At 42.6% G+C, this 72,089-nt stretch overlaps 1 protein-coding gene and 1 non-coding gene across 2 annotated transcripts; one reads left to right on the forward strand and one right to left on the reverse strand.

The window, feature by feature from the left end:
- The first annotated feature begins 40,059 nt into the window (after positions 1 to 40,059).
- LOC110586089 (transcription elongation factor A N-terminal and central domain-containing protein-like) lies at positions 40,060 to 41,109 on the forward strand. Its single transcript, XM_021696234.1, has one exon. It carries the CDS (start codon positions 40,060 to 40,062, stop codon positions 41,107 to 41,109), a length of 1,050 nt encoding a protein of 349 aa, XP_021551909.1.
- A 6,978-nt stretch (positions 41,110 to 48,087) lies between these two features.
- LOC123326245 lies at positions 48,088 to 48,194 on the reverse strand. The gene has a single exon (XR_006540957.1). It is a non-coding gene; the product is annotated as a U6 spliceosomal RNA (small nuclear RNA).
- Positions 48,195 to 72,089: the final 23,895 nt, after the last annotated feature.

Here is a 72,089-nt window from a genome sequence, read left to right on the forward strand (position 1 = left end):
AGGGGCTGTGTCTCTGTATCACAGGGCACAATGGGGATAGAAAAACAGTACTTGATTGATAGGGTTCTTAGCCTTACATGAGATAATATATGTAGAGCATACCTAAACCCTCAATTTATACTACAGTAAAAATCTCTTTAATGTGTTCACTATGTGCCATACACAGCGGAGTGCAATTCAAATTACTATATGGGTCTTACCTATTAAAATTTGCTCTGGGCACATAAAAGGGAAAGGGCGAAAGGCTGTGGTACAAATGGGACAAACATAGGAGGGCCAGGCACAACAGTGGAAACTATCTGGGGCCTGGGGCTGCCTTAGCACAGGCTGTTCCCACCCCTTTCCTTACCTACTTTGCTTCCTTGGAAACTCCAAATGGCTCAGTCCCAAGGCAAGCCCTATCTGTCAAAGCAGAGTTGGCCCCAGAGGGAGTTGTTGCCAAATTCCTGTGCTTTGGCACTCAAAACTGAAAATAGAACAATTCTCAGCAGCTTGGGCCTGTGAACACTTTTCAAAATGCATTCAGCAAGCAAAATTCCATTTCCCCAGTGGTGTTTGCACAGGCCCCTGACACATCCCCAGGACTTCTTTCTACCCTCTTCCTCACCATCGCATGTTGTTTCTTGTGGACATCTTTGGCCTTCAGTCAAAAATCAGTGGTGTACTGTGAATACTTAACAAGCAGCTCTCTAGAGAGCAGGGAGGGAGTCTGGGTTTGTAGCATATGCCATTTTCCATGGTGTGGATACTCTCACCATGGAGTTGGGAAGAATCTACCCAACTGGGTCTTGTGGCCTAGTGTGAGCCAGCTCCAGCACAATGGAACCCGCAAAATCTCCCTCTACCCCTGTAGGCCTGGCTCCAGAGGAGACATTTTAATTGTCCTTAATCTTCCTACCACCTTCATTTCTTTCAGGCCATTTGAAAATGAATCCTCCTTTGGAAGGTGAGTCCTACTGTCAAGGAATGTAGATTGTTCTCAATGGTGGGAGTGTTCAGGGCTGCCACATGTGGCCTTTCAGACCACCTGGGGCACAGCTCTGCCAGGCACCACTCACAATGATTTTAATGTAAATGGTGGCCTGGTGATGTGTGCAAAATTAGCAGCCTAGAAGTGTCTTTGCTGAAGTCATAAGGCCCTCCTGGATTAGGGGCAGAACAGAAACGTTAAGACTTCCTAATATCCCCATTCCCAGCCTCAGCAACTTCTCCAGCACCTGAGAACTTGAAACATTCCCTAAGCAAAATGACTGAACATGGTACCTGCCTGATGGCATCAGGAGGTCATAATTTTACTCTGTTTTCCAAAGAGGCAGTTAGACATTCACCATGTAAGTTGCCTCCCTCCCCACCTAATTGAGTCAGGTCGTTATTAATTCATTCAACAACCATTTAGAGAGAATCTCCTAGTTTCCAGGCATTGGGATAAACATCGGAAATAAACTGAACAAAACAAGAAATTCACAATCTAGAAGGTGGCACAGCCAAGCAAGTCAGCAACTGCCCGTAGCATTTACAGAGATATGTGCACACCATAAGAGAAGCATCACTTATAGGTGAATTTATATTTGCTAACAACTACCATGTATTGAGTGCTCGCTATGGCCCTGCCTTTGCTGAACATTTCCTCAATGTTATTTAATCATTACAGCAAATTTATAAGACAGATATTATTATCCCTCACTTATGTATGAGGACTTAGAGGCTTGGAGACATTAAAAAGTTCCCCGAGGTCACATGGGTAAGAAACATAGAAGTGGGTCTGGCAGCACGGCACTTGCTCTTAAACTCTGGTCTAGATCTCTAAATCTCTTGGAAGTCAGTAGTAGTGGCTAATCTCTGGGTCAGCTGAGGGCCAAATCTTTCTCTGCATTCTCTGGGGGCTGCTCTGCTGCAAACAAGCCAGATGGGACCCAGAGAAAGAGACAGTCCAACTACTCAAGGAACATGCAGTCCCATATGTGGGGCAGACTGCAAGTTACCTGGGCCACTACAAGTTACCCCACCCTCTGGAGCCCATCCCAGATGCTTCCTTGGAAATTCTGACTTCGAGTTCTTAAATAGTAGTTGAGCACTATTTCTGGAAGGACACAAGACAACCAGCAGAGGTCTTATTTTCTTATTTTTAACAGTTTCTTGTTTTTAAAATAGAACCTAAAGAAGTCAGTAGCATAGAGACAAGATTTGAAGTCGAGGGGAGAAGGGCAAAAATTTCACTCCTAGAAAATTGTTCTTGATTGCTAAGCTGGGTCCTCTGAGATGAGGCAAAGGTGGAATTTGGGGAACAGTGCCCTCAGGAAAATCTCAAGGAACTCCAACTAGCCTAGGTTCCAAAGATGGGTAACAGTCCATCAGTCTAGCCAGCTCTAGATCCCAGCTAAGGGTTCTTATTCCCAGTTTGGCCAATCCTCCCACTTGCTTCTCTTCCTGGATGTGTAGAGATCTTGGAGAAGGCATCCCATCTTGTTCCCCTCAGGTAAGAGAAGAGGATTCAAGAAGTGAGGGAGGATCTCTCAACTTTCTCTGAGGTCAGAAAACATGCCCTTATCCTTTGTAAGCTTTGGAAAATAACAGCACTAATTTCCCTGTGCTTTGGGTTCCACAGCCAATCTAAAGAAATGAGGCAAAGGATCCAGGGCCTGAAGTAAACACACAATAAAAAAAAATTATTAAGAGGAGAGTTTGTGCCATGAGACACGATGGGCTCTGAAAAACTGAGGGTACTAGAGGGGAGGGGGGTGGGAGGATGGGTTAGCCTCGTGGTGGGTATTGAGGAGGGCACATTCTGCATGGAGCACTGGGTGTTATGCACAAACAATGAATCATGGAACACTACATCTAAAACTAATGATGTAATGTATGGGGATTAACATAAGAATAAAAAAAAAGAGGAGAGTTTGTGTGTCATAGCAATTGAACAAACTGGGACATAAAACAGCTTCTTCAATGTCTATCTGACTGCATGAAGTAACAAAAGGCTTAGGACCTCCTCTTCCACTCCTTCTACTGACCTCTGAATTTCAGGTTTGCTGGAAATCCTGTCCCACTTCAAACACCTGGTAAGCCTAAGAGAGTATTTTTTCTGAGCACAGAGAGATGGGAAATAAATGCTCGTGACTCTGAGCAAATGTGGTCAGAGTCAGGAGAAAATTCAAGGTGGATGTGTGTGGTGAAGTTTTGAAAACTCTTCGTGCTGGCAATGCTTCTGATTAAACGGTGCCCACACCACAGCATCCGACCATTCCTGTGGTCTGCAGGCCGTGGTTTCTTGGACCAGGCCATCAGGCTCTGAGCCAGCCGGACTGTGGGGGCAAGTTCCCTCTGGCAGTAGGTTTGCAGGCTGCACAGTCCCTGAGCTCTGCAGCCAAAAGCCATGTGGGGACATGGCAAATGCAAACCTCTCAGCCCCTACCTGGAAGCCATAACTCACATCTGGAACTCAAGGAAGATTGCCATTGGACCTCTGGCCATCCTCCCTCTGGCCAGCTCTGTTCTCTGTTGCTAGGAGGTGCTTAAAGAAGGTCCTTGGTTTGCAGATAAAGGACATTCTTTGGGTTTTGTAGTGTCTTGATGTTCTCTTAAGTCAAATAATAAAACAAACTCTTTTTCAAGGAAAGGGGGAACACTGAGATGGGAACAGCATGAAAGGATACCACCAGGCCTCCTGCTTCCCCTGTCACCTTGAGGCCAATGAGTGGAAAAGTTGGGCTAGCCCAGGCCAACTTGGATGGAGGGCGCCTGTCAAGCTCGTGCCCAGGCTGTGCTGGAACATCCCCAGCTGGGACACCTGCCTGGCTGGGCTGCCCTCCTTCTGACCCTGTTTGTCTTATTTTCTCCAAAGAGCCCGGACAAGGAAGAGATAGTTAGAAATCACTTCTTTTCTGAGCTTGGGAGCTGATAAATTTAGGGGAGTGAGGAAGAGGAGAGGAGACATTTGCACCTCTCCCCTTCACCTCAATTGGTCTCTAAATCTAGTTACAAGAGGTATTCTGAGAGGACATCCCAATTGTTCTGAGATGCCACATTCACCAGCCCAGAGCCTGAGCCCAATTCTATTAGCCCGACATCTGGAGAAAACTCTAGTCCAGAACCTTCTCCTCTTCTAAGGAGAGGGAATCTGGGGACATAGGAGTCCCTGTCCCTCACAGAGGTTCAGTTGAAGCCTGCAGACAATTTTCTCACCGGAAGAACATCTTTCTTCTTTTGGAACCCAGGGCCCCGGCTTCCAGATCTGCCCTCCCCATGCTTCTGTATGCTATTGTCATTTATTTTTAATTTCATCTCAATTTTCTTTTTTTTCCATCGACTACAATCTGAAATTCATTGCAAGGTCATCCCCCAGGAGGCTGAGCTAGGAATCCAGCAATGCTGATGGAAAGGTGCCTAACAACTTGAGGTTCCAGAGCAAGTGGTGTTTGAATTTAAGTTTATTCCCCTCCAGTATTTAGCACAGACAGGTCTTGAGCAAGCTTCCCAGGATTCTGAAACTAGAACATGGCAAGTGAGACTGACAGGGCAATACGGGGGAATCCACCACCATTGCTGAAAACCCTGGGAGCCTTGGTAGAAAGCCTTCTCCAACAACCACAGAACAGGTATAAGAATCATCAGACCAGAGCCATCACCTGCTTCTAAGACTGTCAACAAGGCTCCTCTTGGAAACCTAGTTTCTCCATCTGTAAAAGAAGATTTTGGACTAGATTATCTTTATCACCTCTTCCAACCCTGAAATTTGCTGTTTCTAACCCTAACTTAGAACACTGGAGACTTTTCATTTATTTGTCCCCATCAGAGTTCAAGACTAAGAGCTACCAAGAGCAGGAACTCCACCTTTACAGTGTTCCATGTAAATGGGATATGTGCTATATGCAAATATATGTTAATACATACTTCAAGATGTTTCATCCTTATAGGCTATTATCTCACACTTACCCGCACAGGGTCCAGTGCTAGGCCATATGGAGACACGGCAATGAGAAAACAGGAAATCTCTCTTTCAGGGAGTTCAATCCTGGGAAAAGACAGGACCATTCATGAGCAGCTCACATAAAACAAACTATTCTCTGTGCTATAAGGGAGGGATCAAGAGGGTCCAGAGGAAACAGGAGAGGCCTCAGCATGACAGGTAAATGAATTAGGGAAGAAGTAGGATATAATTATGGTCTCAGTTTATGGGTATGGTTTGGATATGAGGAAAGGACAGTGGGGACAGAAGGGGCAGTGAGAGCAAAGTCACCCTCAAGTGCCAGGAATATTCATGGAACCATGAATCTGGATGAAGATTGGGAGCAGGACAAGGAGAATGACATGAGGTTGGGAAGGCAAGCAGGGCAGAGAATGGAGGGTCTTGAATACCAAGCTGGGGAGAATAAGTTATTTCAAATGATCGTGATGTTGGCTTCTGTGCTACCTCCACACTTGAAGGAACCTGCTCACTGCCCTTCCCTTCTGCCTCCCCAACCTGATAGGATCCCAAGCCATCCATACCCCAGGATGGAATGAACCCAGCTTCCCAGCCCTGCACTCAATGTGGCCTCAACACCAAAAAGTGGCCAGGTCCAATCAGAGCATCATCCAACACACACTTCTCTTTTAACATGAAACTCCAAGACCACAGAAAGCCAAAGAAAATGACACTCCAGAAATTTCTTCCATGGGGACCATGAGTCCGATAATCCCACTCAAGTGTAGTCACTGTATAAGAGTGAAAAGTTAACAAAACCCATGGGGACTAGTGCTCAGGTAAGGGTTGAGCCCCTCTCTGGGCCTCAGATTCAGGGTGCACTGGACCCTGGCTCCTTACTTGTTCATTTTGGCACATCACAAACACAGCACTGAGTTTCCCACCCTGATGCTCCCACCCCCAACCCCAAGTTACAGATCAGTTTCCAACTGAGGCAGCTCCAGCCCAGCCCAGCCCTTGAGGAAGAACAGCCATGGGGTGGCTGATCAGAAGCTTCTTCCACAGGGGCCTCTCCTACATGCACTGAGCACAGTTATCTCCAAGAGCGATTAGGAAGTAAAACAGCTCCCTTCCCCATTAGCAGCAAACTGGCCCATTTGGGCCATGAGACACCCCAGATCCAGGAAACCCAGGGCTCAGCTGACAGCTCAATTAGAGTGGAGAGTCTCCCCCACCCTCTACCTCCTTCTTCTGCCTTTTATTGTTTTTGGCAGCAGAGCAGGGGGGGCCTTGAGGTCGAACTTGTTGAAAGTGCAAGGGAGAGAAAATTGTTCTCATCTGAATAAATAGAGTCAGCTGTTGCCAGAGGGTGAAATCTCCCCATGGTAAGTTCCCCTAGACAAGCCACCGCAGTGTTGGCTGCATGGGCACTTGAACTGGGGCCAAGGCTATCTGGGTGATTCTGGAGATGGCTGCCAAGTAAGATGCTGCATGGCTCATCCATGTGGCTTTGGAATGTCCCTCAGGGGAGTAGGATGGCAGGGGTGTGGAAGGTTGGGTGCAGGGAGGGAGATCCTGGGCCACGCTTGTGTTGTTGGTGTTCAGCACACACCAGCCCTCCTTCCATATCAATGACAGAGGGGGAGTGGGAGAGTGGGCACCTACCACCATAGAACCCCAGTTCACAGGTGGCATCCTTGAGCCCTTAGCCATGGGGCTGGGGGTGGGCTCTCTGAGAAAACGCCAATGCAGTGAGCTGGTGCCCTGGATGCTTCCCGGTGATCTAACATCCTGGGAGCATACCCACGGTGCTTTGAGGACATCACCCAACCAGAACAAACAACCTGCTTGCCCCGGAAACTCCAAAAACTTCCATTCCAAAAGTTGCATCAAATGGGCTCAGGAAAGGGAAGTGAAAGGACACAGGTGAGGGAGGCATGGGGAGTGAGGGGTGGGGGGCGAGTTGAAGAAGAAGAAAGAAAAAGGAGCCATGTGGTAGGCTGGAAAGAGCGCTGGGACTGAGTCTCGAGAGGGGTTCCAGTCCCTGCTCCTTTCTGAATTAGATGGCTGACTTCAGACAAGCCCCTAACTCTCCAGTTGAAGAGGGAAGCTAGACTGCATGTTATTTGAGGTCCCATCACACTCTCAGCTAATATGCAGTGAAACCCAAAACCAGGAACCAGTGCCTCTTTTCTCTGTACCACCAACTCTGACCCAGTCATGAAAAAGAACATCAATCTGGTCACCACTTCCTGGCATCTGCTCCCAACACAGCCTCCTGGACTTCTCTGCTCCAGGGACTGCGAGAAAAGTCTTCTCGTTCGAAGACCCAGAGATGCTGCCGCACATGCTAAGCAGGATAAGCCAAATCATATGGAAAATGCTTTTTCTGCTCTAGTGGAAAAGTATGCAAGGAAATGAAGACTCAGACAGCAGTGTTTCTGTTTCAAAGGAGCCGAGAAAACCAAACAGGGCATGCCACTGACAGACAGCAGTGGAAGCATCCCTTGCACTGAAACATCTTCCAGAAAGAAAGGGGCCACCTGATAGAGTACTGTTTGCTATATTTTTCCCATGGGGGCCAGCTTTATGCCGTAATAGCAATTCCTTACGTTTATGTGGTGTTTGACAGTTTCCAAGGCACAGCACATTTTTTACTTCACTCGATCCTCACAGCCTCTGAGTAAGGAAAGTGGCATCAGCCTCCCCGTGCAGATGAGAAAACCAAGGCATGCAGATTAAGGGATGTCCTAGACTTGCACCAGAGTATGTGCTCATCTCCCACAATGATCATCTTTGGGGGTGGGTAGAGGGCAGGCAAAATCAGAGGAGAGGGTTGTGACAAGTGCAAAGGACCAAGAGAAAGGAGTCTTGGGTCTCATTGCAGGGTACATTTAATATCCCTGTTTCTCAATATCCCCTCCCTCTTCCCCCAACTCCTTAAAATACTTGAAAAATTTCAGTGCTTCCTGGTCAGGATATGCAGCTACAGACTAACAAAAATTTCATAAAACAGGCAGAAGGGACAATAGGGATCATCTAATCTACCTTGTTATTTTACAAATGGGGAAACTGAAGCCCAGAGAGGTGAGGTAACTTGCCTAGGGTCACACAGCTAGCTAGTAGCAGAACCCAGGTTAGAACCTGCTATTCCTGCCACCTAACGACACTGGGGCAGTTAGCATGCTTGGCCAATGGGAATGACCTGGGAAGGAACTGGCAAGTTCCAAACTCGGCCAGACCCTCTGTGTCCTTCTCCCCTCCCCTCTTGAAGTTGTACCCCCTGGGCCCTTGTGCTCCACATCGAAGTTGGAGGCTGAGCCAGCAAGCCCTCCTCTTATATGGAATGACTCCAATATTCACGTCTGAGGCACTAATTCCAATTGGAAACCTCTTGCCAATCCAAACAGAACAGGCTGATAAGAAAGCTTTTGATTTTTCTCCATTGTTTACAGAGCCACACTTTGGAGGCCTGAGCCCATCTGACATAACTCCAGGGCTGATGCCGGGGAAGAGCTTCCTCCTAGAGCTGTGAGAGGCCACCTACAACCAGGGAGTTCTCTCTAAATGGTAAAGGGTCTCTTCTACCTCTTGGGAGCCTTATTCCTTCCTTCCTTTATTCAATGATCACACATTGAGCCCACTATTTGTCAGCCCTTATACTAGAAGCAAGATTCATACATGTGGATAAGGCAGAAAAACCACCTCAAAGAGTCTTCATTCTAGCTGAGAAGCAAATCACATCTACATCTTCCTGGCAAACTCCAGAGTCTAAGGGAACTGACTTCAGAGTTATGAAACCCAAAGTGATGGCATTCCAGCCTGGCAGGTCAATCAGACCTGGAAACGTCAACTCAGTGACCCAAGGCTATAAATTGATTAAGGACAGGGAATATGTCCACCCGTAGGGGGAAGAATTTATGGAGGAGGCAGGTCTCAAACAGATCTTAAGAAAGAAAGAGGATTTAGACAGATGGAGCCCTGTGGGGCAGGGGTGGGGCAAGGAAGCTAGTGTCTGGGTGCTCATTATGTTTCTCCTGCATTCAGCAAGCTAGCTGAGCTATCTCATTCAATCCACCCACAGCTGTACAAAGTAGCTATTCTATTCCCATTCCATAGATGAGGAAACTGAGGCTCACAGAAATTAAGTGATCTATCTATCCATGATCATAGTTCAGCTCCAGGCCTGTGTGACTCCAAAGCTCATGCTTTTTTCACTGCACTGTGCCTTGGGAGGAACTGAGGGGAGGCTCTGGTGCTGGTTATTGCAAAACCATCCAAAAAAGCCAAAAACAGCTAAGTTGCAGAATCTGTAAAAATTTTGCTCTTTAAAACTGTTGTTTATTCATTGGGGCACCTGGGTGGCTCAGTCGGTTAAGTGTCTGCCTTCAGATCAGGTCATGATCCTGGGATGGAGCCCCATGTCAGGCTCCCTGCTCAGCGGGGAGTCTGCTTCTCCTTCTCCCTCTGCCACCACCCTTCATTGCCTCTCTCTCTCTCTCAAATAAATAAATAAAATCTTTTATCACCATCACCATCATTCTGACGAGACTCCATGTAATGAACAATAACCATGTGCTAGGGTCTAGGCTAAGTTATAATTCCATTTAAGTCTTCTAACAACCCAGAGAGTTTAATCATACTATTACTGTCCCCATAATACAGGTGAGAAAACCCAGGCACAGAAGAAAACCCACCCAGATCACACAACTATTGGTTAGATGCCAGCCCAAGCAGTCTGGCTCCCACCCCATGGTCTCCAACACATTGCTTATTCTTTGAAGGAGAGTGACCTTGTATCTGTATCTTGCAGATGTCACAAAGACAAAACAAAAGAAAAGACTTTACAAGTAGGAAAGCTATTGATTTGACTGGGCCGCCGAAGGTCCCAAAGTGGTCCTTGTGGAGGGAAAGGACACTCCAAGTAGGCTTCAGCCTGAGATGATGTTTGGAGGGAATAGTTCAGGAATTGCTGGACAGTGGAAAAATAGGGCCCAATGGGCTGTGAGAATACAGGCATGGAGGGTCCTGTGGGCAGCCAACGGAAAGAACGTGCAACCTCAAGGCCATGGCTATTGCAGATCCAGCCCCATCCTGCACTTCCCAAGCACCCCGAAGGCAGCTCAGTCCCTACAGAGTTCTTCTGTCCCTACAAGTGATGGATGCCAGACGCCATATCCTTCACAGGAGGAAATGTATCTTGGAATATGATCTCTCGTCAGAGTACATGTTGTTGCTTTTATAGGTTGTGAGTGGAATCCCACAGACTCTTGTCTTCCTTCCCCCCCCCCCCCTCGCCTCATCCATTCCCAGCCTGGTGTTCCTTCATAAATCAGCAGCCTGATGGAGCCAAGTTCTGCTTCCCACTTTTTAAGTCTGAGGGCATTTATTCCTGCTGATAAACTGGATTTAGACAGCTTCGCAAACCCCCGACTGTGGCCAAGATTATGAAGGTGAAATATTCATTTGGCTCCGTCCTGTCAGGGAGAAGAATGTACATACAGGCTCAAACTGAGCCCATCTGACAATATTTCCACACATTACTGTCCAAGGGAGAATTACTTTTGTCAGGGACTGGAGCTATGTTTGGGGGTTGGCTAGAGATATAAATCAGGATTATTACATTGGTGCTTCCACCAGACTCCCAGAAAGGGGAGGCAATACTGCAGGCCTCCATTGTAGCCTGTGGGTTCACCATAACAAATAAGGCCCTTTGACCAAACCCAACCATCATCCCAGGCAGCACATGACCAGATCCAGACCGTAAAAATGGCCATGCTCTTCAGCATTTCTGCAAAGACTCTGGGGCATCACTGGCATCCCTCATGCCTCATGCCATACAAACAGGGAGGGCCCACGGGTATGGTCCAGAGTGCAGGCCACCCCACAGCATCTGCCCTTTCTTTCCTTTTGCAGGATCCTGGCTAAATCTTGCTATGGAATCTGTGTGAGAAACAGGAAATGGTGCTTGTTAGTGGGACATGCAAGACTGAATAATAAAACTGCCTTGTTTCATGGGTGCAGGAATGGGAAGAAGGCCATTAATGCCTTCCTCTCCTCAGAAGTTGTATACTGCGTATAGATACCTAGCAAAGTTTGGGCATGGGCACAGAAGCCTGCCTGGCACCATTCTGAGGACCCCAGTGCTGGAGAGAAGCAAAGCAAGGGCCCAGGAGTCTGATTCCGAAGCCCATACATCCCTAAAGCCTGTGCTCTCAGGCTCTACCATCCTGCACTTTTCTCATGCAAGGAGAGGGACTCCATGATTGATGGAAGGCAGGTGAAGACCCCAGGAGAAGCCTAGGTACCTCCCATATCATGCATATTTACCTTGGCATCCACTGCACATTCAGCTTAGTGGCATGGCTGATGTCACAAGAAGATGAGAGAAATACCACCCCCCAGAGTAAGGTGCAAGAAAGTCCAACTGACAACGAGCAGTTGTCAAACAAAACAAGAGTAAGTGGGGTGGGGGGAACACAGAATCACCCGTGCTCTGGTAGAGTCAAATCCCACCTCTGCCATTTGCCACCTGTAAGGCCCTCAGCATGTTACCTGCTCTCTCTGAGAGTCAGTCCCCTTACCTGGAGAATGGGAACTGACAAGCTACCTGGTCATGTTATGAGGTTAACAATGCAATCAACATGGTCAGTGCAGCGCCTAGCACATGCAGACCGTCAGCAAGTGATTTCTCACAGCTGAGCAGAAGGAAAACAAGCTCCTTCCTACCCCTGGTCCATGCTACCCTGCTTGGTTGGTGGACTTGCTGACCATCAAAGCATTTGATTTTAGGTTCTCTTTGTAAAGCTTTAATGGCATCTCTCCCTCAAACATTTTACAAGTCCTCGGAAACTAAGACATTCCAGACTGGCCTGGCAATCCCCAGCTCAGCGTGGAGCGTGGCTTTCCCTCTGATGCTCCTCCTCCCAGCCCTCACTCTGCCCTCAGTGTGACCAATCTCCTTGCCATCCCTGGGCACATCCAGGCCTTCTGCCTAAACTCCCTGCTCCTATTGGTCCCTTACAAAAAGGGATGGGAATAAATCCTCTTGTCTGCCTCACAGAGATTATTTTACATTGGAAAAGTAACATTACCATACGCAAATGATATAAAATTCAGAGTACAAGAATTTATTACACAATATGCAATAAGTCTGCTGTGCTTTGTAATTACTTTTCAGATAGTACATATGTTTTACATACTCTTCTAGATATACGGTACATTTCATAGTTATTGAAAATGTTTTAACAGTCCCCTACTCCAGACCCTCAATCTAGTTCCCCAGAAGTGACCACTGTTAAAAGACTTTTGCGTATCCTTCTGGAAATTTTCTGTTCATATATAAACACTCAAACTCAATTGTTAAACAAATGAGAGTATTCTGTACATACCATTCTTTGCCTTTTTGTTTTGCTTAATATTCTATTTTGGAGATTGTTTTAATAGCAACTCATACAGAGCTACCTTATCGTTTTTAATGGCTGCATGGGGTTCCATTGTTTGGATGTCCCGGAATTCATAACCTGACCTCTAGTGATGAACACTTGGGTTGTTTTCAGTCTTTTGCTACTACTAACATTGTTATAGTGGATCTCTTGTTCATGGATACCTGCCCATATGTGTCAGGGCGTTTGTAGCATCCAATCCTAGAATTTTGAATTCTGAGAGAGTCAAATTGCTTTTCTAAGAAGCCATAACCATTTACACTCTCAGAAGCAGGCTGGTGCTTATTTCTCCACCTCACCAACATTTGCTACCATAGTAGTGGATACCAAAATAATGTATACAAAAGTCTTATACAGTGCGAAGCTCCACATATTATATCCAGAATGGCACCCTGATTGCCACCCTCTTCCATGAAACTTTTCCTGATTTTTCACTCTCCAGCCCAATGTGACTGCTTGCCTCCTCTGATCCCATACAGCACCACATCCTCTCCTTTCTTGCAGCTCATGTGTACTTCTGTATACTGCAGTTCTATACATATTGGTCTTCTATCTATCAGACTGTGAGACTCAACTAGTTTGCTTAGTTTCCATCTCCTCAAAATTTATAGCCCTTACACAAAATAAAGACTTGCAGAGTTAAATTTGGATCCTACCAACCCAAGTTTCTTGGTTCTGACAGCCTGGCCATTGTGGGCAGAGGAGGGTCTCGGGTTATTGGGTAACATGAAGATCCCCGCCATAGTGTCCTGCAGAATGCTACTGGTGTCTAATTGTTTCTCCTCTTGCCCCACAATTTTTCATGAGAGGAAGACCATTCTGACTTTTAACTGGGCTCAGAATGTGCTTTACTGGGTATGTGAGCCCCAGCAGGAATAAGACACTTTATCATGGTCATTTGCTTAGAAGCAGGTGGCTTTATTTGGGGGAGGGAGAAACAAAGAGAGTGAATGCTTTTTTTCCTTTACTCCATGCAGCTCCACAGGCAATGTGGGCAGACCTCTAAAGAAACTGAAAAGCCAACTCTTGCCCACTCCAGCCAGCTACCAAGGCCCAGGACTAACCTGTCCTAAGCCTTCAAGAGAGTAGCTTCTAGTATACCACAGCAGGAGCACTAAACGTGGAGTCTCACCACACAACTCTTTGAGCCATTCCTGTGCTTGTCTCCTCTTCTTTAAAGTAGGGACCACATTCCTCATTGGCTTGTGGTGAGGATAGAGGTAATAATAAATAGCTTTTCAGAGCTTTGAAAAGGTTTTCACAAACAGGGTTCACTGATGAAAATTAAAATAAAAACACTGTGCCCACTTCCCCAGCCAACTTGACCCATACACCCCACTGCTTGTGTATCTTCCTAAGCCTGGGAAGGAGAAGCCAGCATGGAATTTCTCTCCTCTTATTTCATAAATGGACCCAGAGGTGGTGAGTGTTGGGGCCAATTGCACATGAATACCCTGTGCTCCCCTGATACCATCTCAGGTCCCCAGTGAGGTCAACACGCTGCCCAACTTTGGAGTCAGAAGGATGGCAGCTACCAGGCTAGCTGGGGAGGGGAGGACCCACCTTTCAGCTCCATCAGCCTCTCCAACAGCAAGGGGAGACCAGGGTGGTGACAGGTACCAAGGCCAGGGTGAGTGCCAAAACAAGAATGCTTGGCAGTTCTGCCCAACCCACCCTGCCTGTGCCTGTTTTCCTGGAGTGGTCAGGGCATGAGGGCATTCAGGCCTGTGTCTCGTGTCAGTACAGACAGGTAACCTCCACAACCCTCCTGGTGCAGTCCCCACTTCCCTCTGTACCCCACCCAAGTTCCCCAGCCTGGGAGCCACTCTTCTGGGAGGAGTCAAGTTGCCCAAGAGAAGAAGCAATGCAGTCCAGAAATCTGGAGCCATGATGGTGCCATTACAGATGCTGCTATAATAGATAGGCTTCCAGGCCACATGGCCATGAAGGCCATGTCCCTTCATTTCCTTTGTCCTCTATTTTCCTTTAACTCTTCACAATTTTCTCCCTGTCCAAACTCACTGCCACTCCCTTTGATACACTCAGTATCTCAGTGCCTCTTCATGTCTTTGTGCTTTTTTCTCTTTCTCCCTGCCCTCTCCCCACCTCCCTCTGCCCTACCTCTTTCTCTCTTTCTCTCCCTCTCCTCCCACCTTCACTCCATCTCTTTCTCCCCATTGTGCAACCTCTCCTACACCCCACCTTCCTCACTCCCCCACCTCCCTTATTCCCCATCCCCCCACCCCTCTACATCATTTCAGATTTTCTGAGCATTGGGAATAACTGCATGCTAGAGCTAAGGCAGGGCCTTGTAAACCCTCATATGGGGAAATTCAACTTCCTGCTGGGGAGTTGCCATTTATTAAAAGGGCAGTTGGGGTGAATGTGTCTCATTCATCAGTCCAGGGGACGCAGAGCACATGTCCAGCTGACTGCAGGCTTCTGAGCATCCCGTGCTCACTAGCTTTCTACCTGCTCTGCCTCCTACTCTTTCTTCTGCACAGAGAAATGCTATAAATCTTTTCTTTCTTATTTTGTGACACTCATCACATCCCTTACCTCCGAACCCTACTCACAATTCTTTAACTCCTATTCTGGGGCATAGTAACTCAGGGAGACCTGCCCAAGGAGAGAAAGCTCTGTGCCAGACTGGAGTGACTTTACCCTAATAGGATGTATTCAACCAGATGGCAGAAAACAAGTCATCAAAGAGAACCAAGCATCAGATGGAAAGAGAAGTAGGGAGCAGGGGAGAGTTGGCCTAGGTGAACTTTTAACCTTTAAGACCCTTCTGAATTTATACATTAAAAAGTTGCAAGGCGGAGCGCCTGGGTGGCTCAGATGGTTAAGCGTCTGCCTTCGGCTCAGGTCATGATCCCGGGGTCCTGGGATCGAGTCCCACATCGGGCTCCCGGCTCAGCCGGGAGCCTGCTTCTCCCTCTGACCCTCCCCCCTCTAATGCTGTTTCTGTCTCGCTCACTCTCTAAAAAAAAAATAAATAAAATCTTAAAAAAAAAAAAAAAGGTTGCAAGGCCCTCAGCTTGGTGTTGCTACCAACTTTAAGAGAGCTGAAGTTCAGATCCCCATGGTCCCTAGAGAAAGAGCCACATCTAAAAATTTTCCTCCCTGTCCCCTTTCTCCCAAACACCGCTACTTTTTCTGGCTAATCAGGTTCTCTTTATTTCTATGAAATGCCCATGGGGTGTGAGAGAGGACAATGCTTTGGGTCTTTTTCTTCATTCTTTGCCTTTCTTCTGTTACAGCACTTTCAGATCTATTATCTCATTCTTCTCAAGAAACTGACTGTGTAATTTGAAGGTGAGAAGTTTCCAACCCTGAAATGAGGACAAATCCCTCAGAGATGGAGTTAGAAAGTTTACTGCCAAGACAAAGAGATCAGCCAGAGATGCTGCGCTGGGCAGTTGGCACAGTGCAAGTGAGGCAGGGATTATGGAATAAAGGAGAAGACAGTTTAGAGCAAATTGCAGGAGCAGGGTAGTCGGGGAGGTTCTGCTTGGGTCGCTGTGTATAGATGGCCTGAGATCCCAAACAAAAACTTCCAAAGGGATCCCTTGCCTTTTGTTAAGTGGAAAATAAATCTTTCACCACCCCTCCACTTGTGACCCCCTGCCCTGCAAAGCAGAGCCTCCTGAAGCCGCATTTATTGTCAGGAAGAGGAAGGGAGCATCTCACAGGGAGTGACTCCCTTCCTTTCCATTGCCACCAGTGCTTCCTCAACATGGACCAGAGTCATGGGGGTGCTTACTCTTGGCAAGTTCAATAACCAATCCTCTGCAAGCTGTACTTCCTTGTGGTGACACAATGTTAGGCTGAAGCAAAACATCCCAACACCATTTACTCTTCTTGTAGTGGTCTATAGTCAAATTCCTTTGCATTAGCAGTTTCTGTTGATTTCATTGGGAACTGAAGGACCTCTGGGACAGTAAAGATGTCTCTGTTTTGATGGAAAAGGCGACAGAGGCAGGATTCAAACAAAAGGCAGTATTGATAAGGATAGAAGCACTGGCTTTGGAGTCAGAGAGGCCCAAGTTCAAGTCTCTTTTACTTTGCTATGAGATCGGGGGCATATTTCTTTTACATCCAGAAGGGATTATGATAAGGGCGATAGTAACAACAGCCTATAGCATGGTGATGATGATTCCATGAGATACTACATTTGAAGCACTTAACACAACACTTGACAGAGTCAGTAGTCAACAAATGAGAACTTGAGAAACAATAAAGTAGTACCGTAGCAGAAAGAGAGCCGTTGTCTGTTTTGTTACTGGGGTCAGTGGTGGGTGGGCTTCTAGAGCTTTTGAGAGCTTCCCCTTGGAGTCCTAAGATACAAAAGAAACGGGTAGAATTTCAACAAGGAATCCACTCTTCTCAGGGCATGTAAGACACAGACCATCTCTTTACCTACAATCTTAGACTATTCATAAAGACTTAAAAAGTTGTCAAAAGTAGCCTCACAAGTGTTTACAAAAATTAGCCTTCTAGTCCCAGGACATTTAAAAAAATTTTTTTTACTTCAAAAATCTTTGAAAGCAAATTGACCTTCAAACGATAAAATGGAAACATGTTTTGCAACAAAGATGGTAAAAGTTAATACCTGTGGTTCAAAGAGATTATTGTTTGGAAATATTTATTCTCTCCTCTCTCCATCTCCACAAGCAGAGTATGCATCATTGCCCCTGGGCTTTGGGCATGGCTGTGTGACTTGTTTTGACCAATGGAATGTTAGCAAGTTCAATAACCCAAAAGGTTAAGAAAACTTATGCAGTTGAACTTGTTCTCCTGTGCTTCTGCCATCATCTTGAATAGAACATGCCAAGCTAGCCTGCTGATCCCATGAGAGGGATGAGAGACCCTTGGAGCAGAGCTGCCCCAACTTGGTCCAGCCTATACCAGCTAACCTAGAGAGGCATGAGCTAAACAAATGTTTATTGTTGTATGAGATTTCTGTGATTTGTTTTATGCATTATTACTGAAGAAATAATTCAATGACATAGAAATTGACATAACTGGCATAAAAATGGGGTTCTGTTATTAAAAAAAAAGCTAAAATACATGGCATTGAAACTGGACAGTAGGTGGAGAACTAGAAAAATGACAACTTGTATTATACAGTGGTGAAATGTACATCCAGCCATAGCTTGGAAGATAGCAAGTGTACCTAATGAACTTGTGAACTTGGGCAGAATGTTGAAAACATGAGTTGATTTCTTGTGCTATATATGATAAGATCCTATAAAAAAGAGACAAACTTAGAAAAGAACTGATCAGTTTGCACTCAGAATTTAGAAGTAATATAGATAACACAATTTCTTATCTCGAGTCTCTCTATCCATTGAAAATTTTCAAATTAAAACATAGCTTAGACTAAATTAAAGCATAGACCAAATATAGGAAGCTGCCAAAATAGCATGGTGACCTCAAGATAAAGACCACTTCAAGGGTGTAACACCCTCTGTTAGGACCTCTAGAAGAATTAAGATAGTGCTAGTAGAGCCCCTGACCTGGACAAAAGAGATTCGAGGGAGACCCAGGGGTCTTAAAGACATGGTCCCATGGAAACCATGGAAATACATCCCCTGTGTGTCCCAGTGCAGGAGCATAATTGAAAAGCCCAGCTCCTGTGCTCTGAATGCCATCCTTACTTCCACTCTGAGGCCACACTTCTGATGGGCTGGTCCAACGCAATGATGGAGCACAGCAGGGATGCTAAACAGGCTTGCACCTAGAACACATAACACCTCTAACAAGCTACTTTAGCTGAACCTAACAACCATGCTGAACTCTCTTAGAACTTTACTGCAGACTGAGATGCCTCCACCCAACCTTCCTTCTTTTCCTCTTACCTTCTGTTGGAGACAGAACTGTAGTACAAGCTGGCTACTCTCCCAGCTTCCCCCAGCTCCCTCACCATTTTCTTTCATCTTATCTTGGCATCTGCTTCTCAGAGGACACTCCTAACACAAGTGGCCACAGGAGTGGTCCAAGAAGCAAAGGATAAAGACCCCTACCTCCACCATTCTTGTTGGTAGATGAAGCACAGATAGTCTCTGGCATAAGATAGTAGTTCAAATTGCTAAGGCTTCATCAGTAGTACCCTTGGGAATGTCCCAGTGGAGAGGAATGTTGTGGTATTTTTTTAAATATGGAAAAGGGCTCCTGGGTGGCTCAGTCAGTTAAGCATCTGACTCTTAATTTTGGCTCAGGTCATAATCACAGGGTTGTGAGATCGAGCCCTGTGTTGGGCTCCGTGCTGAGCATGGAGCCTGCTGAAGAGTCTTTCTCTGCCCCCCTGCCTCTAAAAAATAAAAAAATAAAAATAAAAATATGGGAAGAACAATGTCTACAAAGACTCAGAGTTGGCTATTACTGCTAAGTCATAGAGATGCCCTGCAGAGGGACAGAGATTGAGGGCCACTAACAATGGCTAAGTGTGAGAGCTAAAGGCCCTCTTGGGCAGTCCCAGTGAGGCCCTCATCTCCTTCAATGGAACAACAAACACAACTAAGTGGCAATCTCAATGTCTAACTGTTACAGTCACAGAGCTCCAGAAACATTTGAATACTCAGCCAATCTCTTATGCATAAGAAATCGCCCTGGTGGGTAAATCTGGGACCTCAAAATATGTTAAGGAACTTCTTAATGAAAATGTTGACCCTTCAGTCTTCCCCTCCTCCTCCCCAGAGCCTCTAAGCTTGCTGAGGTGGCCCACCCTTCCCTATTAAAAACTAGCACTTCAACCCTGATGTTTATAGCAGCAATGTCCACAATACCCAAACTGTGGAAAGAGCCAAGATGTCCATCGACAGATGAATGGATAAAGAAGTTGTGGTATATATATACAATGGAATATTATGCAGCCATCAAAAGGAATGAGATCTTGCCATTTGCAACGACGTGGATGGAACTGGAGGGTATTATGCTGAGCGAAATAAGTCAAACAGAGAAAGACATGTATCATATGACCTCACTGATATGAGGAATTCTTAATCTCAGGAAACAAACTGAGGGTTGCTGGAGTGGGGGTGGGGTGGGATGGATGGGGTGACTGGGTGGTAGACACTGGGGAGGGTATGTGCTCTGGTGAGCACTGTGAATTGTGCAAGACTGTTGAATCTCAGATCTGTACCTCTGAAATAAATAATGCAATATATGTTAAGAAAAAAAAAAAGAAGATAGCAGGAGGGGAAGAATGAAGGGGGGGAAATCGGAGGGGGAGACGAACCATGAGAGATGATGGACTCTGAAAAACAAACTGAGGGTTCTAGAGGGGAGGGGGGTGGGAGGATGGGTTAGCTTGGTGATGGGTATTAAAGAGGGCACGTTCTGCATGGAGCACTGGCTGTTGTGCACAAACAATGAATCATGGAACAGTACATCTAAAACCAATGATGTAATGTATGGTGATTAACATAACAATAAAAAATTTATTAAAAAAAAAAAGACTAGTAAAAAAAAAAACTAGCACTTCAGTGATGGATGCTGCTGCAAGGCCCTCTCCCCAGAGGCAATAGGTTTCCCCTTAGAAGCTGACCCCTGTCTCTCCCTGGTTTCTAGGCCAATAACTACAGTTAAATACCAGACAACCCAACTGGGGACATGCTGTGCCTGATAGGGGAGTAAAGAGACTATACACTGAAAGAATTGCAAAAATTAGTGAGCACATACCAGCAGAAGCCAGAGAAGCACTCTTGGGATTGAATTTGAAGACACTTGATCAAAGTAGTCAGAATGTAAGACTGGGTGAGCAAACATTAATTGATTTCAGGGCACTTTCTCTCATTAATGGACTTAACACCCTAGAAAGGACCCAGGCAATGGGCCAAACAGCTGCTGGGATGGCTCTTAAGACCCTGGAAAGGCAGTAGCCACATAGAGAATTGGAAATGCTTGAGTTACCCTGGAAGACAATAGAGAGAGGTGTGAGAAGCCTGAGGAAAGTGAGTGAACTGCAGTAGACAGAGTAGGTGAGGCCAGAAGACCTTCCATAAGAGGACCCCTCTTCCATCAAGCACTGAGAAGATTGGCAGGAGCCAGGGTTGCCAGATTTAGCAAATGAACTACAGGATTCCCAGTTCAATTAGATGGTAGAAAAGGCAGTCACAAAGCTGGGTTTATTAATACTCATAGGAATAAGAGAGCTCCAAAGAAACAGAGTCAATAAGGGTGCTGCTTAATATCTAGAATCCAAAAAAAGGCATATTAAAGGAGCAGGAGGCTAAAAGCAGACCATCAGCTCAAATAAAAAACATGGTCCCGGGGCGCCTGGGTGGCTCAGTTGGTTAAGCGACTGCCTTCGGCTCAGGTCATGATCCTGGAGTCCCGGGATCGAGTCCCGCGTCAGGCTCCCTGCTCGGCGGGGAGTCTGCTTCTCCCTCTGACCCTCCTCCCTCCCATGCTCTCTGTCTCTCATTCTCTCTCTCTCAAATAAATAAATAAAAAAAAAATCTTTAAAAAAAAAAAAAAAAAAAAAAAACATGGTCCCTTGTTGAGTTTCCAGACCTCACTGGAACCATTGACAGGACAAATGACTGGATTCCCAGGAGGAAAGACCCTGCAACACCATGGCAAATACATAACACATGATTCTCCAGAGGGTCCTAACAGCCATCTATTCAGGTGACTGTATATCAGGGAAAGGGAAATAACCAGAATGTTCGAGGACAATTGAACATAGGGTCTAAGCTGATATCAATACCCAGAGACCCAAAGCATCATTATGGCTTCCCTGTTAGAACTAAGGTCTCTGCAGTCAGGTAATAAATGTAGTCCCAGCTAAAGTCTCAGCTCACAAAGTGCCCACCAGGTGCACAGACTCAATTCACACAATCCCCAAGGATATAATTAGAACTGATACATATGGCAGTTGGAGTAACCCCCACACTAGATCCCTGGCTTATGGCATAAGAGCTGTCTGCCTTCAGCTCAGGTCATGATCTCCAGGTCCTGGGATCGAGCCCCATGTCGGGCTCCCAGCTCAGTGGGGAGTCTGTTTCTCCCTCTCCCTCTGCCTCTCCCCCTGTCTCTCCCCCTGCTTGTTCTCTCTTTCTCTCTTTCTCTCTCTCTCTCAAATGAATAAATAAAAAAATCTTAAAAAGAGCTATCATAGTAGGAAAGAGTAATTGGAAACCTTAGAAATTTTTTTAATAAAAAACCAGTCATACTGATCTATGGGTCACTTTTATTTATTTTTTTAAAGATTTTATTTATATATATGAGAGAGAGAGAGAGCACAAGCAGGAGGAGGAGAAGGGGAGAGGGAGAGGGGGAAATAGACTCCCCACTGAGTGTGGAGCCTGACAATGCAGGGCTCAATCCAGGACCCTGAGATCATGACCTGAGCCAAAGTCAGACTTGGCTGAATGAGCCACCCAGGCACCCTGGAAACCTCAGAACTTTTACCCCTTAGCCCTCAGCCTAAATATCATATCCTTCGGAGAATGACAGGATGAGTGTCACCATTAATGATCCACAAGATGCTGGGTCTATAGTACCTAAAATGTCTCCATTTCATTCACTAGTCTGACCCCTGCAGAAACCAACAGACCCTGGAGAATGACTGACTATATACCACCATAAGCTTAAGTGCTTAAGAGCCCCAATTGTAGCTGCTGTGTCCAAAGTAACCTATTGCTACAGTAGATTAATAAAACCTCAGGGTATGTAATCATTGATTTTACAAATGCATTCTTTTACATTCCAACCAAAAAAGAAAATCAGAAACAGTTTGCATTTGTATGGGGCAGAAGACAACATTCTTTCACAGATTTGCCATGAGGTTATGTTAACTCTACCACCCTCTGTCACAATATCATGTGCTCCAAAGGTGGGTTATAAAATGTGAAGATTTGAATCTTGAATGTGAAGATTCAAGAATCAGCCACTTGAATTAAGTTTTTAGGGTCCAATAGTAAGAGGCATACCAGGATATCATTCTAAAGTAAAAGACAAATTGCTGCATCTTACATTCCTAGCACCCAGAGTACCTAGTAGGCTTTTTTGGGTTCTGGATATAACACATTCCACACCTAGAAATATTGCCCTTTTCCTTATACAGGGTGACATTGGGGCTGCCAGTTTTGATGAGGTCAAGAGCAAGAAAGGCCTCTGCTGTAGATTGAAGCCATGGTGCTGAAAGCCTTGACACTCGAGCCATATGATCTGGCACATCCTGTGGTGTTGGTAGTGTCAGTGTTGGGAAGAGATGCAGTGTAATAGATACTATGGGGAGCCCCAGTGGAAAAATTACAACGCAGGCCTTTGGGCTTCTGAAGCAAGGTTATACCATCTGCAGCAGGAATTTATAAATTATTTGAGCCCAATTCTTAGCATATTACTGGGTCCTGGTAAAGACAGAATGCTTCACCATTGGACACCAAGTGACCACACACCTGTCACTGCTCATTATAGGCTGTGCTCCATCAGACCCACCAAGTCATAAAGCTGATGTGCCTAGCAACAATCCACCCAAAATGGAAAGGGTATTTCTGGGACTGAACTTGAACAGGACCGGAGGGCATGAGTACACTGCATGAGCACGTGATCCATGTCGCCCAATAGTACCAGTACTCCACATCTACCTGCAGCAGTCACTGTATGACTATATGGCTTCCCATAAATCCAACTAAAAGAGAGAAAAACCTTTGGTCATTATGATAGGCTGAAAATGGATCCTCAAATATATGTAGATCCTACTGCCTGGAACCTGTGACTTCTACCTTTTTGTCCCCAGCTTTATTGAGGCATAATTGACAAATAAAACTGTAATATATTTAAAGTGTACATGTGATGATTTGGTATATGTATAAATTGTAAAATGATTCCCACAATCAAGTTAATGAACACATCTATCACCTCACATGATTTTTTTTTTCGGTGAAAACACTTAAAATCTATTCTCTTAGCAAATTTCAAGTGTATATAATACAATATTTTTTAAAGATTTATTTATTTGAGAGAGAGAACGCAAGCAGGGGGAAGGGCAGAGGGAGAAGGGGAGAGAGAATCCTCAAGCAGACTCCCCGCTGAGCATGGTGCCTGACTTGGGGCTCAATCCCAGGACCCTGAAATCATGACCTGAGCCAAAATCAAGAGTCAGACACTCAACTGATTGAGCCACCTAAGCACCTCTGTAATATAGTATTATTAACTATAGTCATCATTCTATACATTAGATCCCCAGAACTGACTCATAACTGAAAGTCTATGCCCTTTCACCAACTTCTCCCCATTTCCCTCACCTCCCACCCTCTGGCAATCACCATTCTGTGAATGTTATCTTAAATGGCAAAAGACACATTGCAGATATGAAGAAGTTAAGGATCCTGAGATAAGAGGAGTATCTTGGGTTATCAGGTGGGCCCTAAATTCAATCACAACTGTCCTTATTAAAGGGAGGCATATGAAGAAAACAATGTGACTACTCAACCAAGATGCTCTGCTGCTGGCTTTAAAGATGGAGGTAGGGGCCAAAGGCCAAGGAATGCAAGGAATGCAGTTTTAGAAGTTGGAAAAGGCCAGGAAACAAATTCTCCCCTGGAGCCTCCAAAAGAAACACATCACTGCCAGGACCTTGATTTTAACCTGGTAAGGCTCATCTCGGACTTCTGACTTCCAGAACAATAAGAGAATCAATTCATGTTGGTTTAAGCCACTAAATTTGTGATAATTTGCTACAACATCAAGAGGAGCTAGTGCAATACACTTCTCAGTTGCCCTTGGATTCCAATGGCCATGTTGTGAGGAAGCCCAGGCCACACAGGGAGGCCACATGTAGGGGTTCCAGCAGACAGCCCCGCTAAGCATCAATGGCAGACATGTAAGAAAGTTACATGTCAGGTGATTCCAGCCCCAGGCTTCTAGCTTCCAGATGGGGTTCCAGAAATCATGGAATAGAGACAACTTGCTCTGCTGTGCCCTATCCAAATTTTTGACCCAGAGAAACCAGATTTAACTACAATTGTTGTTTTGAGCCATTTAATATTTAGTTAGCTATTTGTTACATAGCACAATGTAACTAACACATTATTAAATAAGGACATAATCTAAGATCAGACAAAACCTTGGAAATAACCTAAATGCCCAGTCAAAATGGCAGCCATATGAATTCTGATACTCTATATTGTGGAATATTATATAGTCAATAATAACATTTTTGATAAATGGTTCATGATAGGGAAATTCCTATTTTTAGCACATCTTGGAGGAAATAGCTAATACAAACTTTTTAAAAAGTCAACAATGTAAAGGAGTCCTTACTTCCCTATCACTTCACTAATGCAATTTCTTCTTTCCCAGTTTAATTGATAAAATGATATTTCATTTTTTACTTTATGTTTTTTATAACTGTGAGGTTAAGACATCAAAATTTATATAAGCTTTGTATATTTCTTCTTTTGTGAGTTGAGTATTCATGACTCATGAGCTGAGTTGGCGCTGACTCTGTTGCAGTGGTCATTGTTTTTCTTACTGATTTACAAGTTTCTCCATGTGCAAGGTATATCATTCCTTTGTATGCATATTGCAAAATTTTCCACTTAAAAAATTTTTTTTCTCAGTTTTGTCATTTGCTTTTTCATTTTATTTCTTGTGTTCCTCTTGTCTTTTAATTAAGCCCAAATGCTGTGAGCCCCTAGGGTTTGGTATGTGCTATGGAAGGTGCAAAGGAAACGGAATATGCAGTCTTTCCCACTGAAGCATTAGGATGTTATTGGGGGTGCCAGTCGTACATACATGAATCACCAAGAGAGGAAGCCTCTCGGCCAACATGTAACCTATTTATCTAAAAGTAGAATTTCATAATCAAACATATTTAGGAAATATTACAATAAACAAAGTTCAAAGTATTTCTTTACCAAGTACAGCTCAGAACCTTTGGTATGCTGAAGTGTATTGGCTTTTCAGGCAGGCAGAGGCAGGCGTGGGGGAGTGGGGGGACACCATAATGACCACAAGTATGTGCCACTTGAGGTTGGGATGGGCTTCCTGAAGGAAGATGAACTGCATACTGTGAAATTGTTAAACACACACACACACACACCCCTACACAAACACACACACACAAAGATATTAGAGGGAAGGGACCGGGGGGAAGGTGGAACAAGCCAGGACTAACACAAATTAATGGGGATCTTCAGAAAACTGATTAGAACATAAAAAGAAAGGGCAGGACTATCCCATTCATCTTGTTCTCACTGCCTGTCTTTCTTCATGCATTCTGCCCAAATTCTCTACCAGAGAAGTGATCTGGGCCTATTTCTCTGGCCCATGTGGTCTGTATCCTGGAATTTGTCAGCGCTTAAACCCTTTGCCATGGGGAGATGCCCAAACAGACAAGGGTTCCTGAGGGAGGAGGCTCTGGGAAAGATTTCCTTGACAGACTTAGCTCTGTGCTCCTTCTCTACCCTTCCATCCAGGTTCAGTCATTGAGTTCTCTGGCACCAATGCTTCTCAAATATTTGCAGAATGCTCTCCCACGCCCCTCAGTTGGTGCTGAGGTCAAGCCGGCAAGTTCTGCTCATTTAGGTTTTACCCATAAATCATTCTCCCCCTTCCCCTTCAATGCTTCAGTGGTTCTTCCCGCCCATGCCCGTGGAGAATTCTGAAAGCTTGCTGCCTCCCTCTAGTCTCCAGGGAAGAACCTATTCCCACCACTGGCCTCTGAGAAACCCAGGCTGCAAAGCCCTTCTCTTGGAGCTCTGACACCATTTCTCTATATCCAAATCAGAGAAGGAGATTGAGTTTCCAGATGCCCTGATGTCACCCTCTTGGCTCCAGAGATGTCCAATCCCAGATATAGGACACAGGAATGGGCCTTATCATTAGGCATAGGGTGGGGAGTCAGGATGCCTGGGTTGCATTGCTGGCTCAGCTTGCAGTTTGTACAAGTCACTGACTCTTTCCTGCTGGGACATGACCTTCCTAACCATACACTGCCCAGCCCTCTGGCTTCCTATAATAAAGTCTAAATGGGCATCCATCCAAGGCATTCCGTCAACACAAGGCAACATGATGAGGGAGGTGACCTCCAGGATGAACTCAAACATGGCAATTCCCACCATATGGTCATCTCTTTCTTGATAATCACATTTCTTTGAGATTAATTTTCCTCAATGCCAGAAGGAAACAACTCTGAGAGAACAGAATGAATTACATACCAAGTCCAAAATCTGAACTGGTCTCACCCAGAACTAATCCGAATCCACACCTACTCTTTGCCAGAGACTTGTTAAATAGTCCTGCTAGAACTATGCAAAGTAGATATCGTACCTACGTTACAGATAAAGAACAAAGTCCAGAGAAATTCAGTAATTTACCCAAAATCATGCACTAAGAAATAGCAGAGCAATGGTTCCAGAGCACTTCTCTACAATCCCTGACCTCAAAGGACATTTACAAAAGTTACACACTTTGAAAGGTAAATAGGAAGTTCTTTGACTTGGAGTTTTTGACCATATTTCCCTAACCTGATTTCTGGACCTCCTTTTACCCCATTTTCTCTCGATGTTATTAGAAGACAGAAACAAAAATAAGTTAAACCATTTTGAAGTCTCCTTTGTGCCTAGAACCATTATGCTTGGCCTAGATGCATGACAGAATACTTCTCTGTATGGCTAGAACCAACCTGCTAGTTGGTCTGTGTGTTCTGACCAATTTGCTGTTATTTGTTCAAGTCCAGTTGGTAAAACTAAACCTTTGGAATAAAAGCAGTCGCAAAAGCCAAGAAGAGGAGAAGGACAAACCATAATTATTAAGGGTATCCAAAGATCAGGGTGGGGTAGGAATCAATGAAAGAATGAATGAAGGGGAAGGAAAGCATAGACTCTACCCTTTGGCAGCCCTCAGCCTTCTAAAGTTGTGGTTTCTGGGTCTCCCTCAGATATAAGGAGCTCTCAGCGCCTGCCCTCATTCTGATAGTTGACCCTTCCACTCTCCCGGGTAGGGGCAGCAGTCTGAGCCTAGAGCCACCCCAGCCTGGCCTCAGGGCCAATGCTGTTCATCACCCCTGCAAGCCCATGGCTGTGAATGCACAGGAGTCCCTTTGTTGACATCACACTGGGATCTTTTATTCTCCCTAAGACCCAGGAGCTTCTGTGTGCACAGGGCCCGCCTCCTCCCTTCTCAAGACACTTTGATCCTTCTCCCATTTGAAATCTTGCTGGCTTTTCAACACCCTCCCAGACAATCAGGGTTTTTTACTTTTCAATAACCAAGCTGTTCTCCTTATTTCTCCTCTAACAACTCTGACCAAGAAGAGTTCAAGGGGGCAGATCCCAAGAAAACAACAGAAGCATCACATTCAGTTGGTCACTGGCTGGGGTTAATATGGAACACCTTCCACAAGCTCAAAAATGTTTGTTGAAGAATGAATATGTGAGTGAAGTGCTAAGGGGAAGTGACAGCAAAAGCCAGAGGAAAGTATAAGGTGGTTTCTTCCATGGACAACTGGTCAAATCTGGACTTCCAGAGTAGTCTTTGTCTCCATCCTCTCTCATTGCCTGACTCTCCCATAGCCTATCTCTCTCACATTCATCCTTTCCTCTTCATTTGCTCTCCTACCACCTCAATTCCTATTATCTCATAGCTGTTCTAGTTCTGAGGCCTCTTTAACTGGTCTCTCTGCTTAATTCCTTCCATCTGTCCTGCATATCACCACCAGCTCAATCTGTATGAAGTACCACTCTGTGTCAACTCCCAGTTCAAAGGTTTCCCATACAAACATCTTGTGTCTCATGCAAGGTCCTCTATGATCATTCTGTCTATTATCACTTTCTTAGAATCAGCAGGGTATAGTAAAAATTGTACTGGATGAGAGGGTCTTAATCCCCAGTCTGACTTTCATAGGTATATAAACTTGGGCAAGCCACTTTAACCTTCTGGACCTAATATTCTCAACTGTAAAATGAGGTGATTAAGCCTGATGATCTTTGAAGTATCTACCAGTTCTAACATTCTGTGACCCTGGGAAACTTACCACTTTTGCCAAATTGTTGCTGACTCACAACAACTTACCAAGTCCTAACTTGGCTCTCCTGAACATGTCTTTCTCCTTCTTAGAATGGCCTTCCTCTCCTCCCATCCAAACCACCTACATCCTTCATGGCCCTCCTATAGTCCCATGATCTCTGGAAGCTTCCCTGGCCCATCCTTCTTCTGTTTCAACTCCCATCACACAGATGGTGCCCATCACACATGCTTGATAATATTATTATCACTCCATGCATACTTATCTTGTTTGTCTGACTACACAGTAAGTACCATATAGTAAGGTAGGATGTCTTATACTTTCCATAGCCTTGTACCCAGAAGGCACCCCATAAATAGGTGACAATCTCTGGTGGGAAGAGCACTGGACCAGTAATCTGAAAAGTTGGGCTCTAGTTTCCAGTGATCTTAGTTACTCCGTCTATGTGGATCTTAGTTTTCTTGTCTATAAAATGAGTGCTTTGGATTAGGGTACTAATTCATCTCTGAGATTCCTCCCAGAGCTGAAATTCTGTGATATTTTTTTATAATGTCCAACCCTTCTTGGAGTCTCACTTTTCCTTAGATCTTTCCAAAGCCTTTTGTCTAGCTCTTACTTAGGCTTAGCAATAGAAGTAGGAGCTTTCAAACAAAGTTCTTCAGCCTCTCACCTAACCATCTCTGGAATAAGTTAGAGTTCAACTATAGTGAATGGCCACACTATGAATTTCCAGAGTCTCTCAGCTGGCTAGATTATTCCTCAGAAGCAGACTCTGTTTCCCCAGGAAAGACTGGCTATTTGGCATTGAAAGGCTTTTCACTATATTCCTTACTCTTAAAGCTGCTTGCAGCCACCCACAACTTTAATACCAGTATCCTAATGACGAGGGTTGAATAAAGCCTCAGAATATTCCCCTTTATAGATGGGCTCTTACACAGTAACCAGTATTCAGTTCCTGCTGGTATTTATAGAAACACAAATATTTCTAAAGTTATTGGTTTTAATTAAAGCTAGAAAAATGCTGGAGAGCTTTAAAAACCACGGATTTGTATCTTTATCCAGAAAATGGAAGAAAAGCCAACCATCACAATGATCAATTTCACCTGCTATGGCACTGTCACAGTAATCTAACAATCAAAGAATTATAAACTTTTCTCATTCCCTGCTTGATACCACATATTCATACACATACCACACCTCACCATACCCAGTAATGTCTTCTTCATTATATCATTTTAGGCAAGACACTACCTTGTCAAGATTTCACAGACATTAGTAAAATGTGCAGTGGGGAGAAAGGCAGTGGAATGTAAGAGGAATTTCTATGCTAAATGCCCAGTTCTGTGCTGAGTCATCTGCCCCTAGTCCTCTCTCCCTAGGCAATAATAAGAGCTATCATTTATTGACTGCTTAAGAAGAGCCAGCACTCTTGAGGTGGGGATTGTTACCATTCATTTCTGGAGATGGGAACTGAGGTTCAGAGAGAGCCGAGAGCCCAGTCTCATAGAATAAGTAACAGGGCCAAGAGTCAAATCCAGCTCTCTCTGGCTCCAAACCCATGGTTGTAACCACTTTGAAACACAGCCGTACTCGTATCTTTTTGGCCTCACAGGGTGTCCCAATCCATTTCACTTGCTTGGATAAGTACAGATGGCTAGGATCACCCTAAGTTTGCCTTAAGTAGTTTCTTAACTATTCCTGGGAACTTAACAGGAAACTTTAGCCAAGGTTTCTCAAGGCCACTTAGGAACATGAAGTTTGATTTTTTTATTGATTTGGGAGAAAGAATCATTTTCCATCACTAATACATACCTATTCCCATTTCCCTGCCTAGTCTCCATAATGAAAAGAAAACAGTACTGGTTTTCTAGAGTAGGATGAAAAACTGGGCCCAAGCCAACAGGTTTAAATACCTTCTGTCTCTTCGGCATCCTGTGAACTGATAAGGGAAGGCGTGGCTGGGAGAGGGAAGGTGAATCATCTCACCAAATGTTCTTTTGTCTGCATGATGAATGTGGCTGTTAATGTTGAACAGTTTTCCTTTTCCAGAAAACAATGGAGCGCCACTGAATCACTGACTCCCTTTCAAGCATTTCCTTTTGACTGTCTACCCAACCCCATAGTTGAGATTCAAGCTGTTGTCCCTGGCCCAGTGACTGGTACCCATGCCAGTTAAGAGAATGGATCTGGTCCCACTGCCTGTGGCTATATACATAGCCACTTCAGGAAAAATCTCTTGGTGCAAAATGGACAGTCTTACCGTTTAGATAGCCCAAGTTCCCACATTAATCCCCACCAAATTGAGATTTAAGACCAAAGCAGAAGTCTTCATTTAGGCCCCCCATGACAGGGGCTCCAAGGATTTTTGATCAGAGTTCTAAGTTAGATGCAAGTTATCAGTGCTGACAGACAAGTGACAGTTTTATTCTTATTCAACTATTGTTCCTTGGGTGTGCAGGGCCTTAGGAGTCTCAGAAGACTTGTTGGGAGTGTGATTAGTCAGGCAGGATTTAGGCATTCTGGGCAGGTACCTTCCTTGCCACCATTCTGTCAACATGCTGTTACAACCTTACCCGGTATTCAAAACAATCGTGCAGAAAAATGTCGTTTTTAGATGCCCAAGCCAAAAATATTTTCAGAAAAGTAAGGAAGTTTTAGGAATACCTTAATCAGCTTATTTCACTCATATTTTCCTTTTCTTAATTCATGTCGAAAGTAATTTATGACTTTTTAAAACCTACATCTAAATAAGTCTAAAAGAATTTTTTTAATGGAATAAAATAAAAATTCTAAGTAATGGAGGAGAGAGGGAGCATAATTCACAGTTCAATCCTAAATCACATAGCTAGTCAATGAGAAAGCCAAGATCGGAATCAAAGACCCTCTTCCTCAATCCCAATACCTTTTTGTTGTTGATTCAGTCTACTGTGGGCTGACACTGGGTCTCCACATCAGGTGTCACTCAAATGCAGCCATCTGCTTGAAGCTGTGCTGGAAGCCTATCCACCCTGCTGGGTCCAACCCTCAGCAGAGGGGACAATGAATTTCTACAAACGCGTCCTACTTCCAGAGTCAAGAAGTCTCTTTCTTCCCTCTCAGGCAATCATTCAGGGTGACTGAAAGATGTCATTCAGCTGGCCTGTGCACTGCACAAGAACTGGCTCAACCATTAGAGCCCAGGGGCCTCAGTTCCCACCTTCTTCCCTAAGAAGCTGTGAGTCCTAAGCCACACCGGGACTTGTCAGGGAAGCAGTTTTCACCTGGGCAAACAGAAAAGAAGGTCAAAGAAAGGTAGGAGGCAGAAAGTGCTAATTTCTATAACTGTTTGAATGCCTCCTGGAGATGGAAGAGAGCCCAAAGATTTCTAGGACATGGTGGAAGTAGTGCCAGGACTTCCTTTCTTCCCTTCTAGGTTCTTTGGCTGGTCTAATAATTAAATTGACATGAGACAGATTAACAAGAAAAACAAATTTAATTGCATTCTCATGGGAGCCCCACGAAGACATGAGAGGCTTTCTCTAACAGTCAGGTAGTTGAGGTTTATGTGTCCTGAGCTGAGAAGAGGGTAGGGGTCTGGGACTTCAAATGGGAGGAAGACAATTCACAGGAAGATGAAAAAGAGAAAATGTTCAGAAAGCAAATGTTTGCCATGCCCTGTGGAGAAATCTTTCTTATGAAAGAATAAAAAACAAAAAACAAAAAAACAAAAACCCACAAACAAGTTATCTTTGAAAATAAGCTTTCTTCCTGGTACAGCCTTCTTATCTAAATTATTTTAGGCAGTTAAGGGGGGAGGTAAAAAGCCCTTCTTGAGTCTGTTGAGTTTGACTGTCTTCAACTCAAAATAGTCCACATGCCAAGGCAGCACATTCTGGAAGGCCTGCCCTGAACTCCATCAGTTCCCTCCTCTGAAACTTCCCTGGACATTTCATATATTAAAAGCTGAGCTGGTAGATTGCTCCATGATTTCACTGAATTAATCTTTTAGTCTTAAAATTAGGTCAGTTCACTTAAACAGTGAGGTCTCATTTTAGGAAGTGGTGATGCAGCTGGGATCCCAAAAGTTAGGCCTATATTATGCAAGAAATCAGGTACTTAACCAGGTATTTCCATGGAAACAAAAGAAAAACAATGTTCAGTGATTGGAACAAATTATAAACCCGTTTCTGAGTTCTGAGGGTAGCCAGTCAAGAAGATTTCTAGATGTCAAGTTCAAAGCATCTCCAGATGGAGTGAGGGCATTCAGAGGCCGCATAGCCATAAGTGTGAAGACTGTCTATATATGAGCTGTTGTGGTGATTTCTCTGTGGTTTATATTAGGTTGTCCAGCTATAGCTTGCACAGCTTTGGGAAAAGGGCAGTTTTAGCTCTTACTGATTCTAAGTCAGAAGAGTGGGAGAACAATTAGGAATTGTTTGGAGAATTATAGCCAAATATTGGAGGAAAGTAGAAGAATTCAGGATCAGGACAGTTTACTGGTAGAAAATGAAACCTCAAAGACAACGGACTAGAATCTAATCTCCGTGAGTGTCTATTACAGTTTCTACAGAAACATAATTTTTCCTCTCTACAATTCACTATTTTTATTAAAAAGAACCATAGTAAAGTATTTTGCTTGCAAATTGTCCATTTCAATAAACTTGGCTTGATTATTTACATAAGTGCAGCAAGAATAACGGCTAACTATATAGAATCTTTTTTATCTGCTTTTTATAAGGAATCTCAGATTGGACTTTTAACAGCTTCTTGGGGCTAAGCAGCGAAACCAAGGATTTGCTATCAGACTTCACCTGTAATACCTGAAGATTTGGGTGAATTTCTCTCTTCTTTAAGTCCTCAAAATATCCTAAGGTTCCTGGGCCTGCCAGGAAGTATCCTTCCTTATTCACCTGGTAAGGCTGCTGGGAACTCTGTAAGCAAGGTACCAGACTGATTTTTCAAGGGGCTTTATTGGTTCAATAAAGTCAACCTTAGTTCCTTAAAGCTGTCTGGTCCTGAGTCTGTGTGTTTCTTTCTCAAATATGACATCCCAGTCAAATCCTTGGTGATATAACCAATGTTTCTAAGTGTGTCTTGCTACAAGGATCACAAGTTGAACACATGCAAATGACTATATTGCTATGAAAATAAGAATATTCACTGAGAGTTTCTGAATTCTGGAGGGATCAAGCAAAGAAAAAAAGATAAATGTTTCATCTTTCTTCACAAAGCTGTATTTTTATCATATTGCTCTAAATCATAAGTAGCCTAAGAGAAAAAAGAAAAATATTTTGTAGGGGGACCCGTCAGGTGGAAGCTGGTGGCTCAGGCAGTGAAAGAATTCACCTGAGGCAGAACAAAGGACATAGCGGCTTACTGAATACACTGCAAGGGAGCAGTAAGCAGGACAGAAAAAGAGAGACCATCTGACACAAGGCAGTGATGGGGAGCTATAGTTAAGGGTGGGGAGTGAGGAGGCATGGGAATGTATGAAATTTTCCTTTTTTGGTACCTGTACCTGGTTGTAAGAAGCCTACTGGTCAGCTAGGGCATATGGATATTCGGAGGTGGGTCGCCTAAAGAATCCATTTGCATTCAGCCCCGTGGTCACTGTAGGCTCTTTTACCTTACTCAGGTTTCCATTGCTCAAGCCTGTTGCCTACAAGAAGCCTCTACAGGTTTCTTTAAATCTGGAAAAACAAATCATTTTTAAAAATCAGCAATGTTTCAAACAAAAAAGTCATAAAAAGTTGTAATTTTTTATGGTATAAAAATATACCTTCTGTCACTGCAAACACACATCCTGCTTTCCTTGTGTTTGGAGAAGTGTCCCTTATTTCTAGCAGCTTTAATTTCATATATTAGAATTTAACCCTTAAGAACCTTAATTTAGTGGAAATTTAAAAACGAACAATTATGAACTGTCTTTTACATTAGCATTCTGTGGCTTGATAAATTTATAAATACTTTATATAATTTCTGAAAATATATGTTTTCCCATATATGTTTATATGTTTCCCATACAAATTTTTCAATATGGACCCAAATATCTTCAGTGCCTCTGTAAAAGAAAGCTCACTGTTAGTAATCAATGTTTTAGTATTTTATCTTATTTGGAAATGATCTAGATAATCAATAAAATTCTACCATTTAATTTACCTTAGGAAAAGTCTTATCAGTGGAAGTCACCAAAGAGATTTGGGTAACTATTTTTGAATACACATACCATAAAACAACCATTACTGAAAAGTTCACCTAAAATTTCTTATTTCATTTACATCTATTTAATTTACTTGTTTTTAACAATCATACTTAGATCATTCATGAAAATTTCAGGAGACATTAAAGCAGTTGGCTCTCATCTTATTTTTTTTTTTTGCTGAGACATTTTGTAACAGAGATAACATGTACTTATTTTACTCTTAGTAAACCTAGGTAAAGTACAAGTATTGTATACTTAATGCTGATAGCCCTAAAAACATGTATTAATTAAACCAACAAACTTAAATAGTTTTTATTTATCAAAAAATTATCCTAGATCATGTGACTTGAAAAATATTTGGTTTCGGGGGCGCCTGGGTGGCTCAGAGGGTTAAGCGTCTGCCTTCGGCTCAGGTCATGATCCCAGGGTCCTGGGATCGAGTCCCGCATCGGGCTCCCTGCTAGGCGGGGAGCCTGCTTCTCTCCCTCTGCCTCTGCCTTTCTCTCCGACTTTCATGAATAAATAAATAAATAAAATTTAAAAAAAAAAAAAAAGAAAAATATTTGGTTTCGTTTCTGGTACAGTTCTGAGATTTAGAAATACTTAATTTATGGGTACCTGGGTGGCTCAGAGGGTAAGCGTCTGCCTTCGGCTCTGGTCATGATCCCAGGAGAGTCCAGCGTGGGCTCCCTGCTCAGCGGGGAGCCTGCTTCTCCCTCTGCCTCTCTCTCTGTCTCTTATGAATAAATAAATAAAATCTTTTTTAAAAAAAGAAATACTTAATTTATAAGCATTTATTTTTAAGTCAATTAAATGAGGCTCTTCACAAATTAATTTTGCAACACAATCTGGAGGTAGAAAAATACCATATCTATAATGTACATACAAAAGACATACATAAACATATTGATAAACAGAGATCTTATGGCTTTCCTTTTCAAATTTCAGCCATGAATCAGATATAACAATATAAAACTCACTAGTTCATAAGTACTAGTTGGAGTAAAATTAAGTTTATGAGCTCAGATGGCTAAAACTTTTTACTACATGTGAAGACTTTAAGATTTGTGTCGTATTGTTTGTATTTGTATTGTTCTTGACAGGTGATCTTTAGGAGGCTATGGTCTAGAATCTGAGCTAGAGAGACTTTTTAGCAGTTTGTATTTTTAAAAGCCCTCTTCCTCCCCACCCCCACCCCCTTTTTTTTCCAGTCTGGGCAGAGTTTTAATTACCTCATATGGTGTTTACATTTCAAAGACATGGTAAGATTTACATCTTTAAGGAACAGAGAAAGAATGCATACCTTGGGCCTAGAGATTAGTTTGGAGTGCTCTGTGTAAATCTTGTAGCAAAAGAGAAGCTAAAACAGGCAGCAGAGTGTGTAAGGAATTTTCTGGGCAAAGTAGAGGAATTTTGGAAGTTAAGGGAATTTGCTGAGGAGATGGGGCCAGACTTTAAAAAGGGGAATTTACATTGGATGTGGACTTTAATTTTGTTCTAAGTTTAATTTCTGCTCTTTCACCTTGTTAAGGGAGCCCCCAAGGCTAGCCATTATACTTCTTTGTATCCACTTTTTAATTTGGTCTTTCCATAGATACCAATAAAACGATTGTTTAAAATGAGAGCTCTCTTAAAAAAAATTTTTTTTCAAATATAGAAGATTCCTCAATTCAAAAGATCCATTCCAGGGCGCCTGGGTGGTTCAGTCGGTTAAGTATCTGCCTTGGGTTCAGGTCATGATCTCAGGGTCCTGGGATTGAGCCCCAAGTCAGTCTCCCTGCTCAGTGGGGAGTCTGCTTCTCCCTCTGCCTTTCTCTCTCTCTCTCTCTCACACACACACACACTCTCAAATAAATAAATAAATAATCTTAAAAAAAAAATCCATCCCCTGGCCATTGACGAGTTTATTAATCTCAATAGCGATTCAAACCAATAGCCTTTTTATGGCTCAACCAAGGGCACAAGAGGTGTCCCACAAGAGAGTGCAAGAGATGCAGTCCTCACAAGATCCAGAAAGTTCACTCCCAAAGTCAGCCTAAGAAAGTAAAGGCCTTTGTTGTCACTGGTGGTAAGAACTGCGTAGAGAAAACAGTGTCTCGGGAATGTGAGATGCCTTTGAAACCGCTTAAAAACAAAGTTGAACAAAAATCAAAATGGCCGCACTAATGCTTCAGTGAAGTTGGATTTTAAAGTAACCTTTTTCCTCTCTTCCGCAAACCTCCCCTCCTCCCTTCTTAGCCTTTTGTTTCAGGAACCCGGTACCACACTAAAGACATGATGAAGGAGGCTAGTAGCACATACACAATTCCTGTTAAAACCAGCTAAAGCCTATATTTCCCTATAAAGCCCCCCAGTCCCTTCCTCCGGGAGGGCCTGCAGGTTTTCAAGGCCAAAGCCTGTTGCAGCTTCCTTTGCCCAGCTAAGCAATAATGCTATCGTTCCTCTTTATGCCAAACTCCATCTTCGAGTTTTGGCCCGGAAGCACAGAGTTTGGTTTTCGACACCTTCGGTCATAGACCACCTAATCTGTGACACCAGGCAGGCAATACAGAAATGGGACTTTTCCACCACTAACAAGACAACAAAGGTTGAGACAACGAAGGCCCTTATGGACTGGGACCCCTCAAGACAAACTCTCCTGAGAGCTCGCACAGCTGAACAACAAAAAATGCCGTTTGTGACTTCACGTCTCAGAACCCCAGACCACTTGACTGGCCGCCAGATGCACACCAGTATGTACACTCCCAGATGGCAGAGACCAGAGAGAATATTCTCACCCATCACAAAGCTAAGCTCTTAGGACATACAACAAGACAAAAGGAAAAACGCAGCTGGTTTTTACATAGGGGATCCACAGCAAAGTTCATCTAAACAGATGCCCTTCTGGTGAGAACCATGAACTCACCAGTCTGTGAGGCCGGCTCAAACAACAAACTTATAGGACCTATGCCTCCATTCTACCCTGTGGTTTTTCTTCTTGACAAATGACACAAAAGACAAAGACAAAAGAAAACAATGATCATTTCTGGGAGAAACGCGATCAATAGAAATCAAAAGTATTCATCACAAATCTTTACCAGAATTGCTATACCCAAGTAACTAGCTCACCCAAATATTTTCTGCTAATCTAAATTTAGAAAAAGAAAAGTATTCTCACCTTTTTCACTTCCAACAGACCGGGCAGACAGAGATCCAGGAGACTGACATGGTAAGAACTCTTACCTTCTGCCAGCTTCCGTCAGAGGTCCCAGGATCTCTCCCCTGCAGCAGCCCTGAAGTGAGCACTGGCCAGGTCCTGGACAGCCCTATGTTGGGCACCAAAACTGCAGGGAAGAAATACTTTTCTTTCTTCCTTTCCAAATTTTTTGGTTGATCTAATAATTAACTTGACATAAAACATTAACAGGAGAAAAACAACTTTAACTATGTACCAGTGGGAGCTCCACAAAGATGAGAGGCTCTCCCTTGACAGGTAACGGAGGCTTATATGCCATCCCAAGTAGGAGAAGGGAAATAAGGGTCTGGGACTGCAAAGGGGAGGAAGACAATTCACAGGAAAATGGGAAGAGCAAATGTTTGGTAAACAAATGTTTGCCATACCATATGGATAAGTTGTTCTCATGTAAAAAAAAAAGTTATCTTTGGTAATAGCTCTCTTCCCATCACAGACTTCCTATTTAAATTCTTTTAAACAGTTAAGGGAGAGGTAAAAGCTCTTGAGTCTGCTGGGCCTTGATTGTCTTCAGTTCAAAATAATCCACATGCCAAAGTGAAACATTCTGGGGCCACCAACCCACCATCAGTTGAGGTCAGGGTTTGAATTATGCAAACGCCTCAGGACCCTGGAACATTGGCCCAAGACTGTGACTGTAATGTGTCTTACAGCTTGCCCTTAATTTGCTGCTGTCATGAAAATCCTTGGAAATCTTAAATCTTAATCTAAATCTTGGTGGTTTAAGGAGTATGAGGAGAAGGGCGACAGATACTGCTTTTGAGCCTTGAGGTTGTCTGGAAAGATCAGGTTTACACTAGAAGGTTTTGGTCGTCAAGGTGCAGAAGTGAGGAGACTACTCCACTATTCGGAGAGCCATGTAATAAAACCTTCAAAACTTGGAAAGTAGCATAGTGGAAGGATCCTGAACTTTGCAAACAGTCTTAAAATCTAGTCCTAGCTCTACCATTTATTAGTCATTTGGCCTTAAGAAACACCATGACCTCAGCTTCCTCATTTGAATATGGGGATAAAAATAAACACTTTGAAGGGGTGTTGGAAGACAAATAAAATAATGTACATAGAGTACTTGGCTCATAGCAAGTGCTCCCAAAATATTTGTTCTTTCTTCTAAACCTTGAGGATTCCACCAGTGTTATGTTCTAAAACAACCTTTTAAACAATAGAAGCCTTTGTAAAATTGTCAGGCATTCTACCTTAGAAGCTGTGAGATTTGCAGGATGTAATTGGGTATCATTTTAATAACTGTTAGAATTGTGTGGCCCTACTGGTCAGGAAGAATATGGAAAGAAGATAGAATTCCATCAATGTCAAAAGTCATTGGAGCTAGATGGAAAAGAAATTAATATATCCTAGACAAAGAAAAGCAAAATCGAGTCATGTGACAGCCTGAGTCAGTTTCAGGCTTCCGTCAGTAGCCTGGGTGGGACAGGGCTTAGTGGAATAAAATGAGAGTAAGCACGAGTGATACCCTGGTAAGTACCTTTGTGGCCATACCAGTTTGTGCAGCCTTGTATGCAAGCCCGACCACCTGTAACAGGATGAAGTTCAGGTTTGGGCTACAAATAGGGCAGGCAGAAATCCAGGTACAATCCTACCTAAAATCTCTGAATTCTCCCCAAATTGCTTGGGATGGCATTATTATTTCCTCAGTGGATAAGCATCTTTCAACTCTGGGAAAATTTAGAATTAAGAATAAAATGTTTAAGAGACTCACACTTAGAACATTAATATTTACGTATTAAGGATAAATCTGTGCCTATTTGGTAGTATAAGTATTTGTAATACTCAAAAGAAGTTGTTTGGCCTATTATAAAATTTACCTGCACTAAAAAACCCAATTTGAAACATATGAGTAATCTTGATTGGTATATTTAAGTGTAATCTTTCTAAGGTTATGTACAGTATTGGAACCACTAAGAATACTTAAGAATCACCATCTATGTAAGTTTATTTTATTAAATTTATAAGAGTTACTTAGAAGTTGAGAAAGATTATTTTATCAAAATATTGAAGGATTTCAAATGAGATTAAGATATTCAATTCATAAATGGGGTTTAAAAGCTTAGAGGTGTATAAGTCTGTAAGTGGGCCTAATTATTAATCAAAGGCTTCCTTAAAAGTAATTGACGTTTCTCGACGTGGAGGTCTCCCGAGATTCCCGAGCTCCTGCGCTTCTCAGTTTCCTCATCTGTAAGATGGAGATAAGCCATATACTTGACTCGGGTTCATTGTGAGGATGGAGATGACATGAATGTGTATGGCACATGGACTTCAATAAATGTACATTGCCTTCTGCTGTTAAGAGCTGTAAAGATGTCTGACCAGAAGCAGGTAGCTGCCAAAACATCCCTTATCGAGCAACTGATGTCTAAAAGGAATTTTGAGGATCTTGGCAACCACCTTACTGAGCTGGAGACTCTTCATGTGACTAAAGAGCATCTCCAGGAGACTGTCATGGTCAGGGCGGTGTACAGAGTCCTCAAAAACTATCCTACAGTGGCTTTGAAAAAGAAAGGCAAGTGTTTGCTGTCAGAATGGAAAGCTCTTTATAAGGATCTCCACTTCAAACCAAGGGACAGCCCTAAATCATTCCCTACGGGCAGAAATGAAGGAAACTGCGGACTTTCTCATGACCCAAGTCAGGATGAGATATCAGGCGGCTCCAGTTCTAATTCATCACCCCACGATGTTGCAAGAGCCATTGAAACACTTGTGCCTGAAAATGGCACGAGTCAAATGGAGCCCAGGGAGGAGCATTTCAGGGGTGGTGACCCAAAATCCACTGACCAGAGATCCAGTGAGTCGCTGGATCCCACAGTACCTGTGAGAGCTAAGTGCACAGAACTTCTTTATGAAGCTTTAATGAGTTCTTGCACAGATCAGTCCAAAGCTGATTTGTGGCAGAACTTTGCAAGAGAAATTGAAGGGCACATTTTTACCCTTCGTTTGAAGAACCTCAAAAAGTACAAAACTTGTGTTAGAAGCAAAGTTGCCAATCTGAAGAACCCCAAAAATTTTCATTTACAACAGAACTTGCTCTCTAGGACCACGTCTCCGAGAGAATTCGCCGAAATGACGGTGATGGAGATGGCAAGCAAGGAACTGAAGCAGTTGAGAGCCTCCTACACGGAATCTTGCATACAGGAACATCACCTTCCCCACGCCACTGAGGGCACGCAGACAAAGAAAATAAAATGCAGACGCTGTGAGAAGTTCAATTGCAAGGTCACTGTAATCACCAGAGGAACACTTTTCCTGCCAAGTTGGGTGCGGAATTCAAATCCAGATGAAGAGATGATGACCTATGTGATCTGTAATGAATGTGGGGAGCGGTGGTATCATAGCAAGTGGGTCTGCCTGTGATGGTAAATAAATGTTCTCTTAACCAAGAAAAAAAAAAGTAACTGACATTTATTAAACTTGTAAATGGAATAATAAGATTTGTAAACTGATCTTTAAGGAAAAACTAGGCTTCTGAATTCAGAAATTTAATAAATTAAACGTTAACTTTTAAAAACCAAAGATGGGGTGCCTGGGTGGCTCAGTCAGTTAAGCATCTGCCTTTGGCTCAGGTCATGATCCCAGGGTCCTGGGATCAAGCCCCACCTCGGGCTCCCTACTCAGTGGGGAGCCTGCTTCTCCCTCTGTCTCTGCTGCTCCCCTTGCTTGTACTCTCTCTGTGTCAAATAAATAAATAAAATCTTCAAAAATAAATTAAAAAATAAAAATAAAAACCAAAGATGCCTCTGAATAATATTTTCTGTACATGAAATATTTGCTGTTCCTGAGGGTAGAAAAAAAAATCTCCTATTTGGGGGTAAAAAATGAAATCTTAAGAAATCAGAATAAATTAAGCAGGACTCCAACTGAAAGAGGAGTAGGGCCTGAGCCTGAATCCAGCTTACTGGTCCACCTCTTGCCTTCTCTCAATGCCAAACTGATGCACATCCCACCACCACTGCCACCCTCTCTCCATCCACAATTGACTTGCATCTACCCAGTGGGGAGAGAAGCTGAGTAGCACAGGGCAGGTCAATGGGGGAGACATACCAAGGAATGTAAAGATCATCAGTTTTGAATTCACACAGACCTGAGTTTGAATAACAGTCTCTGAGAACTTAGAAAAAGTATCTAAATTCTCTGAGGTTCAGTTTCCTCTTTTCTAAAGTGGAATTTTTTAAACACCTATGCCAAGGGTTATTAAGAAAAGTATATGTAATCCTGTATTTTCTTAACTTTCACCACTAGCCACTGGGGGTATGATTGTGAATGAGACACAACCCTGCCCTCAAGAATAGCTAAAGTGATGATTGCATTTATGATTAGTGCTCAACCAAAGGCTGCTACATCTATAGCTCATCATCAAATGGAGGAAATCAACATTGCCATTGAAGTCAGAAAGAACTGGGTTAGAGCTTAGCAATGCCACTTACTAGCTATGTAACTGTGGCCTCTGAGCCTGTTTCCTCTTCTGCAAATGAGGACAACTGATTGTAATACAGAGTAGTTGAGGGAATCAAACAAGCTGGTGTGTGTGTAATAACATCTGGCACAGTGCTCAGCATATATAGGAGATTCTCGCTGTATTGTAATATCCTATATGCATATGGCAGGTTTCTCCTGGCCCCACTGTACTGCACAAAAACTCCAAAGTACAGGGCTAACCCAGGTCAATGTCTTGTTGACCTCCAGGGATAGAGAGAATTTTGGAATTGCTGCTGGCCAGAAAGCCTGGCATTCTCTCCTGTACCCATGGCCCTGACTGACCCTGAAGGACCAAGTTGTTAGGTTGGAACAGATACATCAACATCTGGTTCCATTCAGTTTCTCTCCATTTTGCCTCCTTAGAAGTTCATATAAGAGACTGCATCCGTACCTGCCCACTGCTAACCCCAGCTCTTTTTCTTCCAAAATTTCCTAGTGGAGATATCAGCTGTGACCTTCATATTGCACTCATTTGTCTGGGCACCTACACAACTTCACACACCAAATTTAAGGGCCTTCTCTTGATCTAATAGTGATAGGTCTTTAGGAGTGTTGTGATGGCTGGTCAGTTCAGAATTCACACCAAACCCCCAGCAAGATGCTCCTAGTATCAGCAAGATACTTCCCCAGTGAAGATACTTCTTTTTAGAGCTTCCATTCCTGGGCACAGTCTTCTCACCCAAGTAGCTAAAGTTTGAACCCTGGGACTCATGGAACAAAATTCTCAGTAGTTCTTTTTGCCACAAACATCTTGCCATGCTCCCCTGGTGGGAGGTGTGGGAGAGGAACACTTGCCCTTTTTTTCCCTTCTAGGTTCTTTGGCTGGTCTGATAATTAAATTGAGATAAGACAGATTAAAAGGAGAAAAACAAATAAATTTAATTTTCTACATACAGGGACCCTGAAGCTATGAGGCTAAAAGACAGTCAAAAAATTGAGGTTTATATGTCATCCTGAGCTAAGAAGGAGGAAGGGATCTTGGGCTTCAAAGGGAATGAAGACAATCCACAGGAAGATGGGAAGAGCAAATGTTTGGTTAAAAAAATAAAAAAAAAGTTTATTTTGCCATGCACAGACAATGGAACAGAGAGAGGAATCCTAACAAACAGGCCTCTCCAAACTCTTCCTAGCCTACCACACCTAGCCCGGACTCCTTGTGGTTATCTCTGGTGATAACCCTCTCTGGGACCAGACCCCCCAACTAAATTCTTTTAGGTGGTTAAGGGAGAGGTAAAAAGCTCTTCCTGAGTCTTTCAGGCCTTGACTGTCCAGTTTGAAATAATCCACATGCCGAAGTGGCACATTCTCCAGTGGCCTGCCCTAAACTCCATCAAAAGCAAGCCCACAAATCATGGAGCTGCTTGGACTGTGGCTCCGCCTCAGGTGTCCATTCTTTCCTTTCCCATTTTTCCCACTTGTACACAAAAGGAGTGATCCAATCATTTTTCCAGAAAGGCTTCCCTGACACCTGCACCCTCTGAGCCAAGAAACTATTCCTTCTGTCCAGAGGGAGAGAGAGCTTACAATGGATGTTTGCTTTGCTGTCTGCTTCCAACCACCCTTCCAGTAATGATACCTGGAATTTCCTATGAGGAAACCCCTCTCCACTCTCAGTCCACATGCTTGGGTGAAACTGCCAGGGCGAGCCTGGAGAAGGAGAGTCTTAGTCGGTCTGGGGTTCCATAACAAAATACCAGATGGAGTGGCTTAAGCAATGAGAACTTATTTCTTACAGTATGGAGGCTGGGAAGCCCGAGATCAAGATGCCAATCAGTTTGGTTCCCCATGAGGCCTCTCCTCTTGGCTTGCAGATGGCTGCCTTCTCATTACATCTTTAGATGGCAGAAGGAGGAAGCTCTCTGGTCTTATAAAGGCACTAATCTCATCGTGAGGACCCTATCCTCGTGGCCACATCTAAATTTAACTACCTCCCAAAGGTCCCTATCTCCAAATACCATCATACTAGAGGTTAAAGTTTCAACATATGAACGGATGGTGAAGGGAGATAAATCAGACTGTGGCAGAGAGCCTCACACTTCCCCCACTCCGGTGCCTGGTCCAGAGCCAAACACAGAACATAATCAGAGCCAATGGGCCAAGTCCTTGCTCCTCTGGATGACTGAAACCTTGGACAATGAGGCCTGAGCTGTAGGCAAGCATCTTGACACCACACAGAGGACAGAAAGAGAGAATAGGTCCTAATGACACCTGGCCTGACGCCAGACCGAACTTACCCTTCTGTACACTTTAAATTTTGTAAGGCAAAATTATCTCTCTTGGCAATTTAGGTTAAGATTTTATGACTTGCAACTAAAAAAATTCTAACTTCTGCAGATTTATACCAATTCATCCAGTGGTGTGCTAAAGAAAACTTCATGCGAACCAGTTGTTAAAGCTTCAGGAATTGTACAAACCAGGTGTTAAACACGGCCATTATTAATAATTAAATCATGCAAACTTATGAACAAGTCAATAATATTTGTAAAAGGTAATAAATACTCAAAACCCATCACTTCCTAATAAGTTTACAGTCACTTGTGCTTTGAGTTTATTTCCATCTACTGTATGTGCATGGTGGAAAAACTGTAGAGAAGGATGCTGCTGTGCACCTCTTCCCAGCTCTGTATTCAGTGGTATCAACCTGGGAGCTTGAAATTAACAGGACGGAAGTACCTTCACCACAAAAATGGACAAACACTGCAAATCAAGGCTTGACTTACTGGTTTCTTGATTGCCTAGGCTTAAGGAAATAGTGCAAAGCGTGTCAATAACGTAGATTAAGTTGAAAGTGCTTCATGTCTGTAGTTGTTAGATTTGTGACCAGAACAAAAACTTGAGAAATATTCTTCCAGTATTCGAAAAGCATTATTTGACTGAGCAAAGAATATTTGCAGCCACTGCCATGGCCTAGCAGCACTGTGCTAGTTTTCAGAAGTCAAAACGAACAGGACACAGATGGCCCTGTGCTCAGGGAACTCAGAGCTCAGGGTGATTTGTTCTAAGCCAAGTACCACAGAAGAGACAGCAGTAAAAGACATTGTATCTGTCATCAAGAAGTGTATAATTTAATTGTAAAGGCAAGCCTAGCACACAGAAAATACAGTAGAGTCTCTTAAGTCAGGGATGACAAATATCTATTATGCACACCGCCACCTCCCTGTCCACACCTATGTGAATAAGTGCCAGCACTCTGCCCTGAGCCAGGATGTGGCTCCAGCAACCTGCCCAAGAGAGCACTCCAGGCAGCCACCACTGTGCTCATCATGGGTGCCATTACACAGGAGTACAAACCATGGGACAGCCCAGTTTCAAAGTTCAGAGGTGAGACCAGCCGGACCTGCGCTACCAAAGAAAGGTTTCATGGAAAAAAAAACTTGAAAAAGGTCTTGGAGGATGAGTAAGGAACCTGTTAGAAATGCAAAGTCCCAGGCCCCACCACAGGTCTACTGAGTTAGAAACTCTGAGAGTAGCCCCAGGACTCTTGTTTTAACAAGCCCTTCAGATGGTTCTAACGTACACTGACGTGTGAGAACCACTGGACTATGCCCTTGGCTTCTTCTCCAGCTGCTTTCTCTCATGTGTCACTCAAGTTGATCCTTACAACTGCACCATGCAGTAGGTAGGCAAGCTAGAATACTTATCCTTCTTACACGGGTGAGAAGAGCAGTTCAAAGACATTACAGGACTCACCCAGGACCACGCTGCTTACGTGCAGCAGAGCCTGGGCTCCAGCCAGCTCTCCAGGTGCCAGAGCAGTGTTATTTCCATCAGCCCTAAGGTAAGAGCATAACGATAGCATGATTCCTCCCAGCCCCCAGCCTCCTAATTTCCTCTCTCACCTTCCCAAGGAATTGGCCAGCTTCCTGACAACAGGCTGTGAATAAAAGCTCTGTGGGGTGATGACAGTTGCCTGACAGAAGGAAGGTGATAGGACTTGGTGCAGGGCCCCCACCATGCTCATACCTGCAAGGATTGAAAGTGAACTTCAAAGCCAGCACCAACCAGCTGGTCCCAGGCATCCAACAGCTTCAACTCATCAGATGCCATGGCCCAGACCTGGCTAATGGCAAAAATGTGGAAACTCAGCCTCCAATGAAACCCAGGAACAGAGCCATGAAAGCTGGTCTAGGATCCAGCTCTTTGTGCCAAGCCCTCTCAGGCAGAAATGATCAGGTTTAAAGAACTATCTCCAATCCAAGGCCAAGCTGACAGGTCAGCCTGGAGGACTGGAAAGGGCACGATCTCTCGAGTTCCACACACCTGGGTTTAAAATCAGTTCCAATGTTTACAAGCTCTGCAGAGCAGCCTCCTTACCTTCTCTGAGGCAATCACTTTCTATGCAAAACGGGGACATAAATACACACAGTTTGTGTGAAAGAAGAGAAATAACATATGCAAAAGTGCTGGCAGAGCGGGCACCTGGGTGGCTCAGTCGTTAAGCGTCTGCCTTCGGCTCAGGTCATGATCCCAGGGTCCTAGGATCGAGTCCCACATCGGGCTCCCTGCTTGGCAGGAAACCTGCTTCTCCCTCTCCCACTCCCCCTGCTTGTGTTCCTGCTCTTGCTGTCTCTCTCTGTCAAATAAATAAATAAAATCTTTTTTTTTAAAGATTTTATTTATTTATTTGAGAGAGAGAATGAGATAGAGAGAGCACAAGAGGGGGGAGGGTCAGAGGGAGAAGCAGACTCCCCGCTGAGCAGGGAGCCCGATGCGGGACTCGATCCTGGGACTCCAGGATCATGACCTGAGCCAAAGGCAGTCGCTTAACCAACTGAGCCACCCAGGCGCCCTAAATAAATAAAATCTTAAAAAAAAAAAAAAAGTGCTGGCAGAGGCCTTGGCCCTTTCCTTCCCTCCCTCTTCCCTTTGGGAGTCTTCTTTCTCCATCTCGATGGATCCAGAGAAGGGGATGCCAAGTTGCTAATGAACCAGGCTAAAGGGGAACAGCTCTGCCTAGAGCAGAAGATAACCTCTAAAAGTACCTTCTAGCATTAGGTCATAAATCTGTCTTATGTTGAAACTGTATTTGTGGGCTGTTAGCTCTGTTAAGAGTGTATCTTACTGCTTTATCCTGCATTCAGCACTCACTATGCACAATAATGAGCTGCTTTGTAACTTAGGCAATATTGGGCATGAAGAAATTAATCAGGAATTCACCAGAATTCTCCAATCATCTGAAATGAATCAGTAATTCTCAGTAATCAGTAATTCTCTGGCAAACTACATCCACAGGCCAAATCCAGCCAAGCGCTTCTTTTTGTAAATAAAGTTTTATTGGAACACAGCCATGCTCATTTATCCACATATTATCTATGGCTGTTTTCACACTACAAAGCCAGGGTTGGACTGCAAGGGCTGAAATATTTCCTATCTGGCCCTTTATAGAAAATTACCTACCCCTGCTCCAAAAGAAAGTACAGATAAATTGAATTGTTACAGTTCAAGTTCTCCAAGATGTAGGCTCTGAGAAAGAGTTTAGGATTCAGGGTGTTAAAGAGGGAATGCCTCTGGGATCCACATCTCTGGAAGGGAGAGAAAGGAAGCAGGAGTGGGCACAGGGAAAAGACCGGCTGCAATGCAGGTCCAGCAGCTTCAGTCAACTCCACAGGAAATGCTGGAGCAAATAACCCCTTAGAGTTGGCCTGAATGGGCCCAAATAGCTGCACTTTTACCCTCTGCTTTGATTGGTCATTGGAAGTGGGCAATCCCCTGGAATGTGTGCCCGCTGGTGAGGAAACTCCCAAAGGGGCTAAGGGCTGGAGGCTGTCTATTGACATCATTCCCAGAACTGAGGGCAACAAATCCTCCCTTGCATCTCCATGCCCAGCACAGCCACCCAAGCTTTCTTTTTTTTTTTTTAATATGGAATGCTTCATGAATTTACGTGTCATCCTTGTGCAGGGGCCATACTAATCTTCTCTGCATCATTCCAATTTTAGTAAATGTGCTGTCAAAGCGAGCACCACCCAAGCTTTTTTAAAAGTTTTCTTCCACCACCTTCCAGAAGTGCCCCCGCCTCTACACCAGGGAGTCAGGTGTCTTCTAAACTTCCAAGGGAAGTGGTAGCTGTCATCAGTGGGACCCAAAGTCAAAGTGGACACAGGGTGTTCAGAATAACAACTAAAATATCACCTTAAACTTATTCCCAGTAATATTCTTGAAAAACTTTATGTCCGTAAGCTTTATTGGAAATCACAGAGAAACAGGCTATGCATCAATAAATGCCATTCTCAGGAAAAGTGGACTTTCTATTCCTATCAGAATAACACCCAGATTTTTTGATAGAATGGTGATATCTAAAATATATAATGTATATAAGATATAAAATGTTTTATATAAAAAAGATAAAATGAGAGATAAGGTAGAAAATGTCACTGCTCATTAGTGCAATAGCACAAGAGCAAGAGATTTTGAGTCTACAAACCTAGGTTCAGTTCTCCACCTGCCACTTACTCTCAACAATCCCTTTACCCTCCCAATGTGTTTGCTCATCTATAATATGGGACTATGATACTCTATCCACCTCACAGTGTTCTCACAGAATCAGAAGAAATGATATATGTGAACCAGTGATGAAATCTGGAAAGTTCTCAAAAAATATTTTTTTGTCTATGTCTTCTGTAACACCTCCTTCATTGCTATCTTGAAGTTCTATTCAAATATTTAATTGCTTTAGTTATTCTTTTTTTTAGTTCTTCTCTGGTCTTACCAAGTATATCATCAATATTTTGTCATACACAGAACAGGTATTTTAAAAGATTTTTTATTTGCTCTTGGTCTACCTATGTACATAAATATACATGCACACATGTATATATACATACAGATACCAGCCCCATACGACATTTCCTTCCCAAGACAAATATCCCAGAGAATAGATAGGCATTGATATTCAAAACTTTTGGCAAAGGATGTTCGAGAAAATACCAGTGAACATTCAAAGTCCTACCTCTTCATAGTCCTGCCCCCACTGACATCACATAGGGTCTCACCTACTCCTGGGAGCCCACTGATTGGCCTAGCATAGTGAGGTTTTGTCCCACCATGTTTTCCTGAGCTATAAGTGGCCAGGTATACTACAGTAAGATCTAGGGCTTCACTCCATTTTGTCTTGTGTCTCAGCTGGCACACCTGTTCTGTCAATGAGTCATTTTCCTTTCTGCATTTCTTCTTTTCTCTTTCAGACTATCTCTTCACTCCATGAATGCACATGAATGCATATTTTATATATATATATATATATATATATATATATATATATATATATATATAATTTGTTTCTTGGCTTGCATTAGCAAAGGGGAAAAGAGCACCATAGTAATAGGATAACCAGCATTACTCAGGCTCTGCCCACTTCTATTTAACCTGTCAAAATCTCCATTTATAATGAAAAGTCCCGTATAACTGGTTATGGAAGTCCTTAGAAAGTGCTTGCTTACTGCTGTATTCCCTGGCCCTCTCAGCTACTATGGGGCCCCTTTATTTTCTTTCTCTTCTGCCCTAAGTTTGTAAAGCTCCATAAAGGTGTCTTGGCTCTGCTCGTGAATACCTGGTGAAGTCCTTCTGGGCCAAAGTCACCAACAGAGGGTGGATGTCAGTGATGTTGCAGCCTAACCTGAGGAGAATTGCTCCCCACAACCTGTTACAAAAGCAGGACTGTCTGCTCCTCCTCAGTCTCTTAAGACTTTCATCCCAGCCCTCTTTCAACTTCATGTCCTTCATTGTTTCTTTCAGTTGCAGTCCCCTCTCCCCTGTCCTTAGCAATCAGAGGCAGGTCCTACAGTGGGAGGGATTGGCCCTGGACAGCTGTCTGAGTTTCAAACTCCATCCACTTCAAAGAACGAACCTCCTCACAGACACCTGCGGCACCATCAGTGGGCCAGGCGTACTCACCCGGGCTCTGGCTTCCCTCACAAGAACGCTGGGTCCTTGCTGCTGCGTGTGCCCACCCAATCAACAAACATGTGTTGAGCAACTACACTGGCAGGCCCAGCATCAGACAGTGCATAACTGAAACCCTAAAGGGGTATGCCTTTATACTTCTAGGGCCTCTTCCTTTACCTAGGCATTCAGTCATTCGATGAGGATATTTAGCAGCTACAATGAAAGAGACATTAAACCCTGTGTGGTCAAAGATGAATAGAACACAGTAGCTGTTGCCTTCACTGGGCTTATAATCTAGTAGCAGATATAGAAAGTTCACAAATAACCATAATACAAAGCAAAATACAGTAAATGCTATAAGAGGGGTACAAAGTGTTTCTGGTGTTCAGAAAAAGAAAAGTGCATTTATTAAGCGCTTTCTATTGCTCGGGCATCTCTAAATCCCAGAGAGAGAAGGAAGGAGAGAGAATAGTGTGTATGTGTGAGTATATTTATAAGATGCATATTATAAATACTTAATAGTATATATATAATTTCCATTTGAAGTTTATTACATCTCATTTTGCAGATGAGCATCTCCCTCTCAAAGTGATTCAGTAACTTGCTCAGAAAAGGATCTGTCAACAGGAATATCTGGAAAGTTTTAATAAAACCAGTATCATCTCAGCTGGTTCTTAAAGGTTTGGTGGAATTTTAATTCATATGTATGATTTTTAGTACAAAAGTAATACGTTTTCATTGTGGAGATTTTAAAAATATAGGAAAGCACAAACATGCAAGTTAAAAAAAAAAACATAAATCCCACCACCCCAATATAAAAACACCATTAACATTTTGGTGCATATCCTTATAAACATTTGTCTGCTAATCGCCGCATCTAAAAGAACAATTGGGACTATACTGTTTAGTCACCTGCATTTTTATAAATGCATTTCATTTAATCCTCACATTCCTGCAAAGTAAGGAGTGTTATCAATCCCATTTTCTAAGAATAACTTGTGGGGCAGAGAGTTTAGTTTGTCCAAGTCACATTACAGAGCCAAAATGCACATCCCGAATGTCTTTCTCCAGAGTCCATACTCAGCTTCCTCCAGCTGCCTCCCAGCCCATGAGCTATGCCATGGAGATGGCAGGGCATGGAAAGGAAAAATAGGAATCACTGGGAGGGATTGGTCTTAAAGAAATACATGTAACCTGATTCCAGCCTCCAGACCCCAAGCACACCCTGCCCCACAGACAAGGAAATGCAACCCTGTAGACAACAGTAGAAGAGAGACTTTGAGACAAAGAAGGAACAGTGGGCACATTTCTTCTTGGGACCACTGGGATCCTTGACTGGGATTTGGAGACTGCTTCTATCTAGGGCATAAAGGATGGGGAGAAATTTTTAAATGACTCTAATTTCTCCAGCCTGGGTGGTTGGAAGACGGTTTGTCCCATAACCTGTTTCATAACCTGTTCAATAATACATGTAACCTCTACTAGGCAAAAATTATTCCCTCAATTTAGACTCACCCCTAACTCATAAAATGTACTTCTTCCCTGGGCTGCATGTTCCTGGCTTGACTTATATCACTTACATAACAGTGATATTATTTTTTAGAACGGCACAGAGAGTTTTAGGCAAGGCCAGAAATGCCAGCCTAGGATTTGGTCCCCTAGAGTTCTGCCACCAAAAGAAAGGGAAGGAACATGGCTGTGTGGGAGTCAGGAATGTCTCTTCTGATTCCAGCGTCCAGGCCCCAGCCACACCCTGCCCCACAGACAAAGAAATGCAACCCTGTAGACAACAGTAGAAGAGAGACTTTGAGACAAAGACGGTATAGTGGGCAAATTTCTTCTTGGGACCGTTGGGCTCCTTGAACCCTTTGCAGGTCTGGCTGACAGTTCATCTTTGATGGAGAAAACAGTAATTCACTGGACAAAGAGTTCTGGTTCAATTACTAGCTGAATACACAGCACCCATCTCCACCATCCACATCCCCCAAGCCCAAGATAATTTGTTTTGTTTATATTTTCTATCAGTTTTTCTAAACCTTACCACGTTCCAGAAATTCACCCTCAAGGAGCTAATTTTTACATAATTGTTCGTTTGTTCTTTTTCTTTCTTTCTTTCTTTCTCTTTTTCTTTTTTTTTAAATCAAAGCTGCTCTCCATTTCTGGATGACATTTGATGACCTGCATCAGTAGAAAACATTAGCTTTGCCCTTTTTGACTCTGAAAACTTGGCAACAGAGTCAAATTCTCTCCAGATCTCTCTAGTGTGAAACTTCCTGTAATCCTTTTCCCTAACACATACCACAAATCACTCACACAGATGCTTCAGAGAGAAGGCCAGGCCCTTACACATATCCTATGGAGAGCCTTCTTCAGTCCTGTTTCTTCTAAAGTTTTTCAGTTTCTGATCCCCCTTTGCTCTTTCCTCTACATTTTATCACATTGAATCAAACCAGTGTGTCCTCTAGTATGTACTGGGACAGATAGTGCCCAATAAATACTGATAGATGGAGTAATTTGAATGAATCTCTACCCATCTTTTCCTTTTTCATTCCTTTTCTTTGTATATCTTTATCACTGACTCCATATTCAATGGGCTTCCAACTGAGCTCTATACCTGCTCACTGAAACTGAGCAACTCGACCCTTACCTATACCAGTGTCTATCACCAATTTTATCAAAAATTTCTTTTTAAAAAAAGATTTTATGTATGCACAAGCAGGAGAAGCAGCAGGCAGAGGGAGAAGCAGGCTCCCTGCTGAGCAGAGAGCCCCATGTGGGACTCAATCCCAGGACCCTGGGTTCACGACCTGAGCCAAAGACAGAAGACTGAGCCACCCAAGCATTCCATTATCAAAATGTTCTTAACATAACAAACTTCATTGCACCCATACCAATGAAAGTCCATTTTCCTTTTTACATTCAGTGGTAAATAATTATTGACTACCTCCCCTGTTCCGGACATTATTCTAACAAAACAGATAAAGTCCCAAATCCAAAGGAGCTTAATTTCTAGTAGCAGGAGACCAACAATAAGCAAATAGATAAACCAATAAATAATATGGTCAAAAGAAAAATAAAGCAGAGTCAAGAGACAGAATGTTGGGGGTTGGCTAGGCCTTTTTCAAGCCTTAGTAAAAATAATCACTTGTCCTCATATTTATCAAATGCCTAAGCCTCTCACTCCTTTGGCAGCAGGCACGGATGCACTGAGATAGTGATCCACAACATCTGTTTCTGCCAACCAACCCTCATATGGGAAGGGTAACAATGTCCACTTTGTAAGGATTGAAAGAAATAGGTAATCTTTGTGAAATGCTTGATGCAGTGTCTGGTACACAAAGCATACTAAATAAAGGACAGCCAGAAAAAATGGAAGGGAGCGGGAGTCACCTTTGACAAAGGCCATCTCATTTGTGCTAATTTTAGCTTACTCTCCATATTATTTGTGCTTCCTCCAGGCAGCCCATAGCTTTATGAGCAATTGACCCTTGAACTAAGAAGCTGCTCCAGATAAAGACCTTAGCTGGTCTTTACGTGACATGATAAATAAATGGCATGGTTTAGAGAGGAATGCAGGCTGAACTTGACAGTAGCTGGTATGTCTCACTTTCCTCTCTGGGCCTTTTCTTCACCCACTGGAACTCACTAGTCATCTGACATATGGGCAAACCTGGAAGTGAGGGAAGTAGTACCTCACGGGGCAACTTGGATCAATGGGCACGGGAGCCAATAGATAAGCTACTCTACCTCTGGTTTTAAGGCAGAAGAGTCTGAGGATCATTCTACAGTTTCTCAGAAGCTTCCCCCAAAGGACGGAGTCTCAGTCACCCACAGCAGCGACCAGGTCAGTCATACATCCTGTCTTTCCTTCTTTCCCTATTCAGTGTTGTAGTCCCAACCCAACTCCTGTTCATTGGAATCACTTCCCAAAATAATTACATAGCCCTCATATCAGGAAGAACTCAGGCTACTAAAACAGGCATACTATCCATGCAGTAGTCTTTCCTTTCAGATTCTACCTCTTAATATTATACATATTAGATATATAGTGTATATATGAAATTTCCATGATCTCTTCTCTTCTTCATAGCTTTTTCAAGTTAGAAAGTCTCCATTACTGTTTTGTATATGTATGCAAAACTCCAGAATCACATCACTTGTTATAGAAATTCTCTTTGGTCCAAAATGTTTACATTGCCTCCTCTATAGAAGACAAGATCTTAAGTTTTTTCAAGTTGGAAAACTCATCTGAAAGGTTGCAATGAACTTCTGTATTTTAGGGTGCAGACTATCCCTTAATTCTGGAAGCAACATTTTGATGAACATTTGATGAATATATATACACACACATATGCAAATGCTTCAGACTGAGATGTAAAATATTGTTATTTGAGCATATAACTTGAGTATAACTAGCAAAATTATTGACCTGCAGCATGAGATTTTTTTTCCTAAATCTAGATTTAAGCTGTCTTATAACTAAACTTTTTTATTTGCCCTTGGGAAGAAACAAAAAGACAACAGCCTGGAAAAGCAACAAGATGGACCAGCAGAAGTGGAGTCCTGTTCCAGAGCCAGAGACTATCAGATTGCCTGGCTAGAATGGAAGGGTTTGGGAAGAAGCTCCTTAAGGTTCCAAAAAATTACTTGAGGATGAAACCCTAATAAAATTCTGAACTTCTTGATGGCAGAATAGAGACCTAGACCCTTGTATTTGGGCATTAATACCTTCTAAATGTGGAAGGACAGAAATCTCTTGATTACTCATTATCCCCAGGACTCCTGCACCCCTTTCTTTTCCCTTCCTCATGAGGACAAGAGAAATCAAGGATCTACCAACTCAAAGTGTGTTCTATCATGTCAAGCTTTATAGGTATTTTGTAAGTATTTATTGAGTGAATGGATGAAACTGACCAACCTCTATCAACAAATACAAAACTATCTGAATATTAAGTAAGAAAGCATAAAAAAAAGAGAGAGAAAGAAAAGGAGTTTTTTTCAACTACTACTCAATTTCCTTTCTAGCATTTCTCAGTGGGCTCTGATAACCATTAGTTCTTTGGTATGCAAATAAATGACGGAGTGTGGAGGGAGAATATATGGTAAATATGTTTGGGAATACTAGTTAAATAGAGTAAAAAGGGCTTTATTGTTGTTAGGGTTTTTTAAGTATAGGAATTCTCAGCTTTTAAAACACTAACATAGGCTACAAGAGTATATACTATGTTCTGTTTCTGTATGTACGGTTGACCCTTTGAACAACATGGTTTAAACTGCATGGGTCCACTTATATGCAGATTTTTTCAATAAATACAGTACAGTACTGCAAATGTGTTTTCTCTTCCCTGTGATTTTCTTGATAACATTTTCTTTTCTCTAGCTGACTTCATTGTAAGAATACAATATATAATACACATAACATATAAAATGTGCGTTAATCGACTCTTTGTTATCAGTAAGGCTTCCAGTCAACAATAGGCTATTAGAAGTTAAGTCTTGGGGCGCCTGGGTGGCTCAGTTGGTTAAGCGACTGCCTTCGGCTCAGGTCATGATCCTGGAGTCCTGGGATCGAGCCCCGCATCGAGCCCCGCATCGAGCCCCGCATCGGGCTCCCGGCTCGGCGGGGAGCCTGCTTCTCCCTCTGACCCTCCTCCCTCTCCTGCTCTCTCTCATTCTCTCTCTCGCAAATAAAAAAAAAAAATTAAAAAAAAAAAAGAAGTTAAGTCTTTAGGGAATCAAAAGTTATAGGTGGATTTTAGACCACACAGGTCAGCATCCCTAACCCTGCATTGTTCAAGAGTTGACTGTATTTAATCATGACCTATTTTTGGAGAAGCATCGTACAAGATAGTATTTCTTGGGTATACAGTTCCCTGAAACATACTTTGGGAAACACTGTTTCAGTATTATCCTGATTTCTTTTTGATTTTTGATTCATACTGCATTTTCCTGGCCCTTAGACAAAGATCATTCTGTACTCATTCTCCTTACAAATCTTCTTATGTAAGTGTAAATCACTAAGTGTTCCCAAATATCCTCCTTACTTCTGCACCCCAACTTTGAAGTTTAATTTAGGCCTGGACCTCCAAGAGAGAGGTCTTCTCAGACATCTTAATGACTGTCTAAGAGTCTTACAGAGTCCCTTAATTTTAAACCATAACCTATAAAACAAGTTGTTATCTACCCATTCATGCAACAAAAAATATGTACAAAGAAAATTTTATGCTCAAAGCAGCTTGGGGATAAATAGTTATATGACACAGATCCTACCTTAAGGAGTGTATAATTTGATAATAACTGTAACTTCAAATTAAAAGGCTTGGGAATGAAATAAACCTGATTTTGTGGTCTTGGGCAAGTTACTTAACATTTCTACTGGTACCACACCTGTAAAATAGAGATAATTATATCTACTTTCCATCTTTGTCATGTTGATCAAATACAATGAAGTACACAAAAATATCTAGCATAATGCACATTCTGGCACTAGAAATTTAGTAGCATTAATAGTAAGAGAACACCTTAAAATCTATACAGCAGCATTACCCAGAAAGAGGCCTTGTCCTCAACTGCTTCACTGAAACCTCCAGAAGCTGCCCAAATCACTGAACTCTGAGCATGCACTGGGAAGTGTTACCACTTGCACCACTATACACCCTCCACCCCTTGCACTCTTTGCTAGCTGAGGCAATCGTGAACCAAAGAGGAAGTTGCCTTTAGCCAAGACTAGCTGGTTGGTCTCTCCAGTCCTCTAGCCTGGCCCAGCCTTTGTGGTCTGGCCTGGTTCTCACAGTTATTTTCAACAAATTTTCACAGTATTAGTAGGGCATTTTTTGTCTTTATCTATTTTGAACAAATGAGTGAACTTAGGCTCTGAAAAAATAAATGCCTTGGCCCAGATCACCCTGCTAATAAGTGGCAAAGCTAAGATGACTCTATTTCATGAGGTCAATAGCACATAAATAATAAGAGAAAAGGTGGAAGGTTAAGAGGCTATTGCATTAATCCAGGCAAGGGGTGGGCCATTGCTAGAATGGAATGGAGAAGAAAGGAAATAATGAAAAACTAAAGTCGACATTTTTGACAGTGGAAAAACCTGAGAATCTTACAGTATCTGTTAACTTCCAGCCTTTCCCCCAACTACCTCCTCCCTTATCCTCAAAAGGAAAGCACATCCTAGCTAACAAATATGCGCACAGAGACATCCATGCTTGATTCAGCTTTCCACTGCCAGATAAAAACGTTAGTTATATTGATTTTTACACAAGGTCTGCCTTCAAAGAGTTGGGGAAAAGAGAGAGACCACACATAGGACATAAAGTCAAAGGTTCTGTCATACACAGCCTGGTTACCTAGATTCCATGGTTAGTTCTGCCATTAAATAGTTATGTGACCTTGGGTAAATCGCAGAACTTCCACTGGATCACACTGTCTTCACTCATCACTCATTCATTCATATATTCAATAAATATTTTTTGGTTGCTTACCAGGTGCCAATACAACAGTAAGCACCAAGAATACAAATGTCCCTGAACCCAGGGAGGTTAGAGGCAAACAACCAGATAATTCCAATTCAACAGATTCCTCTTCCTCACCCCCATGACCAGTCAGTCACCAACTCCTATCCATTTTAGCTCCAGAACATATCCTGAATCCACTCATGTTTCAGCCCCTCTCCACTACCATCCTGGTCGAAGCCAGCCAGGGCTCATGAACTCAGGTTTGACTGACTCCATCGCCCAAGCAGAAGCCTGATGAGCCAGAGGAAGGTTCAGCTGTGGTTAGCCACCCTTCCTCGGAGCCCTGCCTGCTGCAGGAGTGAGACCAAGTCTTCTGGGCAACCAGCACATTGTATGCATAGTCAAGGAGGCCAAGAGCCTTAAGAAGGACATCCTTCGATGCTTGAACATGATATTAGCATTCCAAAGAAACCACAGTTTATTAAAAATCACATTATGCACATAATTGTTTCAAAGGGAGGGGAAGTGAGAAGCCAGAGAGTTTAAGTATCACAATAACAAAGTTATGTTTCCTGCAGGAATTTTAATAATAAAAGTGTTTTTAATAGCTTTAAGTGTTTAGCTATAAAACCAGTACATCATTATGTAAATCCAGTCTTTGATGATTCTGGCTTTTCTGCTCAAGAAGAATAGCTGTTCTTTTTTCGATCATATCATAGCTTTTTATCATTCTTTTGAATGGAAAACAAAACACAAACCGCTCAAACAAAGCACATCACCTCCCCACATACAAACCCGGTTCCCCAGCAGAAAAGAAAACTTGCCTCAGTTTCCTGGTCTGTAAAATGAGGATAGTTAATAGGATCCACTTTAAAGAGTTATAAATAGGGTTGTACTGGTTAATATTTGTAACATGCTTGGAGGAGTGTCCAGCATACAGTGTATGCTGTATAAGTGGTGTTAAATTACATTAATTACTAGATAGATAAGTTATATTATATCTAATTCCTGTTATGAAAATACTTGATGTGGGAGAACTGTCAAAAGCAAAAAATTTAATAAAATAAAAGGGAAAGGGTAGGAAATGAGTCTATCACAGCACAGCACATAAGCTATATAAAAGAGGACATCAGAATGAGATTCCCTCTAGAGATAAAGTATATTAGAGACCAAATATGCATATTCCTGAATAAGTGTGTTATGTGCACATGTACATATAACTACATACATCTACATGCATCAGTATATAACTCCTAACTGTCCTACTTAAAACCACAGTCTGAATCAGAGACAAAAATGAGAAATTCATTAATTATGCCCTACTTTTCTCTATAATAACACACAAAAGGTTACAAACCCCAAATTGGGCCCAGTCCCAGAATTTGGTCAGTAAATTGAAAACAATAAGAACATAAAATGACTGAGATTCTCCATCTGCAGAAATAAACCACTTAGGAGATGGTTGTAAATGTGCTGTTGATGGGAGTAGGGCTTCTCCCCATTTTCCGTCAAGGAGAACAGGATGCTTCACAAATTTAATTAAGGACACCAGAGTCTCCCCCAAGTCCAGAGTGACCCCAAGGTACCTCCCCAGGAAAACAAGTTAGAATGTGGTTTATGAGAATGCAATGAATGCATTGATGAATTGCATTGAATGAATCTGATGAATTGCAATGAATCTGAGGTAATGTTGTGTTGTCATAACAGAGTGGGGGGGGGAGGGGGGGTTCCACGGGAGTCAGGAAACTGAAAGCCAAGCAATGAAACTCTGAGTGTCTCCACCACTACCCAGGGCTCTGTTTCTAGATCATCAGTATTGTAGGATTGAAGCATCCCTCCAAGACAGCCAGTAACCTTTGGTCTAATTAAGATCTCCAAGGAAAATGGAAACTGTCCTTCAGTGTCCTCAGTGGCGGGCCTTGCAAAGATGAGTGCCCTCTCTTGGCTCCCTAACCAGAACCTCCCCTGCTGTAAATTTAAAATTTTAATTGGTAAAAGAGCCAATTCTGTAGACAGACTGCCTGAGTTTCAATCCTGGGTTTAACCTTTAATGGTTGGAAGATACAGAACAAATCATTTAGCATCTTTGGTCTCAGCTCCTCACTGACAAGGGGATAACAAGAGTACCTACCTCATGGGCTGTTGGGGGAGATCAAAATAGAATAATCCAGAAAATATACTTTCTATTTTGTGCCCAATAAATGCTAGCAATTTTTATTATTGGTTACTGTATTGTTATTGTTGGTCTGGTTAAATCCTGACTGATCATCATCATTCTGTTTGAGCACCTCTGGGTAAACCACTGAAATCAAATATTTTTTTCTTTTTTTTTATTTAAATTCCAGTTAGTGTAATATTAATTTCAGGTGTACAACATAGTGATTCAACAATTCCACACATCGCCCAGTGCTCATCACACTTAATCCCCATCACCTATTTAACCCATCCCTCCACCTACCTCTCTTCTGGGAACCATCAGTTTGTTCTCTATAGTTAAGAGTCTGTTTTTTGGTTTGTCTCTCTCTCTTCTTTTCCCTTTGCTCACTTGTTTTGTTTCTTAAACTCCACATATGAGTGAAATCACATGGTATTTGTCTTTCTCTGACCAACTTATTTCACTGAGCATAATACTCTCCAGCTCCATCCATGTCTTTGAAAATGGCAAGATTTCATTCTTTTGATGGCTGAGTAATATTCCACTATATATATATCACATCTTTCTTATCCATTTGTCAGTCAATGAATACTTGGGCTGCTTCCATAATTTGGCAGATAATGCTGCTATAAACATCGGGGTGCATGTGTCCTTTTGAATTAGTATTTTTGTATTCTTTAGGTAAATACCTAGTTGTGCAATTGCTGGATCATAGGGCGGTTCTATTTTTTTATTTTTTGAGGAGACTTCATACTGTCTTCCAGAGTGGCTACACCAGTTTGCATTCCCACCAACAGCACAAAAGTGTTGGCTTTTCTCCACATCCTCATCAACACCTGTTGTTTCTCATGTTGCTGATTTTAGCCATTCTGACAGGTGTGAGGTGATACCTCATTGTAGTTTTGATTTATATTTCCTTGATGATGAGTGATGTTGAGCATCTTTTCATGTGTCTATTGTCCATCTGTAGATCTTCTTTGGAAAAATGTCTGTTCATGTCATCTGACCATTTTCAATTGGGTTATTCATTTTGGGGGTGTAGAGTTTTATCAGTTCTTTATATATTTTGATATGAACTCTTTATCAGATATGTCATTTGCAAATATCTTCCCCCATTCTATAGGTTGCCTTTTAGTTTTGTTGATTATTTCCTTCACTGTGCAAAAGCTTTTTATGAAATCAAATTTTTGATCTGAAAAGTTAATCAAGAGCCTTAATCTCCATTGGCCTTAACAGGATTCTTCCTTATAACTGTTAGCAACAATGTTAATATTGCTAACATTAATGTTAAGAATGATCTTGTATGCACAGGAATAAGTAACACTTTTTTAAATAAATACATTACTATATAAAATATCCAATGTTATAGAACTATCCTCAATTGCCTCCCAGGAACCTAGACCCAGTCAATGTTTTTCTATATTAGAAATGGTTGGGACTTGAGAGGCAAACTCTCTGACTTTATTTTACAGTTGAGAAAACTGACAAGGAGAAAAAGTAGACTTTCTTTTCATTTCTTTTCTGATTCATGGTCAAATGCTCATTGCCCTGTGCCCTCTAAGTTCACAAATCATTGACAACACAGCAGAACTGGGAAGAGAACTGCTGAGCCATGGACATGAATACAGAACACTCCAGCTTGAACCCACTTCTGTGTGAGTGACCGTCGGCAGGCCGTTAACCTCTCCCTCAGCCCCCCTCCCCATTCCTGCAGGTAAGAAATAGGGTCATGTTGGCTATTTCTGCTGCTCAGTGCTGTTGGGAAGATGGGATGAAATGAAATGTGAAGGTGCTTTGTGAAGCCTGGAGTGCCATGTAAACAGAGTGAATTGTTTTGGTGTGGACTTCAGAGCAACATTTTACAAGTTAGTTCTACTAATCCCTGAGAGGTACTAGAAGTGAATTGTGTTACATTAGTGGTGGAAACAGGGAGAGTGGTAGGAGGGAACAGATACCACAAGGCCAGAGGGTCTAAGAAAGGTTCCTGAAGGAAAAACAATGAATTTATACATGTGTCTATTTCCTTACCTTCTGTGCCCACAATCGTTCTTAACACATTCAAAAAAGAGAAGCTGAGAACAAGGGCTCAAGCTTTTCTTAGAAAAACAGGTGATAAATCATAAGGTAATCGAATCTGTAGCAAGGAATGGGAAACACGTGGTGGGTCATTCTAATTATTTGATACGTTGCACGGTGTTGGGGTGTTATTTCCAATGTTTTACATTTGACTTGTCCCAGGCCACTCTCTCACCATAGCAACTCAAGTTTACTGGGAAGTGGAAAAGTCTGCATTTGAGAGAGTTAAAGGAGTTTGATACAGTTCAGCTAACCACAATTAATTTTTAAAAAGAAGAAGAAGTAGCCAAATATTTCCTTCTTGCAAACATCATTTGGGAGATATTCTCTCCCTTTCTCCTTCTTATATACCTCATTCTCTTTTCCCTCCACTTCCCTGCCCTCTCTCTCCACCTCCCTAAAAATGCCTTTTCTGTGTTTCTGTTTCTCACCAACCGAGGAAAGAGACAGAGCAAGAGAACCAAGTCCATATATGTTCTGCACAAATATCTGGTTCTATAACACCATGAGGATTTATCAGCTGTGTTCTCTGTTATACCCAATGGCTACTCAATAAAATTTTTTTAATGGATCAGTGAATGAGGCTCCTCCCACCTTTTGCTCCGGACTGTGGATTTTAATATGATATCCCTATTTCAGAGAGGCAGTAGGAGACAGTACAGCAGGTCGTAAACCTACCAGGAATCAGTGATACCCTTTTTGAATAAATACATTATTGTATAAAATAAAATGTTTAATGTCACAGAACTATCCACAACTGCCTCTCAGGGACCCATTCTCAGTCAAAGTTTTCCTATAGTGAAACCACTTAGCAGGGAATGTTAGAGATGGTTGGGACTTGAGAGGTAAACTCTCTTTCTGACTCTCTTATTTTACATTTGAGAAAACTGAAAAGAGAAAATTGGCTTTCTTCTCTTTTCTGATTCTTTTCTGAGAATCTTAAGCCCAGGGGTCCAGTTCAACCTTGCCCCCTACCATTTGGTGTGGGCCTCAAGTTAATCACTCACATCTCTCTGTGCTTTATTTTCTGCTCCTGAAAACAATGGCTTCAAGCAAGAAATTCTTTAAAGATTCTGCATAGTTCTCAACTTCTTTGAGTATTTTACCAGAAGACCTGCAGAGAAATATCCATCCCTTCGTGGACGAATAGGCTAGGCCTGTGCTGCTTGTCTTTTCTGACTACAAACATGGGCCACACTAGAAGAGAAGGCAAAAAGTGTCCAGTCTGTCTGTCTGTACCTCTAACTCATGTTCATACTGACTAAGCCAGGAAGGTGAAACTGGAAACAGGGCCAACTCTCTGAATAATCTGAGGACCAGATCCCAGGCTAACTGCCCCCATCTCGGCTGGATGCCCTTACTAATTCAATTCCTGTCATCTTTAAAGGACTCTTCAGCTCAGTTAGCTCTTACAGGTAAAATTGTAAGCTTTCAAAGACAAGAGATTCAAGAGGTCTCCCAACCTTTTCCCACCTCCATGAAGGGCCTTGCCTAAACCACCCCAGAGAAGTGATTAGATTCCGCACTTAACCATCATCAAAGGACATTTCACAACTTATCCAGGCATTCTGCCATCTTTGGGCCAGGCACTGCTTCATACCATCCTCAGAAACTGAACTTTAACAGGGATTCTCTATGATACACATCAGGAAGCTGCTCAGGTAAGAAAGCCTGGGCTATTCCCACAGTGCTCTGGAAACTCACTGGTTTGCAGAGCAGATCTTAGGCTTTGGGCTCTTCTCTGGGCCATGGCAACTTCTCAGATGGAGCAGTGGGACATGAACTTGAAAATTTGATTGATTTTAAGCCCCTTCTTGGGCATCTCTTCCACTGCCATTAGTAGCTGAGCCATTTGAGAAGTCAGGGTAGCCAGGACACAGGTGCCCCCAATGGCTGGGCATCAACCTAGACTCATGCATTCTCAGGGTACTGAGTTGGGTGGAGAGGACTTTTCCTATATCTGGCCTATGTCCATGAACTCCAAATTTTGGAGTGATTGCTTTAGACTAGCCAAGTTAATGTTTAAAGATCTCATAAATAAATAAATAGGTACTCTCTGGAGGAAAACTGCCAAAAGCCGCTCAGACCTTCCTGCTTTCTAAAAGCCCTTTCAAAGTGGGCATCAGCTGGCAGGTCATTAAGAAAAGTGAAATGTGCTCATTCTGCAAAGCTCCCTTTCCCCTCAATGCTCCTTTGTCCCTACGGGTTTCAACACACTCCATTTGACATTCTCAATTCCTTTGATAAGAAGTTCTTAGAAGTTTATGACAACTCAGATCTCCCTATTCTGGAAGCAGGTCTATAGGAATTCTAGTAATTAGTTGAGTGACCTTGAACAAGTTGCTTCACTTCTCTGAGTTCAGTTTTCGTGTTTGAAAATGATTTGTTCTCTGTAGGACCTCCTTAATAATCCATGACTCTGACAGAAGCAGTGGAGTCACGTGGAAAGAAAGTAGCTTTGGAATCACACAGGACTGGGTTGGGGTTCTGAATCCCCCACTCCATGTTTGACTTGGGCCAGTTACTTCACTCCTTTAAGACTCCATTTCTACATTTGTACAGGAATAAATGAATTAATGTGTGCAATTAATCTATACAAACTCAATGTAAAAAAGTAAATATCTTGCTTTGTGGGTTTTTGGTAAATTGTTCAAGCCCTGTGGCATATTGGCAGAAAGCCTGGTGTCTCTCTCTTACAGTTATTTTGTCCATGAGTTTTCCAGGAACTCCAAGCTTCACTCAATCCAAAGGTACCCTGTCCTCAACCAAATGGCTCATCTCTTTCACAGGATGTTGTTCTGATGACTCACCCTAAACAGATCAACAGTCTGTGCTTGCTCCTAGAGCCAAGATGGATTTCTCAGTCAACATTACCTAGGGAACACCACATAGGCACCACTGTTATAGCCTTTTGTTCACACTCCATCCTCAGCCATAGCTCCCCAATTTTCAATCCATAGACAGGATTAGGAGGTGCAAGGGGTACATATCACACAAAAAACAATGCTTGCCCACAAGCCTGAGCCTTTGCCTTGAGTTTAGGTGACTGGTCTAGCTGGGGGCTGGGCCCTTCCTTTTCAAGAAAGCCCTGGGATTAGATAGTTTTCCAAAGAGATCCACTTTCTTCATATACCTCCCCCCATTCTGTTCTTCCTTTCTCCCTACTGGGCAAATATGTATACCGAGAGGTAAGACAGCATTTGCAAAGACATTTTTCAAAAAGTGTAGTCACATCCTTATCTCATTACAAAGCAGGCTTATTTAAGTGCCTTATATTTGTATAACTGGGAATGTGTTCCCTGAGCTTCCAAGGTCTGCTCTGCTCTCTGCTTCCCCAGGTAAAGAAAGGAGGAGTTGAAATAATTTTAAGTACCCCCTTAATGGGCAGCCCATTTGGTCTCTTCCTTATCCATAACCGTAATGTGTTGGTACAAATATAACACACCTAATAACACCCGACACAAAGTAGGACTTTAAAAAATATTAGTGCATCTGGAGCGCCTGGGTGGCTCAGTCGTTAAGCATCTGCCTTCGGCTCCGGTCATGATCCCAGGGTCCTGGGGTCGAGCCCCGCATCGGGCTCCCTGCTCAGCAGGGAGCCTGCTTCTCCCTCTCCCACTCCCCCTGCTTGTGTTCCCTCTCTCGCTGTGTCTCTCTCTGTCAAATAAATAAAATCTTTAAAAAAAAAAAATGTTAGTGCATCCCAATCCAGTAAGAACCACACCCAAAGCAAACATTCCCTTTCCTGTAGGGAAAGTGACCCATTGTAGAAGTTTTGCAGATATCATTACTTCTTCACTAGTTGTAACATCATATTTATTTATTCCTTACTAACCCATAGTTAGGCAAACATTTTCCTTAAAGGGCCAGAAAGTATTTTAGGCTCTGCAGCACAGTTACATCTTTGTCATATATTCTTTTCGCTTTTTTTTTTAATGATGCTTTAAAAATATAAAAATCATTCTTAGCTCTAGCCTGTTAAACAGGGCTGTTGCAGGTTGGGTTTGGCCCAGGTGCTACAGTTTCCCTACCCCTTGTCTAAACTAATGACTTCATAAATCTAAATGTTAATCAGCCTCACCTGGGAATTGGGGTGGAGGACACTGTTTTTGAAAACAGAGTCCTGGGTCCTAACCCAAACTCACTCAGTCAGAATCTTTGAAGTAAAACCTTAAGCTCTCTGGTGCTATGGTGGCATTGGTCTACTGGCTGACCCCAGGGGCAGGTCTGGAAGACCTTCTCTGACACACATTTGCTCCCCTCCAGCCTCATTCCTCCTCCATCCTCTATGGATGGTTCTTTTACCTGCTCAAATGTTTTTTGTTGAGTAACTTCCATTATGCTCTATCCTCCATCTCTCCTCTTATTCCTATCTATCTGCTTACCAATAAATCATATGCACTTCATTTTTTTAACAATCCTTTCTAATAATACTGGACAATTTTATTTATAGCCCCTTCCCCATAAGCTTGCTGGCAGGACAATACTCCCCCAAAGTGTTTTGTTCACCCCATCTTGGCCAAGTGAAACAGTTTTCAGATCTCTGAACCAGTCTTGAACTTTGCTTCAGGAGGATGAATATCCAGTTCTTCAGAAGTTTTCCATGATTACACTTCTGGGTTTCTGGTTCCTCAAGGTCATGGTGCATAACGGGCAACTTACCCACAAGAGGTGAAGTTCAACCTCTGGAATTCTAGAAAACGGTTTATGCACAGCATGTAACAAAAGCAAAGCCAAAAATAAAGGCAACTGGGAATGAAAGCCAAATTTAGGGGGGTTATAAAGTCAGCACAGGATTTTGAAACAATTGGCAATCAGTCCTAGATATAAACTAGATCAAAATGATGTTGAAGTCACTTGGGCACAGCCCATAACCTTAGTGTAGGTGCAAGTGGGCTGGGGATTTTCATGGAACTGCTGCTGTCAGCATCAGAATTTTTCCCTGCAACATAATATACCAGTTAGCTGAACGGTTGTGGTCTCCAGAACTTTGTCAACAGAAAGAAGCCTTGATCAAAAGAGTCCAAAAGCCAATTCTATATCAGTTTATTCTTGACTCAAACAGAATTGGAGAGAAGCCAAGGGTAAGATATTGGAGGGAGAGGCATGGACAGTAGGCACAGTATTATAAGATAGCTGAGGACATTTGAGAGAAGATATGCATCTCTGAACAAAACAATCAAGAAAACGAGGACTGGCCTGTTGGCCTGGATCTCCCAGGATCTTCTGGCAGACTTAATTAGAAGTTAAATAATCTCCCTTTACATCTGTTGTGCATAAGATTTGAGTCTACTGGGAGTTGTGATATCTGTTTTTTACTCAAGTGAAGGGATATTAAAGAAGAGATAAGGAGTGGGAGACATTGGGAAAAGTTAGCGGAAAGTTTCAGATGCCATATAAAGTTTTTCAAGCACTGAATAAATGCAAAACAACAACACTCCTAGAAGATAACACAGGAAAATATCTAGGGGACCTTGGATTGAGGGAGGATTTTTAGATAGAGTACCAAAGGCACAATCCATGAAAAAGAGAACTGATAAGCTGAGCATCATTACAATTAAAAATTTCTCCTTATGAAAGACACTGTTAAGAGAATGAGAAAACAAGACACAGACTGGGAAAAAAATCTTTGCAAAAGTCATGTCTGATAAAGGACTGTTATCTAAAATATACAATGAACTCTTAAAACTCAACAATAGGAAAATGAACAACCTGATGAAAAAATGGGCAAAAGACCTGAGCAGACACCTCATCAAGGAAGATATGCAGATGGAAAATAAGCATGGCATTAGGGAATTGAAAATACAAGTAGATACCACTACATATCTATTAAAATGACCAAAATCCAAAACACAGATAACACCAAATGCTGGTGAGGATATGGGGCAATAGGAACTCTCACTCATTGCTGGTAGGAATGTCAAATGGTATGACCACTTTGGAAAATAGTTTGGCAGTTTCTTTTTTTTCTTTCAGTTTTATGGAGATATAATTGACCTACAACACTGTATAAGTTTAGATGTACAGCATAATGGCTTACATATATTTTACAATATATGAGTACCACAATAAATTTAGTTAACATCCATCATCACATACAGATACAAGGAAAAAACGGTTTTTTCCCTTGTGATAAGAACTTTTAAAATCTACTCTCTTAGCAACCTTCTAATACACCATACAGCAGTGTTAACTATAATGTCATGCTGTATATTATATTCCTCATGTTTATTTATCTTACAACTGCAAGTTTGTACGTTTTGTCCACCTTCATCCAATTTCCCACTCCCTACCCCTGGCAGTTTCTTACAAAATTAAACATACTCTTACCATACCTATGGTCCAGCAATTGTGCTCCTTGGTACTTACCCAAAGGAGCTGAAAACTAATGTCTACACAAAACATGCCCACTGATGTTTAAAGCTACTTTATTCATAATTGCCAAAAGTTGGAAGCAATTGAAATGTCCTTCAGTACATGAGTAGATAAATAAACCCTGATACATCCAAAGGAATATTATTCAGTGCTAAAAAGAAATGAGTTATAAAGCCATAAAAACACATGGAGGAAACTTAAATTCATATTACTAAGTGAAAAAAAGCCAAACTGAAAAGGATACATATTGTATGATTCCAACTATATGACATTCTGGAAAAGGTAAAACTACGGAGACAATAAAAAGATCAATGCTTCCCCGGGGTAGGAGAGTAGGAGGGAGGGAAGGAGGGATGAATAGGTGGAACTGAAATCATTCAGAGGATTTTTAGGGTAACAAAACTATTCTATGATACTATAATGATGAATCCATGTCATTTGTCAAAACTCACAGAATCTACAACACCAAGAATAAACCCTAATGTAAACTATGGACTTTGGGCGATAATAACATGTCAATATAAGTTCATTGATTGTAACAAATGCACCACTCTGGTGCAGGATATCGATAACAGTGGAGGTTGTGTGCAGGTCAGGGCAAGGGATATATGGGAAATCTCTGTACATTCTGTTCGATTCTGCTGTGAACCTCACACTGCTCTGAAAAATAAAGTCTGTTTATAGGGCACAGAGCAACTTGTAACAACACTGAAGAAGAACTGGATTGGATTTTTTTGAACTCAGAATGAGTTTAGGTCCCAAAACAATGATAAATTCTAGCTGGATAAAGAGGTGAAACCACCTAAAACATCAGCTAGAGCCATGTCATCATAGATACTCTGTAAATATTTGTAGAACAAATCAATAACTTATGCCACCTTATCTGGACCTGAGGCATAGATGGCAACCATCATTCCAGATGGCTCCAAACATATGTGTTCATTTTGTTGTATTGTCTTTCTCCCCTACTAGAATGTAAGCTTCATCAGACCTTGTCTGCTTGCTTACTGCTCATGCCCAGGGCCTAGAGCAGTGCATGGCACATAGTAAGTTTTTGGTAAATATTGGAAGGAAGAGAGGGAGAGAGAAAGGGAAGAAGGAGGGAAGGAAGGAACAAATGAACAAACAAAGGAAGCAAGGACCTACCATTTGCTCACCACTCAACAAGGCTGTGAATGATACAAAGGAAAAATAAAGCACTCTCCTTGTCCCTAAGAATCTCAGTCCTGTGAGAAATGACAAAATATACTAAAACAAACTGAGTGAATAATAGAAGCAATTCGCTATGCTGAATATAATCAAAAGCTAAATATATTTGAACACAGACAAGTGTTATGGGAACCAGAAAAGAAAGAGAACTACATGGAAACCGGATATAGTTGTAAAGACTCAGCTGCACGTATTTCTCTGGTCCTACAGAGCATGTCCCTCCATAAATAGTCAAGACACACTGTATCATGTTCTCTGAATTGGTTCTGCGGAAATTTGCCCAAATCTTTCTGAAACGCACATTACCCACAGCTTCAGGGGTGTCCAATGACCTAAAAATCCCTGAGCTCCTTATTCTCATTATTGCTGTTTCTTCCATTGACCTATAAATCCAATCTCCCCAGTCACCCCTCACCCAACCCTCTCTCTCTTTCTAGAGGGGGAGGGGCAGAGCACAAAGTCACTCCTGTGCTTTCTTTGACTCCCTTACTGATATTTTCCTCACCTTTTTGCTGTCTCTTCCACTCAATCTCAACAACCCTTCTTTACTCATCTCTTGACTTGCTTTTAATCTTTTCTTTTTCTCCAGCAGTGTCCACTCCATTTTCTTTTCCTTCCTTACTTCTGGATCTTTCTACACAGACACTTACATTTATAGCTCACCTCATTGCCCCATTTTTAATAACTGGGAAACATCCCCACCAAAAGCATTTTGTTACAGTTTAAAAAAAAAAAAAGAGGTACATTCCATCATCCACCTGCATCATCCACTCAAGGTGAAGGAAGCACCTAGTAAATCATTCTTCCACATTCTCAGGTGGCCAAACCAGTAGAGGTGGCTGACCCAACTTTATCTGCTGTCCTGCTCGTTGCTGGGCTGCATTTCCTGTTCCCCCAGCCCTCCTACTCATCAGCGCATAAACTGTAGTAAGATTTTTAATTCAGTGCTACTTTTCTGGAGAAAGGGTGACTAGAAATGCCTAATGGAATGGTACATGTGGAGGAATGTTCTCCTGACACCCAAAATCATATGCCCAGTTTGGACCTGGAGCTAGAGTTATATACAGCAGGCAGAGAAGGTGGGTCTCACCCATACTCAAACTGAACAGTACCACCCTTCTCAAGCAGGAATCTACTGTTTCCACCCCCATTATTCAGTGATGGAGAGGTCCCAGATCTGTCCTCCACAAATTAAATGTGCCAATAGGTGCCACTAGTTCAGAAGGAGTCAAGAAAGAAGGCATCAATCAATCCGCCATCCAGGACAGAAGGACAGTAAGATAAAGGGTGAAACACAAGTATATTAAATTAGGAAAAGTCAAAACACATGAAACCCCTGTAGCTTTAGCTTGTCTATGAGACTCTCTATGGGAAAAGTAATGCACTTGTTGGAGAGGCAGCTGGTTTTCATTACAGCCAAAAAGAGTTTAAAAATAAATACAACCCCCCTTATGCCCACCGCAAATTCACTGCACATTCAATTCTAACAGAATGGACACCCAGACTTAAAAGTCAAACAGTTTGAAACCCATACCAGGGAGAATTGTTGCTGTCCTTGTGGCTCAGATGGTTTATTCCTTTAGAGGCCACTAACCAAAACAATGACAGCTTTCATGTCAAATTCCAGGAAATAAAAGATAGACAACAATAAGAGATTTTTTCCCCCAAAATACAAACAAATGAATTAGCATTGAGGGGCTGAAGGGAAGCGGAACAAATTAGACCAGAGGACTTCTACCAGCCTTCCTGCCCCACTGCACAGCCCTCGGGAATGTTCTCCAGTCCGAGTGCAGGAGGGGTCCAGGTTTGGGGACAGATATGTAACAAAAGATGCAGGCCCACCCAGGAGATACTGGAACCTGCTGTGAGCATTACAAACTCTGGCATAGGGCCAAGAAATGCCTCTCTTCCCCCAACTATGGAAAAAAAGGGAAATGGCCAACCCAACATTGTAGACAAGTCCCTCCCACAGTCAAGAATGGTTTTTGTGTAGAAATAATGCCTGGCATTGTGCCTCCAGAATCTTAGGCTGGTAACTACATTTTAAAATCATTAATTTTTCAAACCCGCTCGCCATTACCGTATCAGATCATCTCAATCAGTTACAGCCTGGTATGTCCAGTGCTCAGTAAATATTTGTTGTTAGAATTAATTAACTGTGCTAAAGAAGCTCCAAGCCAGGATCATTACACCACCAGCCTTTTAGTTTCCCACAAAGAAAAAGTCTATTCTTAAACCACAGTCTTAACCCTCAATGCCAACCAAACATTGAATAAGTCATTTATGAGTTATTAGATGGGCTATGCCAAAAAGCAGATGACTCAGGGCAAAAAACCCAACCACCCAAATCATGGAGGCTGGGTTTGAAATAGCATCTTCTGCAGGTTAACACATTTCCAGTAGCCTATTGTACAGACGTGATCATTGACAACCCAAGGTGTTCAAAGACTTCCCTAGAGCAACAAGCAACAATTAAATTAGCCATAAAGTCTCCTTAGGTGGTTTTCATTAAGAAAATCTTGTAGATTTAAAATTTTTAAATCTCATTACTCACTAGTCCCCACCTAGAACCAAATGCTTTCTTCAACCTCTACCTTATATAATCCTACCACTTTTTTGTGAATCTCCTCCTCATGCCTTATCCCAGGTCATTCATGAAATCCCAATTTCCACATACAAATAGAATGATGAGCAAGGAC

This window comes from Neomonachus schauinslandi, chromosome 11 (assembly GCF_002201575.2).
Source record: "Neomonachus schauinslandi chromosome 11, ASM220157v2, whole genome shotgun sequence".
NCBI classification, from domain to species: domain Eukaryota; kingdom Metazoa; phylum Chordata; class Mammalia; order Carnivora; family Phocidae; genus Neomonachus; species Neomonachus schauinslandi.

Coding starts and splice junctions, on each gene's coding strand:
- LOC110586089 (XM_021696234.1), top strand. CDS start 40,060: ATGTCTGACCAGAAGCAGGTAGCTGCCAAAACATCCCTTATCGAGCAA.